The sequence below is a fragment of the Thamnophis elegans genome, chromosome 7 (assembly GCF_009769535.1).
Source record: "Thamnophis elegans isolate rThaEle1 chromosome 7, rThaEle1.pri, whole genome shotgun sequence".
Lineage (NCBI taxonomy): Eukaryota > Metazoa > Chordata > Lepidosauria > Squamata > Colubridae > Thamnophis > Thamnophis elegans.
The window spans coordinates 19636848-19708936 of NC_045547.1; the positions used below are offsets into that span (position 1 = coordinate 19636848).

The 72089-nt window shown below is 40.0% G+C and overlaps 1 protein-coding gene across 2 annotated transcripts; it reads right to left on the reverse strand.

The window, feature by feature from the left end:
• Nucleotides 1-7804: 7804 nt before the first annotated feature.
• On the reverse strand, nucleotides 7805-34575 carry FAM180A (family with sequence similarity 180 member A). Of its 2 annotated transcripts, XM_032220578.1 has the most exons (4): nucleotides 34319-34575; nucleotides 14758-14808; nucleotides 10243-10343; nucleotides 7805-8723 (listed from the first exon to the last, which is right to left on the reverse strand). In XM_032220578.1, the coding sequence occupies exons 1-4, from the start codon at nucleotides 34392-34394 to the stop codon at nucleotides 8370-8372; spliced, it is 582 nt and encodes a 193-aa protein (XP_032076469.1). In that variant the 5' UTR covers nucleotides 34395-34575; the 3' UTR covers nucleotides 7805-8369. The 2 variants fall into 2 exon arrangements, with proteins under 2 accessions (XP_032076469.1, XP_032076470.1); XM_032220579.1 differs by lacking the exon at nucleotides 14758-14808 and having other exon boundaries at nucleotides 7807-8723.
• Nucleotides 34576-72089: the final 37514 nt, after the last annotated feature.

Genomic DNA, 72089 nt, shown 5'->3' on the forward strand with positions numbered 1-72089 from the left:
ATATTTTGTGGCTTGATTTCTTTTCTTGGAAGTTTAGGCTGAGGACTTCAGTTCCTCAACACCTCCTTGAGCAAATGAATATTTCTAAAAAGAAAGAGAAAGAAAAGGAGGAATGAATGAATGAATGAATGAAGGAAGGAAGGAAGGAAGGAAGGAAGGAAGGAAAAAAGGAAGGAAGGAAGGAAGGAAGGAAGGAAGGAAGGAAGGAAGGAAGGAAGGAATAACAGAGTTGGAAGGGATCTTAGTACAAGCCCCTACTCCGGCTTGAAGCCCTATACCATTCCAGACAAATAGATGTCCAGTCTCTTCTTAAAAGCCTCCAGTGATGGAGGAGCATCCACAACTTCTAAAGGCAAGCAGTTCCACTGGTTAATTGTTCTCTCTGTTAGGAAATTTTTCCTTAGTTCTAGGTTGCTTTTCTCCTTGATTAATTTCCATCCATTATTTCTTGTCTTGCTTTCTGTTGTTTTGGGAAATATCTTTGTGGTAGTCCCTCAAATATTGGAACACCACTATCATGTATCAGTAAGGAAAGAAGGAAGGAAGGAAGGAAGGAAGGAAGGAAGGAAGGAAGGAAGGAAGGAAGGAAGGAAGGAAGGAAGGAAGGAAAGAAAGAAGAACAAAAGGAAGTTTAAGTTTTAAGTTTAGTTTAAGTTTTATTTTATTTATATGCCGCCCTATTCCCTAAAAGGGACTCAGGGCGGCGAACAACTTAAACGGAAAGGGGAAACATACAAGTACAAAATAGACATTTAAAATGACCAACAACCACACCTGTTGAGAGGGGAAGGAAGGAAGGAAGGAAGGAAGGAAGGATGGAAGGAAGGAAGGAACTTTGAAGCTAATGGTGGGTAGTTAGTTTGTCACAACAATAATGGCTGAATCTATTCAGAAAATTCCATTGCCTTCCTCCCTAGGTAAAGCATAACCTGCTTAACTGTGGAGGTCACAGTACATTCAGGATAACAGAACAGGTGTTCCACAAGAAAGAAATTGTTATAGCAATAAATAGGATCCAACCTAGTTTTATAAATAAAGTTTTTGTTCCATCTTTCCTGGTTTCTCAACAGTAAGACTCAGTTATGTAATGTATTACTAGCCTCAGCATTGGGTCTCTAATTATACATCTTAATATAGTAGCACTTTTCCTGACTAACACATTTTCTTCAAAAGTATAAGCTTTTGTGAGCAGCAGCTCACTTGATCAGATGCATAGAATGGGTAGACAGTCACAGGACGTAAACTGGAGTGAGGTGGGAGGGAAAGAAGGGAGGACAAGAGGGGTTAGTTATGCAGATATAGGTTTCATGTGAGATCATTTGCAATTACCTTATTAATTAACAATTGCATATAATTAACTAATTACCTTACTAATTAGTACAATTGCACTAACTAAACAATTGCATTGTGCATATCTGGCATATACTGCCATACCTATGGAGATTTTCAGTCATCCAAGTCATTGTTGCCCCAAAGGTGCTTTTTCAAGAGGCAACTGGACTTTCTGTTTTTTTTTTTTTTAAGACAATTTCAGTTTCAGTTCAGTTTATTAGGATTTGTATGCCGCCCATTCTCGAGAGACTCAGGGCGGCTTACAGATAAAGGCAGGAAGGGGGAACATATAAAAATTAAAAAGAACAGACATTAAAATTTCACAACATTCATATAGCTTAGAATGGGGCTGGATAAATCAACAGCCCCAGGCCTGCCGGAACAGCCAGGTCTTAAATCGCTTTGCGGAAGGCCGGAAGAGTAGTTAGGGTCCGGATCTCCATGGGGAGATCGTTCCATAGGGCTGGAGCAGCTACAGAGAAGGCCCTCCCCCGGGGAGTCACCAGCCGACATTGACCTGCAGATGGAATCTGGAGGAAGCCTAGTCTGTGTGATCTTATAGGTCTGTGGGAGGTAAATGGCAGGAGGCGGTCAAGACATTGCACTTCTCATCCAAGAAGCTTCTTCAGCTCTGACTGGATGGTGGGGAATGGAAGGATTTATACTCCTTGCAGACAGCTGGACATTTGCATTCTTGTATCAAGTCATTAAGATCAACTGGAGGCTTATCTGTGTCATCACGGTCACTTGAGTGATGCAAATGAGTGTGGAGCCTTCTTAGAACTGTTGAAAGGACTGTGTTGTAGATTGTGTTGTAGGTTGGAGATAACAAAACAACTATAACTATGTTATGCATGACATAACATAGGAGAACAAACCCATCAGGACTAGATTCAGTAGTCCATCTGCATTTAAATGAGAAAGGCCCCTCTTTTGAGTAAAGACCACATTCTGGACAGAGGACCACTGGTTTGAAAGTGGGGTTAAAGAGGCCATCTATTGAACAGCCCTCTCTCAACAGAGGGGGGAGGATACAATATCATTTATCTCCAATCTACAACACAACCCTTTCAACAGTTCCAAGAAGGCTCCACACCCATTTGCACCACTCAGGGGAGCGACAAATATTGTCATCTTTCTTCATGAGATTTTGAAGTTGATTGTAAATGGAAAGATGGGGCTGGCCAAATAATTTTGGCATCTCCAGTACTATAATAATCTTGATTGAGGCATTTCAGTAAGTTGAGGTATGCTAAAGGATAAAAACTTCCTCTGATTCTTTGTCACAGCATGAGGGAATAAGATCGAATTGTCATCTCATTTACCTTTGGTTGGTCCTACTGAAAAAATGAGAAAGGAGAGATTCCAATGCAAGTGGTCCTCAACTTATGATCTAAATTGGTGCAGAATCTTCCATTGCTAAGCAAGGCAGTTATTAAGTGAGTCACCCCCAATTTTATGACATTTTGCCATAATTGTTAAATGAATTATCCTAGTTATTAACTGTATGGTTATTAAGTGAATCTGAAAGCCAGTTGGGAAGGTCATAAATGGAGATTTCATGACCCGAAGGACACTGTGATGGTTGCAAGTGTGAGGATTGTCCATGTCACTTTTTTCCAGTGCCATGATAACTTCAACCGGTCACTAAACAAATGGTTGCAAGTTGTACAACTCTTCTAAGTACCATATTTTTCGAAGTATAAGACGCACCGCAGTATAAGATGCACCAAGATTTTGAAGAGGTAAACTTAAAAAAAAGTTTTTGAACTCTGCAGGCCCCCCAAACCCTCTGCACACCTCATTTATTTTGTGAAAATGGGGCATGCAGAGAGTTTGAGAGGCCTGCAAAGTGCTCCTGGGGGCTGGGGGGAAAAATGAGCAAAAACAGCCCTTTTTTCCACAAAAATGGGGCGTTTTTTGCAAAAAAACAGGACATGCATATGCTTTGGGAGGCTTGTAGAGTGCTCCTGAGGGTTGGAGGCAAAAGCGAGCAAAAAAAAGGCCCATTTTTTGCTTGTTTTTGCCCTCCCCAGCCCCCAGGAGCACTTTGCAGGCCTCTCAAACCCTCTGCACATCCATTTTTGTGAAGGGGTGGGTTTCAGGAGGCCAAAAATGCCGTATTCAGTGTATAAGGCACACCCAGATTTTCACCCTCTTTTTGGGGGGAAAGGTGCATCTTATACTCCGAAAAATACGGTATCTATCTCTTAAACCATGCCTCCCAGTTTGCATATAAGGACTTTTTAAATCTTTCTTATAGCCTGGAAGAAGATTAGATAGCTCCTTCTCCCTCACTACCTTCCCTTATTCTGACTATTGACAACCACTGACAATTTCTGTTCAGTAGGGCTGCCTCGTAAACTTTGAAAAATCTTCACCTCACCTTCACCTGTAAGATAAATTAAAGAATGCTGAGATTCTTCTCTATAAAGCTGCCATTGCTTAATGACTCTGCCGCTAAGTCTTTCTCTTACTTCATATTACTAGACAGATCCCTGAAACAATTTGCCTGCATGAACAGACGATTTCACTTCTGCACTAAAATCTGCAGAAGAAGACCCAGTCCAAGACCCAGTCAGAATATATGGTTTGGTGACGGTGGCAGTGGTGGATTCCGCCGATACAGTCCAGTACAGCCGTATTGGTAGTAGTCGGGAGGTGCGGCCACTCTACCATACAGTGGCTGATTTGGCACCCCCCCCCCCCCCCGGGCCACTCCTGAGTTTCTTCCCTATTTTTAAGGCAAGTGGGCCAATTGCACATGTGCGCACAGCGTGCAGTACCTGCGCAACCTCCAACACCTCCAATGAGCAGCTAGATGTCACAGGGGCAGTGGATTGCGCATGCATGTGCAGCACACGTAAGGCATGCACACAGCGCACATCTGGCACATGCACGAATGGACCACAATTAGTGTACTGGTAGCAAAGGTAAGAGCAACCCACCACTGGACAGAGGCCTTTGTAAGTGCCAGTAACTAGTGATTGAGGTACTCTTATAACTGTGCACAGCATTGGAGAAATATTCTTACAAAGAACATTAATGAGAATGTTATACTAAAAGTGTCTCATGTAGTCTTCTTCCTCTTTCTGTTCCTTGTGGTCACTTTCCTCTTCCCATAGAGCTCTGTAAATGGCTATCCTGAGAAAAACCAATTTAAAACCACTTGATCCAAGGTAGATATTCTGGCTTAGTGGCTAAGCCACTTGCTTCGAAGCTAGAAGACTATGACTCTTTGCCCTGCCTTTAACATGGATGCCAACTGGATGAGTTTTGGCTCGTTACTTGCTTTCATCTTTAGGAAGAAATTATACTGGCAAATTGCTTCTGAAAATGTTACCAAGAAACTTCATGGACTTATTTTTGTAGTTACCAGGAGTAAGGATGGTCTTGATGGACCATAACAATACTAGTGAAAGTTTCTACATTAACTATCTTGACACCCCTCCTCAGGGGTGGACTTCAATAATTTCAGCAATGGGTTCTCCGCCCAGTTGCTGGGTGGGCGTGACCATGGTGGGCATGGCCTAGTCGGCCTCCTGCATCATGATGGGGAGGGGAATTTTTGCCTTCGCCAGGCTCCAGAGGCTTTCCTCAAGCCTCTGGGAGGGCAAAAACTGCCTCCCTGGGCTCTGGAGTCCCTCCGGAGGCCAGAAATGGGCCTGTTTCCAGCCTTCCAGAACTTCTGGGAAGCCTTTCTCCCTCTCCCCGAGCCCAGAGGTGGGTTGCCAATTTCTTTACTAACGATTTGGGTGCACAGAAGCTTCTGAGCGGGTGGGCGGAGCCTCCTGCCACTTCTACTACTGGTTCGGCCAATCCAGGCCGAACCGGCAACAACCCACCTCTACCCGAGCCTCTGCCTGGGCCCTGCACTTACCTCACATCCAAAACAGGTCATGTGGAAACTCCTGGGAGGGGTGGGGCAGGGTGGGAGGCGAGGGGCGCGGTGGGTGGGGCCAGCCAGGGGTGGGATTTGGAGGTTCTCCAAACTGGCCATAACATTAGCTACGGGTTTTCCCAAACCTGGGCAAACCCGTAGCAGCCCGCCCCTGTACCTACTACTTCCAAAGACTGTCACTTTTGTCATCCCAACAGTGATTTTGGTCCAGTAGCAATACATCTTGAGTTTCTTTCTTTCTTTTTCCCTTCTCAGCCAAACAGATCAACTGCCATTAGCTGGTTCTTTGATGGACCTGAAAAAAACCCCTCCAGACTGATCTATGAACCACACAGGAAACTCATCAGGAACCTGACCCAAGTCATGCCTTATTGAATCACAAGATTCACAGAGGGGGGAAGAGTGCCATTTCACAGCCAGTGGAGACTTTGATCTACCATTGTTTTGCAGATGTCTGAACCCACGTAGAGTCAATGCTAGTCTTGACACCATACCAAGATCCTGGCTCAGCTTGATGCATTGTTTTGGAAATATTTATAAATATTAGCTCTAGGACTTCCAAAGATTTTTTAAAAAGAAAATAAGAGCTGACTCGCCATGATTTGTGGAAAACCAGGGCTGTCCCAAGTGATTTTACTATTTGGCTTCCACCTGACTAAGAATTCAGTCTTAAATCAACATTGATAACGGGATAATGTTCATAGGGTACCTCAGAGATAAAGGCTACTAAAAAGTACAAGATACAAAATGCTTTGTCTTTATTGGCATTCCCTCCCTCAGCATCTGCCTAATGGTAGGATTAGCCTTAAAAAAAAATTGTTTAGAAAAGTCCCAGTTGTGAAGATGGATTTTTTCTTTCTTTTAATAATATCTGATCTCTAATCACAGTGAAGTACAACTCAGGGTTTCCCCCCCCCCCAATTGTAAAAGTAATTACGTTCTTATCTTCTGAACAGATTACATGAAATGTAAATAGTTGAATTGATCAGATTATCAGTCTGGAATGATTCTCATTCTGATTTCTCATTTCAGATTGCAGAGGAAATTAAATCAAGAACTAACACAGTTTAATTGAGGTTGCAAACCTTTAGGTAACTTAGTTGGAAGTAAGGCCTTGCTGACCAGATTTTAAATGAGGAGAATCTTTCTGCAAGGCTGGGATCAATCTGGCAAGTTCTTATCTCAAGGCTTTTTATCATTGATGTATCTATATACTGCTAAAATTTTCATTGTCATGACCTTTAACTAGATAAAACAGGCACCAACTTTTGAACCGAGGTATTTCAAAAGGACTAACTTACAGAATGCCTCCAAAATCCAGAATCCATGACTTCTGAGGAAATGAAATTTGGGAAGATTATAGTTAGTTTATTACTACTGGCTGCTGCTGTAGTTTTGTGATCTTTTTCGATGTCCCATGACAGGTTTTTTTAAGCTGGTCTCCCAGTCCCTCACTCCCTTCCTTAGCCAGCAGCAGCTACTACCTGCCAGAAAGGAAGGGAAGTGGAGGAGGGGGAGATTTCTGATGCTTCCTGATAGATTTCCACAAGGTAATTCAATGGGAAAATCAGTAGGAAGTTGGAAATTGACTAGTTGGGACTATTTTCCCAGAAAAGGAGAACTGCAGCATCAGGATTCCTAATGCAGCAAAGCTCCCCCACAAAAAAATGGTCTCGTTTGTATCTAAACAGCTATCCTGCTCTGGAAGTAGCCGTAATCTAATTTGCAATTTTATACTACATTTTTTTCCTTCAGTGTATTTTGTATTGCATTGCCCCAGAGGAAAGAAAAACATCCAGCATTTTATTGTTTTTGAAGAAACGTGAAAACAGACATTCTTTTTAAAACAAACCTGAGTGTCAGCCTCTGCTTTGCTGCTGCTTCGGCTGCCATTGAAACGGGGAGGGGAGACATGGTATTTGGGAGGGGACTCATTGTTGTGCTGGAGGAAGATTCTAGAGTTTGGACTGTCCACCTTACTGCGCATGTGGAGGAGGAGTGTTTCCCGCCAAGGCCAACGGACCAACATTCCATCCTGGTGATGCTTTTCGAAGTTATCTCACACCTGACATTTGGGAGAATTATGATTGGACTGTGCACGGGATGCCAATGGGAGGGGAATGAATTATACAATATAGTCTTCGCTTTCGCGCCTAAATATTCAGACTTAGCTTAACTTCGCTTCTATTCATTTATAATTAGTAAAAGTACACTTGATTTCAAAAATGGAGTCCTGTGGTTTTCTTTCCTGATTTTTAAATGAAGAAGGGCTGACACCTGAGATACTAATAGCTTAATCAGAACATGATTATACAGTAAACCTTTCCCAATGCTGTGGCAGCAAATTTTGGAAGAATCACCTTTTAAATGTTTCCTTAAGCTTTGTTTTCACTGTGCTGCTGCTATTAATATATCAGCTCCAAGAGAAGAAAAAGAATGAAGGAAAGAGATGGAGGGATATTGATATAGATATGGATATGGATATGGAGAGAGGGAGGGAGGGAGGGAGGGAGGGAGGGAGGGAGGGAGGGAGAGAGAGAGAGAGAGAGAGAGAGAGAGAGAGAGAGAGATTAGACCTATCCTTTCTCTTAAATGAACCTATTGCTTTAACTCTTAACTAATGCTTCTTGACAGAAGAGGGGAGGAAAAATGTATTTTGGGGGGAGGGGTACTAGCAAGATGGAATTTCCAAAAGGATTGAGCTCAGCATTTTTTCCCTCAGCTTTTAAAAGAGGCCAGAAAAAAATATGCAAGTTTTCTGAGTCCCTCGTATTCATCAAGAATGGACACAGCATAACTGTTGCATTTAAAGGGTGGGGTAAAGTTTGTGTTAGCTATAATCTATACAGACATGTGAAAGACACTGATGGAAATAAAATAGAAAAATACACGACAAGAGAGGATTTGCTGTCCATTGGTTACACTTAAAAAGAAAAGGCTAGATAATTTGGAAAACATTTTTTAAACGGATATATTAATTCAATTTGTAATGCAATACAGAAGATTTTACAACAGATTCTCTCTAGGAGGAGCTAGAGATTAAGAAATATCTCCAAGCCTGTTTGTTTCCTTTATTACTTATCAAAATGAAGAAGCAGATATATCCTTCTTATAATCAGAGTTTGCTTCTGGAGCGTCACGTTCTCTGAGAAGTTGGAGCTTGGCTGGATAGCAACTTCAAGTCATGCATCACAAGCTTGTAAAGATTTACAAAGGATTCTGCCCAGTTCTCTTTCTGATGTGCTTGGGACTGAGCTGTCCTGTAGGCTGTATAGACCATCGTCAATACCGTCCTTTCAAAATCTTCTTTCTTTAACATGCCAGGGTAACCTGCCAGCCTGGAGCTTAATCTACGTATTTCTGTAATACTTTTTGGGATAACATCATTACACAGGGTGTCAAACATTATCGCCTTCCTGGTTGAAGCGAGTTCCTCGTCTTTGACAGTGATTTTTAGGTCATCATCAATTTCCAGCTCACCTAGAAGAAACTGGGATGAAAGCACGGGGAAAAATAGTTTTAAACTGATTCTGGTTAAGTTCTTTATAAATCAATACATGCTAAATGCTAAAATGATGTCTGGATTAAAGCAGAACAAGGATCCTCCGCTCTACACAAATTGACACTCATCTACCTTTCCATGAAGTTTCAGATTGTTCATCAACACCCAAACATTTATTGTATGAAAATAATTGAATAAATACTACTTTAATTGATAGGACTACAAATAATAACAAAAACAGCCCCTTGGATAGTCCCATTGACTCTTGGCAGTCAATGGAACCATTCTGGAAAACCCTTGGAAAATCATCAGATGCAGTGGTTTCTCCAATGAAGAAAATATAAATACATAGAAAACTATATTTCATAGACCATCTATTAGATGCCCATAGAGTTGGGGTCTACCTATTTAGAATGCTGCTTTGTGTTGAATCAGTTCTAGCTATACTAACTACTCTGGCAATGGATTCTTTGTTTTTGCCTGACTTTCTAGACCGAGAATTTCACTTTTTAAATGGGAGGGTCTCAACTTCGTAGGTAACTATGTGGCACTCCCTAAAACTTATAGAAGCAGAATTAAATATTGGGGAAGCTGGGACTTTCTCTTCCTGTTCCAAGTGACTTTTAGATTCATCTATTCCAGCAGATTTTCCTGAACTTCTGATCACCTTTTAGATATCATTGTTACATTTACTCTTCACTAATGTATGCTATGGTATTTTGTTAAAATCATTTCTGTATTGTTCAAATTGCATTCTATTAAGAATAGTTTATTATTCTGTATATTACATGTGCATTATAGGTATGATCTAAACCAGGGGTAGTCAACCTTTTTATACTTACCACCCACTTTTGTATCTCTATTAGTAGTAAAATTTTCTAACCGCCCACCGGTTCCACAGTAATGATGATTTATAAAATAGGGAAGTAACTTTACTTTATAAAATTTATAAAGCAGAGTTACAGCAAACCCCTACCGCCCATCATGAAAGTTGGTATGCCCACTAGTGGGCGATAGGGACCAGGTTGACTACCACTGATCTAAACAATGAGATGAATAAATAAAATAAAATAAAATATAAGTAACAAATAAAATTGTGTTACTTTCTTGATTTGCTTACCATACCTGGAATGCAGAATGAAGATATTTTTAATAATTATTATGGAATATGGCTCATTGATTTTTTTATAATCCACCTTGATGATATAACTGAAGGCTAAAACATATATCTAATTCATTAGTTTTTATTTTTTAAATACAACACTCGAATCAGGATAAAGAGGGGCATGAAGATTTTGCTTCAGACCAGTCCAAAAATATAATATCTCTGAAACTGTTTTAGAATAACATCAGAAACCTGCACAATTACTTCAGAAGGTTGTCGCTTCTGTGATTTTCCTCATGATTTTTTGACTTCCCTGAAGTTGTGTCATCTTCTTGACCCATTGCTAGAGTCCCTCCCTGCAAAAGGGATGAATTTGGAACTGTACTTTGTCTCATACTAAACCTCAAATAGAAGATCCACATCTTCCTGAGACTTCTGAAGCACTGGGTTGAGAAGAACTGCTGAGGACCTCTTCACACGGAGAGCAGATGGGAAAAACATAGCTGAGGAAGAAAGGAGAGAGAATAGGCAAGAAGCTGTTAATGGATGGAGTTAATTAATTAACCTAGATGAAATGTTAATATATATTGCTAGTCTATGTATGATATGCCACCCTACATAAACAAACAAACAAACAAATAAATAAATACCCTACATAAGGAAGGCTGAGTACCAAAGAATTGAGACCTTTGATCTATGGTGCTGAAGAAGACTCCTGTGAGTCCCTTGGACTGCAAGGCGATCAAACCAGTCAGTCCTAGAGGAGATCAACCCCGAGTGCTCTTTAGAAGGCCAGATCCTGAAGATGAAACTCAAATACTTGGGCCACCTAATGAGAAGGAAGGACTCACTGGAGAAGAGCCTAATGCTGGGAAAGATTGAGGGCAAAAGAAGACGGGGATGACAGAGAATGAGGTGGCTGGATGGAGTCACTGAAGCAGTAGGCGTGAGCTTAAATGGACTCTGGGGGATAATAGAGGACAGGAAGGCCTGGAGGAACATAGTCCATAGGTTCGCAATGGGTCAGAAATGACTTCGTGACTAACAACAAACAAACAAACAAACAAACAAATAAAGGATGCAGTTTAGTAAAAACTTCCTTCCTTCCCTATTTTGTCTGGTAGAAGTTCTGTGCTTTTCAAAACATAAAATAAGGGAGAGGGGAGAGGCTATTTTGACCCTGTATTTATTTTGTTGTGTTTTAAAAACCAACACTCAGGTTCTGCTTAGCCTTAGCTCAAGATACAGCTCGCCTGTCTCTTAAAATTATTTTTCCAGTTTCCTGCAGTTTCATTCTTGCATTGGCTGACACCAACACTCTCTCTTATCACTTCGAACTAAGAGCAATCCATTGAATCTGAATTGAAGAGTTAAATAGATAAAAGGAACTATATCTATATATAGCATAAAATCAAGCTGTAGAATCTATCGCTCCAAGGAGTGGAGTTGTCCATCAGTTTAGTTCTCTTTCAAAGGAGATTAGAGAAAATTCTATCATGGGCTAGTATGATAGAAGCATGAATGTGGTCTACTTCTATATATTGATTACAGGAAATAACAATTCCTTGGACAACTGACTTGATTTCCTTGATGCCCTCAAGAGATATTAGATATGTCTAGGGTAATGTAGGGCAATATAGATCTTTGCAGAGGGAGTTTGCTTTTGATAAAGGTTTAATTGGAGCAACACAATCCCCTCTCTCCTAAACTTTACATTATACTGGTTTTGCTACCAACTGCTTGGTATGGCTGTGGAAAGTTCTGATGATGTTCTTCAGAGGAGAACAGGATATTCCATGTGTAATTGGAGGTAGTCATGGATCTGAAGCCATTCACTGATTTGACACAGCCTTGAATAAGATCCACAAATTACAGTACATCTTACAGTAGATTCATCAGATTATACTATAGACATAGTGATTTAGGAACATGCATAAACATGATTGGAAGAAATGCATTGGATCTCATATGAGCATGCAAACTTTCTGCTATTAATTAAACCACATATATCCTTTATTCAGGCTTCCATATAAGTCTTAAAAAAGAACTCCTGCTTCATTGTAAGTAAGTTATATTTAAAATGCGATGGTTTAATGATTCTCACTAAAGACCATGGGGGGTGGGAGGATAGACATGGGTAACTTAATGAATAGCAGTGCTTGCATCTCTATTTAAAATACTTTATAATTCTCTTTGAACTGTGCAAAGTCATAACAACTTTTCACTGGTTTCAGCAAGTAAAATATATATAAAAAATAATGCTGATCCTTCCTGTAATGTCAGGGTTCCAAATAGCATCCGAAAGTAAATAAGAGTCTGGGGTAAAGGATTTTTCAAAGGTCCAATTTATTAAGAGAGCCATGTTGGCACATGTGGGAAAACCTGAACCTGAAAGCTTCCCAGTTTCCCCACCCAGTTGAAAGTTCAAGATCTTGCCCCCACAATCACATGGTCCAATCTTCCATTGCCATGCTGGCAGTTCCACCCATCCAATTCTGGTCAGGTGAAGAGGTGCAGAGACAAAGGATGACCTTGGCTTTCTAGAAAGAATTTTGTTATGGCTACCTATCTTCCAACTCCGTATAATCCCCTCTCCCAAGTTTTGTGCACTCATCTGTTGCTTGTGCAGCCTGGTCCCAATGGGCCACAGACCAGTTCTTGTCTGTCAACCAGGGGTTGGGGATTCTTGTTTTAAAGCAAAGTGCCCAAGATTTACACTGCAGAGGTGGATTCCTACCGGTTCGGACCAATTCGGCCGAATCAGTAGTGGTATGGCGGCCTGGATCTCTGGAACAGGCAGCGACCCAGGCCAGTTCCCTGGTCACTGCTGTTGCCGCCACCATCTTGTTTTTGAGTTCTGCTCATGCGCAGAACAATTTTAATTGAACTGCGCATGCACACGCAAAGTGCACGCATGAGCGAATTGGCAGTAAAGCCGGTCAGAGCCCATGTGTAAGTGTAACAGGGTAACATAGATTTGTGACCCAGCCTTCAGAGACCCCCCCCACTTTCCTATATATCTTCCAACACCTCTTTCATCTTTGCCTACGTTCCTGCTGGCCTGTGACAACTTTCTACATTGCAAATCAACACAGGAGACACACTGAAATCACCAAGTGCTAATTGCTTGACAATTAAATCTTCAATCACCCAGCAGTTACAATGTTTACTTATTAAACAATTGTTGGCAGTAATCCAGATGGCAGTGATCAGATTAATAATTTTTCAAGCACCGTTTCATGCCACTCTATGGCTGAGCCTAGCAACCATTTTGGCATTCCCTTTTGTAGACCTCGGACAAACTCTCCACTTGGAATGTATGTGTTAGTCTTTACCATTTAACATAATTCTTCACTGTCTTGAAAGGGAATGTTGTGGTGAGAACTTTTCCTTATGCTGGCCACAGAACATACACTCCCCTACCATTTTAATTAGAACAGCATGCCAAGTTGGAAGTTTCCAGGAATTCTTCCTTAAGTATGATAAAGAGTGCTTGGAAATTCAGAAGTCTGCATGCTCTTTTGTAACCTTCAACGGGTCTAGTAAACACAACGTCTTAATAGAAATGTGGGAAAATTTTGACTCTTGGTCAGCAAAATTTCCTGCCTGCCTGCCTGCTTCTGCTCCCTTGGTTTAAAGTGGATGGCTCTACTGACCCTTGCAGAGAATAGTTTCTCCCTTCTAACTTGCCTTCAAGCTAAATCAACTTTCTTGTGTTAAAGTCAGCGTTGTTCCTGTATATGTCCCAAGTTAACACCTGCAAGGCTAAAGGGGATGGTTTAGATTAAGAAAATGATGTCAGAAAAAGAGTTGATGTCCCCTTTCGCCTTGGCAGGACTACTTGTACTACTTCTGCTGTTACTTTGAACTAAAGCCAAACCAAGCCAAGACAGTATCATAGTTTGGTTTGTCTAAAGTTGGCTTTTAAATAATAACCTTTGGTTTTAGGTCTCAGTCCTAAAACTCCATCAACTTCATCAGTGGTGGGATTCAAATAATTTAACAACCAGTTCTCTGCCCTAATGATTTCTTTCAACAACCAGTTCACCAAACTGCTCAGAAGGTTAACAACCGGTTCTGCCGAAGTGGTGCTAACTAGCTGAATCCCACCACTGAACTTCATGAAGTACATACCCAGTTTCCTTGAACATAAGACCTCCCTGGATAATAAGCCCAATCGGGCTTTTGAGCCCATTCACTAAAATAAGCCCTCTCCCGAAAATAAATATTGCAACACAGCAGGAACCATGAGGTGACCTTGCTCACCACCTCCTGCACCTCAAAAATAATAAGATCTCCACTGAAAATAAGGCCAGGTGCTTATTTCGGGGGTCAAAAGAAAATAAGACCCTGTCTTATTTTTGGGGAAACAGGGTACACTGAAAGGGAAGAATATGGGATGGGGAGTATACACGAGGCTAAGCCAAAACAGACAACTCACATTATAGTGTTCCATTTTGTGTGAACCTAGCTTTGACTTTTAGTTTAGATTTAGCCTAACCTGCTAAATCATGCATATTAAATTATGCTTCCATTTTTTAAAAAAAGTTTTGGTTTTGCATGTGCTATGTAAACCCACCAATATGGTTTACAAACCACAATTTGTGATGTTGTGTTTGTATATTGAGCTCAAGCTGCTTATTCAAGAACTCTCAAAGCTTGGCTAGATGCATTGTACAAATATAGCCATTGTCTTCTTGAGCTACTTCCAGCACTTTAGGCCCCATTGAGTCTCCAATAATTTACTCACACTTCTTTATATTTCAGTGTTATTCAAAACCAGTCTTTAAAAGATTTTGCTCATCTGTTCTAAGTCATGCGGGACTCTGACATAGCTATCTCTGCCTTGAATTTTGTTTCCCGTGCAAAAGCTTTTTTTTGTTGACTTTGCCCACTTGTTTTTGCTCAACAACTTACTTTTCAATGCATTAAGGCAAAAAATCCAAGAGCCAAAAATAAAACCAAGTCCTGAAATGGAAAGAAATGTGTAATCAATACTCGACCAAGTATTTATAAATCCATGCACAAAATTTTCTTCTGATGTGGCTCTTTCCTACACTGTGACATAAAGTGTTATTCTATATCAAAGAAGAATATATGACTATATATATTTGCATTCCTTGATCGTTGGCTCAATGGGGGCTCCCGAGGAGCTATAGAATAGAGTAGGAAAGGACCTTGGAGGTCTTCTAGTCCAACCCCCAGCTTAGGCAGGAAACTCTACATCTTCAGACAAATGATTATCCAACCTCTTCTTGAAAACTTCCAGTGTTGGAGCATTCACAACTTCTGGAGGCAAGTTGCTCCACTGAATTGTTGTAACTGTCAGGAAATTTCTCCTCAGTTCTAAGTTGCTTCTCGTCTTGATTAGTTTCCACCCATTACTTCTTGTCCTAACCTCAGGTTTTTTGGAGAATAGCTTGACTCCCTCTTTGTGGCAGCCCCTCAGATATTGGAACACTGCTATCATATCTCCTCTAGTCCTTCTTTTCATTAAACTAGACATACCCAGTTCCTGCAGCTGTTCTTCATATGTTTTAGTCTCCAGTCCCCTAATCATCTGTAGTGCTCTTCTCTGCACTCTTTTCTAAAGTCTCAACATATTTTTTACATCATGGTGAGCAAAACTGAATACAGTATTCCAAGTGTGACCTTACCAAGGCATTATAAAGTGGTATTAACACTTCACGTGATCTTGATTCTATCCCTCTGTTTATGCAGCCTAGAATTGTGTTGGCTTTCTTGGCAGCTGCTGCACATTGCTGGCTCATATTTAAATGGTTGTCCACTAGGACTCCAAGATCCCTCTCACAGTTACTATTATTGGGCAAGGTACCACCTATACTGTACCTGTGCATTTCATTTTTCTTGCCTAAATGTAGAACCTTATTTTTTTCCCCATTGAATTTCATTTTGTTAGACAGGATAGATATAGAGGATCATCATAGAGAGGATCCAACTCTGCTTAGACCATTTTGAATCGTGGCTTTTCCAGAATGTCAGGCAGAATTTATTCAGGATCCTGACCTGATTTATATAAATCTTTTTAAAAAACCTTTTTTTGAAAAGACAGGCAGAATTTCAGTCCTTCTAAAGATAAAGCGTGTGCTTTGGCAAATGAACGATAATACTACTCCTTGATGTTTTATGCTGTACTCCCTGCAATATTCTAATTATTTTGTAATCTTTGTTAGCGCTATGAAGAAATGACACCTTGCTTTTTTTCCCCATTTGGTGTAAAACCTAATTTTCACACGTTCTCAGGCAATCTTTCATTCTAGCCAAACGGTGGAGAAACTTCCAGGATTGAGCGGGAATTTGTCATTTAAGAAATTTAAAACAATTAGTCCTTTTTATTAATTTAAACAATATGGTCAAAAGACAAACAGAGGTAGATGCAAACAATCCCATTTTTTTCCCATTGATTGCCATTCTCTTGGTTAAAAAAGGATTCACTTTCTCAACTTGGCATCGGACCTGGGTACCTGAGAGACCGCCTCCTGCCGATTACCTCCCTCAGACCGATTAGATCTCACAGGTTAGGTCTCCTCCGGATTCCATCTGCCAGCCAATGTCAGCTGGCGACCCCCCAGGGGAGACCCTTCTCTGTTGCAGCTCCAGCCCTCTGGAATGATCTCCCTGTCGAGATCCGGACCCTTACGACCCTCCCGGCCTTCCGCAAAGCCACCAAGTCCTGGCTGCTCCAGCTGGCGGGGGGGGTGGGGGTGGGCGGGCTGTGAAATATCCAGCCTCACGGAAATTGTGAATGTTGTGGTTTTGTTTTTAAAGTGTTGTCTTTGTCTAGTTTTCCCCCTTTCCCTTGTCTATTGTGAGCCGCCCGGAGTCCTTCGGGAGTGGGCGGCATACAAGACAAATCAAATCAAATCAAATCAACTTTTTTTTTTCAAAAGAAAAATAATTCAGTGGTCGAATATGTAGTTGAATGATTGAATTCACCAAGCCAAACATCAAAAGTCAATCAGAACAGAAAACTGAAACTGATTGCCCCTATTCTGTAAAGCATGCTCTAATAGTATTTATGTATTTATTTAGAAAATGTCCACAGCCTCCTACTTGCCCAAAGAGATTCTAGGCAGCTTACAAGCAATTGCCATAGTGACAGTAATGTTAGCAGGGTTTTCATTGAACCAGAATCTAACCAAAGGTGGCATTCAGCCAGTTCTTTCAGGTTTGGGTGAACCGGTAGCAGCAGCTGCGGGAGGCTCTGCCCACCCGCCCCAACGTAATGCATGGGGACAGTGCATGTGCAGACGAGGCACGCATGTGAGCACACTCACATCTGCGAACTGGTAGGGAAGGGAAGGGAATTCCACCTCTGACTCTAACCCTAACCTAACTTCATTTCAGTTGCAGTTGAAATAAGAGTTTAAGAGTTTATTAACATTTATAGGCCGCCCTTTTCCCTGAGGGGACTCAGGGCGGCTTACATAAAATCAGGAAAGGGGAATACAAACAATGACGTAGACACACATAGAGTAAAAATAATGAGCAACATTCATTCATCATTCGGGAGGGGCGGCTATCTTTGTCCCCAGGCCTGACGGGCTAGCCAGGTCTTAAGGGCTATGCGGAAGGCCTGGACGGTGGTGAGAGTACGAATCTCCACGGGGAGCTCGTTCCAAAGGGTCGGAGCTACTACTGAAAAGGCTCTCCTCCTTGTAATTGCCAGCCGGCACTGGCTGGCAGATGGAATTCGGAGGAGGCCCAATCTATGAGATCTAATTGGTCGCAGGGAGGTAATTGGCAGAATAGGGTTATTATTGTTTATTTCTTATTATTAAATAGATAACCTTAACCTAATCCTTAAGAAAAAAGTAACAGAACAAAAAAAAAAGGGAAGGGTGGGGGGAAGGAGCAGATTGAAAAAGAAACAACCACAAAGGGGAGAGAAAGAGATGAATGAACCATAACGGTCTTTCCTTAAACTCCATCTTTTTTTTTTAACTATTTGCGATGTTATAGTGCAGTGGTCCCCAACCTTTTTATCGCCGCGGACCAGTCAGCCTTTGATAATTTTACCGTGGCCCGCTGAGCGCGCGCAGGGGTGGGGGGGCGTTGTTCGCGACGACACATTGATTGTTTATATATCAGATTGTTTTGATTAAACAACTTTTATTTTATTGTATTTAAACATGCCTTACAAAATAAAATACAATTACATAAATATAAAGTGCTTTAATATGCCTCCCCCACCCGGACAGACTTATGTTCCTCAAAGACCATCCTGAACCCTCAACCCGGACCAACCTTTCTGCCCGCCCTCCCCCTCCCCACCACATTCGGCGGGCAAAGAACAGAGCGCGCGCGCGTGAATGCCGTGGAGAGAGAGAAAATAAATATATATATAAATATATAACTGTTTGGGAGTAAAAGCGGGGAGGCGCACCCGGCCGGGGGGGGGGGGAGGAGGAGGAAGGAGGGTGGGAAGGAAGCTGGCAAGCGAAGAACAGAAAGTAATTAGCAAGGATTAAAACGACCTGCCGGAAAAAGGAGAGGGGAAAAAAAAAACACCAGATCTGACGGCTAGTGCAGCCTCCACCGGAGGGGCTGCAGAAACACACACCGCCAGTCCTGTCCTTCCTTTCCAACCAGTCTCTCTCTGCGCGCGCATACACACACACACACACACCACACAAACACACACCCGCCGGCAGATATGCACGCACACACACTTTTTTTTTTTTTGCAATTGGCAGAACTACGGTTTTCTTTCTTTAAAAAAAAATAATTAAATGGAGGTGGGGGGTGTGTGGAGAGAAAGGGAGAGAAGCGGACACATAAAACCGAGTCGCACTCACGAACCACAGCATGCATCTGGGTGACAAAATTGCAGGGAGAAAGCAGGAAAAGCCGAGGAGAGAGCAAAAAAAGAAAAGAGCCAGACCAAGCACGGCAGGGCGGGAAGGAAGGCGATGATGATTGGGGGAGGTTTGAAAAAGCAGATCCAAGCGCAAAAGTTACTGAGTCATTTCAGCGGCGGCCGGAACAGTTTTCTTGACTCCCTCCCTCTCTCCCTCTCTCTCTCCTCTCTCACTCTCTCACTCTCTCTTTCCCTGGTGATGGATCGGTGCGGGTGGGGGGGGGAGAGAGAAGGGAGGAGACGGCGAGGGAGGGAGGGAGAGAGAGCTGAGGGTGGGACCAAAGGGGGGGGAGAGAAATGCATTTAAGAGGAGCGGATTTAAAAGAGCGATCATGGCCCCCGGCCGCTGCGCGGCCCGGTGCCAGGTACTCCACGGCCCGGCACCGGTCCGCGGACCGGGGGTTGGGGACCACTGTTATAGTGAGTTATTTCATTACAGAGTTTTTAGCCCACATTGATGGATAGAAGTGGCTCAGATCCTTCATTAACTAAAGGAAGTAAATATTTTAAAATGATTTTGGACACTTTGCTTGCTTTATTTCCATGTTAGCATGAGGATCTATGAGCCAAGGAGATCTGGTTAGACTATAAGCAAATGATCATTTCTTGACTAAAAGCCACATTTAACTTTTGTGAACATCTGAGAGGCAATGTGTGAATGAGCAGGACCCTCAAAATGTATTTTGAGAACTTTTTGCTTGTTTTAACATGTCTATGCTTGTCGTGAGGGGGTTATATCTCTTTCTATGTGTTTTATACCTTTAAAAAAGTAAACAATTGTACCCTTATGCTTCAGAGAGGGTTCTGGGGGCCCCAGGAGAGAGGCCTGGGGCCTGCAATTGGTGGAGCCTGTAATGGAAAGACTAATAATGATGAAAAGTTTTGAGGTAATAAGACAGGTAAAGCTATTGATGGTTGTTTTTTTTATAGTAGTCAGTTTATAATATATGTAGACTAGGTGGGGCTCTATTCATATTTATACTGGAAAATTGCCAGGAAGCACAGAAATAGAGCTTATATTTTTAGTGCAGTGCTGTGTTGTGCTGTGTGTGTATTTATTTCCTTCAGACTTCAAGTTGCATATCCCAAAAGATTCCAGATCAAAAAGAGGAGCTTGTTAAAAGTCTTATGAATGGGAAACGATATCCTTATATAATAATAATAATAATAATAATAATAATAATAATAATAATAATAATAATAATAGAGAAGGAGAAGGAACTGAGAAGGAACATGAAAAAATCGCAAAATACCAGGACTTAAAAATCGAAATTCAATGACTATGGCACAAACCAGCAGTGGTAATTCCAGTGGTAATTGGCACACTGGGTGCTATTCCAAAAGCACTGGAATTACATTTAAAACTGTTAAAAATTGACAAAATCACCATCAGTCAAATGCAAAAAGCCGCACTGCTTGGATCTGCATGCATATTACGAAAATACGTTACGACGTCCTAGGCCCCTGGGTGGGGCCCGACTAGTAACCAGTGCCAAATCTGGTGAAACAACTGGCCGCTGTGATACAATTGTATAATAATAATAACAACAACAACAACAACAACAACAATGTGGAAAAAGTTATCAAAAATGAGAAAGTGAAGATCTTGTGGGACTTTCGAACACAAACGGATCGTCAGATATCACAGTTCTAGAGGGCTGAACTGTACAGTTTATTGTTATGGCTGTTCCTGGAGATGCCAGAGTCGAAGAAAAAGAACTAGAAAAAATAATGAAATATCGCGACCTGGCCATCGAAACTACACAGCTATGGATGAAGCATGTAACAGTAATACCCATTGTCATCGGGGCACTTGGCACCATGTCTAAGAATTTTACAAGATACACCCACAAATTGCAGCTTCCTGCAATAATACCAGCAGAACTGCAAAAAACTGTGCTACTCGGAACATCTTATATTTTAAGAAGGTACTTGGTTGATACCTAGGACGCTGGCAGCAAACCGTATCAACCATTGGCAATTTGGCACCAGTCAAGGGTATTTGTGATGCATTTTTGAATGTTCAGTTGGCTGAGTTTCATATTTAATGAATAAAGTAATAATAATAATGCTGCAAAAAATCAAGAGGACAAAGGACCAACTGCTGATTGACAAGCTAATCCTAAAGAATTCAAAGAAAAGACGAACCAACCTGTTCATGGCTTGGATAGACTATAAGAAAGCATCTGATTCAGTTCACCACAGCTGGATCAAGAAATGCCTGAAAATCTTTGGTGTCAGCAGCAACGTACAAAAATTCATGGAAACTTCAATGAACCTCTGGAAAATGAAACTTACGACTAATGAAGAAGAACTGGGTGAAGCTGAAATTAAACAAGGCATTTTCCAGGGTGATTTCCTGTCACCCCTACTTTTTATACTCTCAATGCTACCACTGACAACCATTTTGAAGAAGGTGAACTGTGGATACAAATTTGCAAAGAAAAGACTGAAAATTTCGCACTTGGTATACATGGATGATTTGAAGCTGTATGGTAAAACAAAAGCTGAACTGAATTTATTAATTGAAAGCACAAAAGAATTTAGTCAAGACGTTGATATGCACTTTGGAATTGACAAATGTGCAACAATGGCAACCAAAGCAGGCAAGGTCATAGAAGATGATGGAATAGAACTTGAGAATGAAGAAATGATAAAAGCAGTAAAACCAGAAGAAGGCTACAAGTAATTGGGGATTTTAGAGGCCTCTGACTTAATGCATAATAAAGTCAAGGAATTAACCTCACCCAAGTACATTTGATGAATTTGCATGATATTAAAGTCCAAACTGAGTGGAGGAAACATTATAAAAGCCATAAATACCTGGGCTATACCTGTGATTTGATACTCTGCAGGGATAATTGACTGGACCCAGATGGAGTTGAACAATTTGGACAGAAAAACAAGGAAGTTTATGACAACGAATCATGCTTTGCACCCTAAAAGTGATGTTGACTGATTATATATACCAAGAGCAGAAGGTGTTCGAGGACTCCTACAAATAAAGCAGACTATGGAAGAAGAAAGACACAGCTTGAATGATTTCATCCAGAAAAGCGAAGAACCAATGATTAAGGAAGTAAATAAAGGAGGCCTTTTGAAGACAACAAGAAGTGAGCTGAAAATTGGAAAAGCAAAGCTATGCATGGCCAATATTTGAAAAGTACTGAAGGCAAAGCTGACCAAAAACTAACTTGGAACTGGTTAAGATCAAGAGTACTGAAAAAAGAAACAGAAGGCTTTATTTTGGCAGCTCAAGAACAAGTCTTAGCCACAAACTGCATGAAGGCAAAAATTCAACATGTTACCATCAACAACAAATGTCGCCTCTGTAATGAGAAAGATGAGACAGTCGACCACTTAGTCCCTCGGGAATAGGGCGGCATACAAATTGAATAAACATAACATAACATAACATAACACTTGATCAGTGATTGCAGCAAAATTTCACAAACTGACTAGCTACAACACCATGACCGTGTTTCTAAGATCATTCACTGGAAATTGTGCCAAAAGTTTGGATTTAAGTACAGCAAAAACCACTAGGACCATCTGGTTGAGAAGGTTTTAGAGAATGAGAAAGTCAAGATCTTGTGGGACTTCAGAATCCTGACTGACAGGCACTTGGCCTACAACACACCTGACATAACAATAATTGAAAAGAAAAAAGTATGGTTCATTGACATTGCAATACCTGGAGATGCACGAATTGAAGATAAACAGCAAGAAAAAATCACAAACTACCGGGACTTGCAAATTGAAGTTGAGCGACTGTGGAAAAAGAAATCGTGTGTTGTCCCAATTGTAATTGGAGCCCTTGGAGCAATACCTAAAGGGCTACCTCGCTATTTGGAAATTTTAAATTTATCAGACTTGAACATTCTGATTCTACAAAAAACCACCCTACTTGGAACAGCTTATATCCTCTGACGTTACCTTAACAGTTCCTAGGTCCTTGGTTAGGACTCAAGCTCTTGAGCTACCAACCAGCCCCAAAGACTGTGAATCTCACCAAAGATTAACCATACAACAACAACAATTATTATAAAGAAGGATTTGGACTAAGTAAATAGATATAAATAGATGGTTTAAGACGTCCTGTTGGTAATTACAAAAATTATCACTGATGAGTTTTGAAATTTAGGGGACGGGAAAACAGAAAGTTAAAAAGAAAAGAAAAAGAAAAGAAGAAAGGAAGAGGGGAGAAGTGAGAGAAACCACTCAAATCAAAGCATTGTTGCAATTTGGAGAAATAATTTGAAATCAGAACTTTCCAAACCTTTAAAATAGCCAACTCAACTTAGATGTATAAGGAATACAGAGATGTGCTGCAAGAAATTTAATTATAGCAGGTGGAAGTTACCAAAGTTACAGGGCATATTGCTCCCACCATTATGGAAATAAAGAGTATCCCATTTTCCAGGCTGTCTTGTTATAAAAAAGAAAGTGAAGACCAGCAACTAACCTCTTCAGAGACATTAAACTATAGACAGTAGAGCAAAAGTCTTTTTTTCTGACCCCTTGTGTCAGAGTATCCACAGTGTGACTACTATTTTGAGACAACCCAGGAACAAAATACAGTACACAGAGGTTTTGTCTTTTAAACAGTGGTTTATCTACAAGACATTACACACACACACACACACACACACACACACACACACACACACACACACACAGGGCAAAACCAGGCAATCACTCAATCTTCAACTATAACATCAAAGCACACACGGAAAACTACAATGGAGATAGAACAGGAGAAGAGAGATACACCCTCACATGGCCTCCCTTATATAGACAGCTTCTTAAAGAGGCAGTAGCCCTGCTGATTCATTCTCATTTCATTATCTCGATTTACAGCCTTACAGCAGCTGGTCAGCTATTAAATCATTTGTTCCACCCAATCTCCTCTTCTGCTTTGAGTTTTCAGAAGGAGAATTGTTGGCAGACAAAATGTTTAGTCTGACTCAAGTAGAATCAACCCTATTTCTCCCTATATAAAGAGAGATGAATTCAACAGTGAAGAAGCACATAGTATCAGTGTTGCAAGTAAGCTGCTAAACAATATTTATGAGAACTCAGCATCTTCATAGTTTTATAGTTTCTCATATTAAATATGTATCTCAATAATAGCACTTTCCTGAAGCTCGTCCCAAAAGTGCTTTTTCAGCAGGCAACTGGACTTTCTTGTTTTTTTTCTTTAAAGACCTTTCGCTTCTCATTCAAGAAGCTTCTCCAGCTCTGACAGGATAGTGGGAAATGAAAGGATTTATATTCCTTGCAAACATTTGCATCCTTTTAGAAGGACATTGAAGTACTTGGAGGTTTATCTAAGTCCTCAGGGTCACCTGAGTAGTGCTGGTTCCTTTAGTCTGTATTTTTGCCCCCTGGAAATCCATTCCTACTCCCAAACCATTCAAAGGGTGTTCATCCCAAATTCTATAGCTAAAGGTCTGCAGAGATTCTCAGTCATCCAGCTCCTTGGATGAGAAGTGAAACTTCTTCAAAGAAAAAAATTAGAAAGTTCAGTTGCTTCCTGAAAAAGCACCTTTGGTACAACTAGAACCTGGATGACTGAGAATCTCTACAGACTTTTCCTGAAGCTCCAATTTGGCTAGGTGGTGTTGTGGTTCTAATTCATTTTTTTTATTCTTGTCTTGGACAAGCAACTGCATCTGTAATTGTAGACATCAGGTCTCTGTTCTGAGGGTCTTCTGGGAGTTGAGGTCCTTGAGCTTGGGAGTTGCCAAGGTTGGGCACCCCTTCATATAGATGTAGGTTGAGGAGCATCTGTGAAATATGGTTAATCTCCTGCTTGGATAGGAGAAGAGGGTCTGCAATTTTTTCATAAAAAAATTTGGAAGTGGGGGGAGAACAGGTCAAAGAAGAAGGTATGATAAAGTGGGATAAAAATTTTGGCTGCAATATCCAAATGGATCAGTGGAAAAATATGTGGTGAAATGGGCTGAAATTTACATTATGAGCATAAATGTAAGATTTATCAAATTTATCAAATATGATACCAGAAGAATTATCTAGAATTTATAAAGGCCGTTCAAATACAGGTAACCCCCAATTTATGATTATAATAGAGCCTGCCCATCATAGTTGTGATGGTTGTTAAATAAGTTGGTCACATGATTGACAAGACTTTATTACTTTTTTGCAGAAGTCTGGTTATAAGACAAGGACATAAGACTGGTCATGAAATGATGAGTGAAAGGACTCCTGCCTTGGGCAGAGGTTGGACTAGAAGACTTCTAGTGTCTCTTCCAACCCTAGGATTCCATGATTTCAGATGTATTGAAAAGAAGGCTTAGAAAAGCCAATAGTGTGGCTCTATAGCCAACAATCTTCTGTAAGGATATGACATATCATATTTTTCAGTGTATGCAGCTGTTAATCACAATGAATTTCTATTGATATAAATTATTAAAAGTTCTCAACATTTCCCAGTGATTTCAATGAGATCTTAGTAGAACTAAATGCAAGATAAATACAATTGGAGTAAGTGTATTAGTTTTATTTAGACATCCTTGAAATTGTTGTTTGACGCCAAAGCTTACATAAAACTTGCCATGTTTTGTCATTCATCATTCCCAAGTAGTTTTTCTTTCTGCATCTGAATGCTGAGTGCAAAGCATCCAAGTTGTCATTCCAATGCAGTGATTGCTACTGTGAAACTTGGAAGCAAAATTTACTTCCCAGTCTTGTTGATACAGTGTTTTCTTTTCCCCTCTTCCAAAGAACTTTATCTGTAATCAATTCTGAAAAGCTACTTGGAAAATGTTGGTGAAGGAAGTTCTGATAATACCCCAGGAGAATAAAAGAAACCCAACTTCCTATTACGGAAACGGATCATTTCCTCAGAAATCCCATGAACAAAAAGTAAGAATAGTATTACCCCAATTTATCATATTGTGCTAAACAGCAATATTTTAGTGGTATTAATTACCCATCAAGATTAAAGCTCCCTGTAGTCATGATGACTAGTAACTATGGATAAGCAAAAAAATAACACACCTCCCACATATTTGTTTAATATAATATTTACATTATTTAAAACTGGTTATTATCAACATAGCATCAGAAAATCCAATAAATTCATTATGGACTTTACTGCTTTCTGAATTGTTTAGCAATCCATTGCATATGATGACCCTAAACCAGGGATGTCAAATTTGTGGCCCACGGGACGGATGCGTCATATGCTGGCCACACCCATGCCTGGTTTAGCAAAGGGGAAAAAAGTCATGATACATCACATGATGATGCCATGATGATGCAAGTTTGACACTCTTGCCCTAAACTATAGTATCTTGAGAGAGTAAACTTGCTGCTCTTTTCTCTATTGCATAGCAAAATCCATGCATTGCTCATAAGGTGCCATGAGGAGAGGTGAAAAGGTATTTAGATGGCCTAAGAAAGATAATGGAATAAGGTCCTGAGGCTTAAATTTGGAGAATGATTTAAGAGTTCAGAGAGATCCTATTTGATAGGTAATATAAGGAATCAGAAACGCCTATGATGTCCCTTGACAAGAAATCGACTCTGATAGATATGGCTGAACGAACAGCAATAGTTCAAAACATGATGCTTTTATGAAACTCCAGTACCTTTGTTTAATCTCCTACTTGATCCAATATTATTACCTCAGTTATCACACCCAGAATTGTATTATTTTACTTTTCTTTCAGAATAATAGTAAAAATCCCTTGAAGCAAATGGGAAACAGTATTTTTTTTGTTCAATTATAATGTATATCCAGAAAATATTTAGTCATTCCACACCATTTCTTGATATATGGTTGCCATGAAATATAAAAAAAAGATGTTGAGACTCTAGAACGGGGGTGTCGAACTCATGGCATCATGGCAGCATCATGTGACATATCACATTTTTTTCCCCAATTTGCTAAACTGGGCATGGCCAGCAGGGTTTGACAGCCCTGCTCTAGAAGGAATGCAGAGAAGAGCAGCAAAGATGGTTAGGGGGCTGGAGGTTAAAACATATAAAGAACAGTTGCTGGAATTGGGTAGGTCTAGTTTAATGAAAAGAAGGATTAAGGGTGCTGTTGTGACTCAGCAGCAGTCTTCTGTGAGTCTTTTCAGGATTCAAGATTAACTATGCAGCTGGGGCTCGTTAGGGGCATCTTCTGGGGATAAAAGGACGGATGGTGCCACGCCTTTGTTGCAGGAGTCAACGTTCATTCATTCGTTAAGGATTCAACGGTCATGGTTTGTGAGAACACTTGGAGAAGTTCATTGCTTTGTAAGAGTTTTTGTTTGGCATTCTGTTATCTCGTCAGAGACTTTATTTATGTTATTTTTGGGCTCGCAGCCAGTCTGAGCCGAGAACTGATAAGTTCCTTTTAAGTTTGTCTGCCTGTCGTCTGTTAATGAACAGAGAAGGGGGGACAGAACAGGGTGCCATGATAGCAGTGTTCCAATATCTAAGAGGCTGCCACTAAGTGAGATCAACCTATTTTCTAAAGCACCAGAAGGCTAGACAAGAAGCAATGAATGGAAACTGGTGGAGCTAGTGTAGTGTGTAATATGTATATACCGTGATATAAGAGCATACATCAGAGTAATATACACACTGCACAGAATATGAAATACATATGGAAATGTATGACTAGTTTCCCCCACTAATTATTTGTATAAGGATTATTCTTTATATTATTCATGTTGTCTTGTATTCTTGTATGGACTGCACCAGAGTAGAGACTAAACCAATTTCATTGTATACATGATGTACAATGACAATAAAGGCTTTAAATTGAAACCAAGGGGAGAAACAATCTAGAACTAAGGACAGATTTCCTGACAGTTAGAAGAATTAATCAGTGGAACACCTTGCCTCCAGAAGTTGTGAATGCTCCAACACTGGAAGTTTTAAAGAAGAGACTGGACAACCATTTGTCTGAAGTGGTGTAGGGTTTCCTGCCTGAGCAGGGGCTTGGATTAGAAGACCTCCAAGGTCCCTTCCAACTCTGTCATTCTGTTAATTATTTTCTGCTGCCAACACCTGCATGGAAGAAAGCTAAATTAACACATTAAGAATGTGTATGTGTGCGTGAGAGAGTGAGTTGTAGAATATTTTGGATTCACTTTGTATATTCAATCTTCAGATTTAATGATTGGCTGATTTGCTGCATTCAAATGATCTGTATTTTTTTTTCTTTACAAAAAATGTCTCTACCACTTGTTTGGACAAAGAATGATTTATGCTGATCATTACTGACATCTGTCCTTAATTTAAATTATTGATTCACCCAATTTACTTTAAAAATGCTGTTACAAGTGTTGCATCTGATATTTAGCACTGAAAAAAGTGTGGTTTCCCATAATATACCACAGACTAAAAGAAGAGAGGCCAATTAAGATGACCAGCTGGAAGGTTTTAACAAGACTTAAAACTTGAAGGAGTTTCGTATGTTTAGCCTTACAGAAGGAAAAGTCTGGGAAAAAACATCACTGTAATCTCTAAGGCAGATACTTAAGTAGTTGTTCAACTGCCCTCATAATCATGTTCCTACAGTCTGAGGAACTGGACCGATTCAGGGAATAATATAATTAAATTGCTATTCTCACAGGGACTGACTGACTTCACATATGCCATGGTTGGTATAAAAATGGGTTTGTGATGACCCAGGGCATAGCACAAAGGCAACACAGCCAGAGAACCAGTATGAGTCCCTTTATTAACACCAACTGTGCCCCCAATGTTCTTTTCACTCTTTGGCCTGGAGAAAAGCTTTTTCACAACCCTGCAAATACTCCAGTCCAAATGCTGTAAGCAGAATGACTGCAATCAATCACTCCAGCAGGGCAAGATAGGGAATCCCAGGAGCAAAGGGTAATTCCAGCAGGACAAGATAAGCACACAGAAGGTCGTAAATACTTCAAGCGGGTCGAGAGGAAGTCCAGGAATGCAGGCCACAACTCTACACTAGGTGAACTCAGTGTTTGTTCCTGACAAACACCCCTCCCAACTGCCTCTCCTTTAAACTCCATCCCCAGGTGTGCCTTGTGAAGGGAATTGAGGGCCTTTCCATCCTAGTAAGCCATTCAACCTTCCTTGCTCTCTTCCGTGTTCTTCCCTGTGCTCCCTAGGGTGAGGAGAGGGTGGGCCTTGATCTTCATCTGAACTCCCCTATCCCTTGTTCTACCTCTCCCCTGCTCTGCCCAGCCTGACTTTGCCCTTCCCACTTTCCTTCACAGCCAATGGAGCCACTCTTCTGCTCTCTGTCAGCAGTTCGTCTTCCATCTCAGAGTCAGACTCCAATGGGGGCATGACAGGGTTGGAGAAACAAATCTCAACTGGCTGGTTTCATAAGTAACGTCATTAAACTTGTCTTGCTGGGTGGGAAATTTTAGTTACTGAAGTTGGGTGATGTGAACATTGCCCCCATTGGATGAAGTTGTACTAAATCAGAAGCCCTGGCTTCTTTTGTACATCACATTTAGCTAAACCTGAACAAAAAGCTCATATCCAAGCGATACGATATATGATGCCTTGGGCCAGATGTCTCATAAATCTCCTTTAATTCTGAAATGTTCTGAGTAGATTGTCTTCAAAGTTTGAAGCCAAGCAAAAGTGGCTTATAAAAAAAAACATGAACAAATATACGTTTTACCGCATGCCAACATTCCCTTGAAAATGCTGTGGGTTTAGGATGGGTCTCAGTCATTCTGCTAAGAAATGTTTTCCGTCTTCATTATAGGAAGTTTTGCAACAGAAAATGCAGAGCCAGGGTAACAGGAAGAGGTGAGATTATGCCAGGACCTTATGCAAAACTGGGAGGGTTGGTTCAACCAAAGGAACCTCAAACTCATCAACATCCCCAATGTATGAAGTAGATTTTCCTATTAATAATCAGCAGAGACTATCCTTTTCAATACCATATAATTAACATTACAAAACAGATGGTTTGATTTTATCGTGCAATTGAATCTCACCAGAATTTTTTTTTAAAAAAATAAATGCCTAATTTAATTTCTCCAAAGGAGATCATAAACATGGAATTATTGCAATTCTCAAAGACTGCAGAGAAGAGCAACAAAGATGATTAGGGGACTGGAGACTAAAACATATGAAGAACGGTTGCAGGAACTGGGTATGTCTAGTTTAATGAAAAGAAGGACTAGGGGAGACATGATAGCAGTGTTCCAATATCTCAGGGGTTGCCACAAAGAAGAGGAAATCAAACTTCTCCAGGGCACCTGATGGTAGAACAAGAAGCAATGGGTGGAAACTAATCAAGGAGAGAAGCAACTTAGAACTGAGGAGAAATTTCCTGACAGTTAGAACAATTAATCAGTGGAACAGCTTGCCTCCAGAAGTTGTGAATGCCCCAACACTGGAAGTCTTTAAGAAGATGTTGGATAGCCATTTGTCTGAAACAGTATAGAGTTTCTTGCCTAGGGAGGGGGTTGGACTAGAAGATCTCTAAGGTTCCTTCCAACTCTGCTATTGTATTGTATTAACCAAGGACCTAAATGACTTCTAGTGAAGAGGGAAATGTACATTCCCCACAAGTTCCAGTTTCTCCAATCTAAGAAAGAAACTGCATCAAATGTTACCTAATTTGGTGTATTATTTTATTAGGTCTGATTTTTATGCCACTGACAAAATTCACAAATTCACACCTCCTCAACTAATGAGCAGATCAAAATGCAATTATTTTTTGGGTTGTGAACTTGTGTTTTGTAATGCAGTACTATTTTTAAAAAATTGCAGATAGAGTGGTGAAAGTTATTGCTTAAAGGCTGTACATTAGAGGAAAACACATAAAAAGCATAACCAGTGAAAATTGTTGAAAAAGTATTAGTTTTACAGCCCTCATGCAGTTGGCCTTGAGTCAGTAGTCAAGCAGGTCACCAGTTAATATCTATCTATCTATCTATCTATCTATCTATCTATCTATCTATCTATCTATCTATCATCTATCTATCTATCATCTATCTACAATACAACTGAATATTACCCATTGCAATGAAGGCAGAGCAGGAAGGTTCTGGGAAATTCTTTTTTTTATACAATAGCAGAGTTGGAAGGGATCTTGGAGGTCTTCTAGTCCAATCCCCTGCTAGGCAGAAAACCCTATACCACTTCAGACAAATGGCTATCCAACAACTTCTTAAAGACTTCCAGTGTTGGGGCATTCATAACTTCTGGAAGCAAGCTGTTCCACTGATCTAGATAGATAGATAGAAAGATAGGTATAGATAGATAGATAGATAGATAGATAGATAGATAGATAGATAGATAGGTAGGTAGGTAGGTAGGTAGGTAGGTAGGTAGGTAGGTAGGTAGGTAGGTAGGTAGGTAGATATAGAGATAGAGGTAGGTAAGTAGGTAGATAGATAGCTATAGACACACACACACACACACAAACACACACCCAATAAAACCAAATAACAATATGCTTTGCCATAAGTATATAGAATTAAAGGGTTGGAAAGGATTTTGGAGACATGATCTGATCATCAAGCCCAATGGACCAGTGCTACTGGAATTTCAGTATAAGAAATATGATTGTCGAAGCATGTAATCAAGCAGTATATTTTCGTTCTGTACACTATAAAAACAAATGATTAGGTTCTGGGCTACAAATATAGTAAAGAACACATTACCAAATTACTGTGTTAATTTTATCTGGCTAACAAATTTGTGCTTCACTTCTTTAGCCTCTTTCTCTCTTTCCTTTGTGCTTAAAAAAGCACCAGCATAGAGCCATGAAATGTAATTCTGGACTACTGAAGTAAACGTCTTTTCTGTCATCTCCTCGGTTACTTAGCTACAACATTTTTTGTAATCTCATAACTTTGTCAAATATAGTAACCACCCGCATATCATCATCATATATGCAAACCAGCCAAGATTTGGTTAATGAAAGCATTATAGTACCAATCCCTTGAATTTCACAGGTACAAAAAAAAAAGTTCTTAAATAGTTCTTAGTCTAAGGGCAGATTTATCCAATTGTCCTAATTCATCTATTAGCTCTGGCCAATTGATCATGAATAAAAAGAAAGGTCATCTTGTGATTTTAGACCCTAAACTGGAGTCCAGGAAAGTGCAGCTGGACAAGGCAACCATTATGTCATATTACATTGTCCTAGAAGGGTTGTGACATTAAGAAGGATAGTTCCCCTTTCATTTTTGCCTGTTTTTCCTGCTCAACCGATTCATCTGCCCTATGAGATCATGCTATAGTCCTGTAGTTCAGAGACTTTTCTGGGGGAAATATAAATCACTCTAGAGCAGCGTCTGTCAAACACGGCAACTTTTAAGATGAATGGGTTTAAATTCCTAGAATGAAGTCCATGCATCTTAAATCTCCAAGTTTGACAAACAAAGCTATAGAATAAGAATATACGGTTCTCTTGTAAGATATATTGACACTGTTGGCTCTTCTAAGTTTATGCACGGTCCCAAAAAGGCACAGAGAAGATGGGAGAGAGCGTTCATGGAACATGACCAGTGATATTATCTTCTAGGGTAGAAGTTAGTTGATGTCTCTGACATGCACAGCGCAAGGCACCACCTGCTCCACTGCATGGCATCTCAGGAAAGAAGCTAAGAATTTTTAGCTCTGTTTGGGTTAAAAGACATACGAGAACTTTTCTCTGTGGTGCAGTAATTTCCATATTAACTGTTCTGTTGGATGGAATCAGCATCAACCGCAGTGAAAACAAAAACATCTAGTCCTTCTAAGTTCCCTCCAGTATCTTTACAGTTGACAGATCCAGCAAGAGAAAGAAGGTAGGTGCTTGAGTTGAGCTGAGAAAGGTGCAGGGTCAGGAAAGAAGCAGGCATAGTCTAGGAAGCTTCTAGATGAGTGGTATCTCAGAGGCTGCCACAAGGAAGAGGGAGTGAAGGTATTCTCCAAAGCACAGGAGGGCAGGGGAAAAAAAGCAATGGGTGGAAACTAATCAAGGAGAGAAGCAACCTATAACTAAGAAGAAATTCCCTGACAGCTAGAAGAATTAATCAGTGGAACAACTTGCCTCCAGAAGTTGTGAATTCTCTAACATTGGAAGTTTTAAAGAAAAGATTGGATAACCATTTGTCTGAAGTGGTGTAGGGTTTCCTGTCTGAGCAAATGGTTCTCTCCTCTCCTCTCCTCTCCCATCTCCTCCCCTCCCCTCCATTCCATTCCATTCCATTCCACTCTACTCTCTCCTCTCCTCTATTCTACTCTACTCTACTCTACTCTACTCTACTCTACTCTACTCTACTCTACTCTACTCTACTCTACTCTACTCTACTCTACTCACCTCTACTCTATTCTATTTGTCTACATGTATCCAGTATGCCAGAGATTTCCTAACCCTGGTTTTAAAGAACTTAATATAGCAACCTTGTTGAAGCTAACAAGAAGCTATCAAGAAAGGATTCTTGTTTGAAAATCTGTGGGCCTAATATGCATACAAACTTGAGTCAGACTTGACTCCTGATGAAAATCAACTTTATGTAGTTTTCTGGGCAGCATTTCCCAAAGGGCTTAGCAATGCATTCTTCTTCGTCTGAGAGAGACTGACTGGCCCCAAATCATCTAGTTAGGTTCCATGCTAACTAAGGTTTCCTTTAGTCCAAGATAGTTCAATCTAATCTAATCTAATCCTATTTCAATGTGATGTGTTTAAAAAGAACCCATCTTCAACAGAGAGCTGTTCAATCTGTATAGGCTCAGCAAGGACTGGATTAACCTCCACAGCCAACAGAGCTTCTCTTTGGGTGAACCAATCCCTGAATTTCCATCAAAACATCCACATAAAATTGCAGTACAGACCCAATCGTCTTAATTCCCAACTTTCATAACAATATTGCTGTCTTTTAAAAAAATATTTTTATTGAATGTTTTAATCTTTAGAAACAGAAAGAAAAGCACCATAAGAAAAAACAGAACACAAAACATGCATAACAATATAAAGTAATTATACAGCCTTCTCCATCGGCTTTCCTGTTTCGCCTTTATAATTCTCCATTCTGCATTGCTTTCCTATTGCTTTAACCTTGTCCTATACTATAACAACAGGAGTGCTAATACTTATAATAATATTGATTATTTATATCACCATATATTTGCATTCTCTATTTTCTGTTTTGGCTTCTGTTTTCTAACCACTTATAAATTTTATTCCATATTTTATAGAAATCTGATTCTTCTCTTTCTTTTAGTTCTATTGTCATTTTGTCCATCTCTGCACATTTGAGTTCTTTTCTAATTATTGTTTCATCTGCAGGTGTAGTTTTTTTTCCAGTTTTGTGTGAAAGCAATCCTGTTTGCAGTGAGTATGTGTATGATTATATATTGAGATTATTTATCTATTTTTTTTTTGGTCTAATAGTCCTAATAAGAATGCTTCTGGTTTCAGTTCTGAAACTTGCTTATTTATTTATAAATGGTTTGCAGAACATAAAGCAGGAATGTCCGATCCAATGGCTGAAAGCAATAAACAAGAAGAAAAGTATCTACAAAAGCAGTGGATGCGTTTTGGAAAAAAAAAAGTAACTTGTTCGATGTAATATTAGCATCACATACCTGCGTTTTAAGCAATAATGCGTTTATATTTATAACTCTTACCTCGATTCCACCTGGGGGGCACAGTGCCATGAGCATTATAGCACAGCAAGAACAGGAATAGCATCTTCCAGTGCATCGCAAATTTCCCAAAGCAGAGATTTCTCTGCTTCTACAGTATCAGGTTTCTTGTACACCAGGACACAGCTAGCTAATCTTTCTCCTCTCTGCTCCTTTTGCAAAATGGGATGCGTGTAATGGGGTAAAGTAAAAGCACCTCACTAGTCTAGACTAATTTTCATTGGAGTCAGGGAATTCATTTGCACAGAAGGGCTCTATTTTATATCCACATCTGGAGTGATTCATGACGCATGGAAGCTCATTGGCAGCTGTAGGGGTATAAATATCATTACATTTTTGTTTTGGATTTTTTTTTTTAGTAGTTCGGTTCCATTCAGTAGTTGAGCCAGCTGGAAATTTCCCCTGTGTCAACAGACAAAAGTAGCTGTATAAAAGAACACTATTAAATCTTCAAGGCCACTAGCTCCTATGCACATATTTCTTAGTGATCATACCAAGCCTGTGCTCCTTGAATAAGGCATTGACAGTTCTGGTGTGCCAAATCCAGGAGTTGGAGCGTATTCATTGAAAGAATGCTGCATACTTACAGGACAAATTTGTTTTTAACTGAGCACAACAACATGGGACAATTTTGCCAAGCAGGCCAAAGTTGGATGGTTGATATGAAGAAGCAAATACTTGACACAGACAGAGACATTCTAATATAATCTTTAGCTGTGGGTGGAAAACTAAACCAAGATAATGTTAGCATTCTTACTACATGTAATCCAAGGAAAGGCAATGAGGTGGTTATATATTTGTAAGTCTCAGTGATTTCCTGTCTAAGACACATTTAAAAGAATGCTTAATTCCTTCCCATTATATTCAGCAAGACTTGTTCGTTTTTCATTCAAAATCAAAGAAAAGGGCAGAAAGTAGTGATGTGGGTAGGTTAAAGAAGTAAAGAGTTACCCTGTGGTATGATGGGTAGCCAATATGTTCTATAAAAGAAAGAAAGAAAGAAAGAAAGAAAGAAGGAAGGAAGGAAGGAAGGAAGGAAGGAAGGAAGGAAGGAAGGAAGGAAAGAAAAAGGGATGTGACATCATAGCAGTAGTCCAGTATTTCAGGGGCTACCAGAAAGAAAAGGGGGTCAACTTATTTTCCAAAGCACCAGAAGGCACAGCAAGAAATAGTGGATGGAAACTAATCAAGGAGAGAAGCAATCTGGAATTAAGGAGAAACTTCCTAACAGTGAGGACAATTAAGCAGTGGAACAGCTTGTCTCCAGAAGTTGTAAGGGTTTCATCCCTGGAGGTTTTCAAGAAGAGACTGGACAGCCACCTATCTGAAATGGTATAGGGCAGTGATGGCTAACCTTTCTGTAAAGGCATGCCAAAATTGTGCACATGCCCAGACCCACAATGGAATGTGCACCACCCACCTGAGCATGTGCGTGGAATTCCGGTTGGCCTGTTGAGTTGGTTTTTCACCCTCCCCAGGCTCCGGAGACTTTCCCGAAGCCTGGGAAGGGGAAAAACAGCCTCCCCCAGCCCTCCAGAAGGCTGAAAATCCTGCTGGCTGGCACACGGATGAGGGCTGGCGTGCCGGCAAATATGGCTCTGTGTGCTTGCTGTCAGGAGTATAGGGTCTCCTGCTTGAGCAGAGGGTTGGACTAGAAGATCTCCAAGTTCCCTTCCAACTCTTGATTGATTTTTTGTTTGTTTGTGATTGATTGGATGCTCAAGTTCAAGACTATCCTCAGCCTTGGTGGTTCAGCTGACAATTTTGAGCCAAAAGTCTCAACCAATTCTACAGGTTTGTTGTTGAAAGGAAGAATGAAAAAAGTAATGATATTTGTAAATATTGTTCTAATAGACACCCTCAATCAAGTAAGCAATAAATTGTTTGTCTCAAATCATTCCTTAAGACTCATTTCATGTCATCCTTCCCAATAATAATATAAGATAAAAAATAGGAGTTGAATAACATATCATAAAATCAATGTAAACCAAGATTAGATACAACAGTAAAAAGGACGATCAGTACTTTATACCTTTCCATGATTTCTATTTCCTTCTTGCAAGCTGCTAAATAAAATTCTGATGCAAGATTTTATAATCTTTCTTTGGATGTAGATAGCTTACAAAAAAGTCATCTAGAGACATAGAAACCTATTATTATTACAAAAAGAATGTTTGTTTTAGGGGACTATCATGATACTCTGCTTGCATATAGTAGAGACAGTTGGTTGATTACATGTCAACATGTCATTTTTTGACTCCTAGCAACTGCATAGATCTTCTCTATAACCTATAATCTGTTTTTTCAAGTCTCCCAATGGTGCATCCATCACAACTAAGACCATCTGCCTTCTTGTTGGTCCTCTTCTCTTCTTTTTTCATAGAAGACGCAATACATAGAAAAACATGGCCAAGTGGGCAGAGTCTTTCGGTGAACAAAATATTCTTATATCGCCCTGTAATAATTGTTGGCGGGTGGTGGTGGTGGTGGTTAAATGTTAAGGTCACTCTGAGTGTTCTATCTTCCTGAATGTCCATAGCCATTACCAGCAACATCTGGTGAGAAAGCCCATTCTGCAGCATTTTTCATTTCCAAAAAATGCTAATGCTGAACTCAGTTTGAATCCAGAGTTAAATATCCTTACCCAAAGTCTTGTTTAAATTATTATTGGTTCTCTCTCTCAGGAGAGTGCTTCACAACACAGGAGTTGGACCCTCTCCTTGGAAATGTGATCTGCATTGTTTTTGGTAGAGGTGCTTAATTTCTTAAACCTAATTCCATACCACAGAGGAATATTGCTAAGGGTTTAATCATAACAAGGATGATGACAACTAAACCATAAATGCTTTAGCCAATAGCAATACTGTGTTTCTCCAAAAATAAGACAGGGCCTTATTTTCATTTGACCTCTGGAATAAACTCTTGGCCTTATTTTTGGGGAGGTCTTATTATTTTTGAGGTGCAGGAGGTGGCAAGCGCAGTCACCTCAGGGCTATTGCTGTGTTGCACTGCTGCGGCAGCACAACACAGTCGTTCATCCACTGTTCTCCCTGTGTTGTGCACACGCTTCCAGCCATGCTTCACAGAACTCTGCACCATGCCGTTGGCCAGGTCGCAATGCTGCGACCGGATGTCCTGTCTCCATTGTCATTTCCTTGTTCTTCGCTAATGGCTTTTGTGGCAGCCATTAGCGTGACAGAAGAGGTGTGGTAGTTAGGGTTGTGGGAGCAGCTGTTAGGTAAGGGCATGTGGGGTGCATGAAGCATGTTCCCCCTCCCTTCCCCCCTCTGGCCTCACCTCCTCACCTTGTGTTGTTTTTTGCGCGGCAAGCAATCAGAGGAAATAGTGGGCTGCACATGCATTTAAATATTTTTGGGGAGAGCTTATTTTAGTGCATGTGGTCAAAAGCCTGATTATTATCCGGGGAGGTCTTGTTTTCAGGGAAACAGGCAGTGGTCGGATTCAGCCAGTGCACACCTATTCGGGAGAACCGGTTCTTAACTTTCTAAGCAGTTCGGAGAACCGGTTGTTGGAAGAAATCTCCTTTTGTCCCCCTCCCCCCCCAGTTTACAGGGCTAATCCTGTAAGGAAGGCAGGAAGGAAACATTCTGGTGTTGTTTCTAGCCTAATCTTTATTACCCTGCTTACAGAAACTGCCTCTCTGGTTAACCCTTATGACATTGTAACAGCTAAGGCGAACCTGAGTGACGTTGAGTTGGCCATGCCCACCCAGTCACATGACCACTGATCCCCGCCTACCCAGCTGATCATCAGGACAGAGAACCGGTTGTTAAATTATTTGAATCCCACCACTGGAAACAGGGTATCTGGGCTGGGCTTTTCTGGGCTCTAAGGCAGAGGTAGGTAGAGTTTAGTACTTAGATGGGAGACCACAAGAAAACATTTAGTTGTAGGATGAACTGGAGAATTGAGAGACATTCTAGAAGAAGACCCAAGCAAGCCACATCTCAGTATTGTTGTCAGGAAAGCTGCCCGGTTGAGTTCAGGTAGTTGCCAAGAGTCAAGCGCAACCCAAGATCACCTTCATCTTTATGTTCAAATGCGTAATACCATTATATTGTTTTATCTCCCCCTCTGCCTGATACAGCTGGTTCTACATCAAGCTTTCTTTGCAATTTTAAAACTTCGGAATTAATGATGCAGCAGCACTACAATTGCAAAGAAGGGAAATCAAATTCAGTCAATTTTCTTGGACTTATGGACACCTGCCAAGGTCTGAAGAACGTTCAGCATCTAAAAGTTAAAAATGACTTTCATTGTTAAAGAAGAAGGAAGCAAAACCAACACAACTTTTTTTTCCCCTTTGAGTTGTTCACTTCTCAAACCCTTCAAATATAGAATTATACCAACAGGGTAAACAAAGTAACAGATTTAGGGCGGTGTTTAATTCCACCCTAACCTTTGAATGACGGAAAGATATTACACATCCTTCTTGATCTCATTCCACTTGTTTCCAGAGGTTTAACATCTAACACTGAGTACTTTGTGTAGGAAAATGTGTGCTGCCTTTCATTCCTGTCATCCAGAAACTGACAGCACATTCTCTGCACGTAGCTGGAAGGGTGTGGACAATGCCGTGTAAAGAGGCAAAGTAACTTTTCCACGAAAGATGTGAATGAGCCTTCAGTCTTCAAATTCAGCAGTTGCTCAGCTACTCGGCTCAATATACAACCCTGAAGGGCAATTACGCTGTGGCAATCATTGGAATGCAATTAAACAAAATGTTGGAAATATGGAGTTGTGATACTAAAAATATTACAAAAGAAACATGTATTCCATATCTCCCATCAAAATATAATATTTTGAGTGAGTAATTGGACCTGAAAGTCCTGTGTTAGTAGCGCAGGATACACCGTTTCATATTCAGGAAGCATAACTATGTTTTTCTGCTGAATCTAATCAGATTTGGAGTCTCCAAGTTTTCTTGTTTGAAACCCTTTGTGCACAGGGACAGGTCTTGTACAACACGCTTAAGTTATGGCTTGCTTAATTATGGTTTACTGAATAAGCCCCAGTTTGGCTGGGTTCACATAACACATAAAGCCACGAGTTTCTTGAAAATGAGTTATTATCTCCATTAACACAAGACACTAACTCCAAAACCATGTATTGTGAAGCACAATGACTAGTAGCAATAGCAATAGCAATAGCAGTTAGACTTATATACCGCTTCATAGGGCTTTCAGCCCTCTCTAAGCGGTTTACAGAGTCAGCATATCGCCCCCAACAATCCGGGTCCTCATTTTACCCACCTCGGAAGGATGGAAGGATGGAAGGCTGAGTCAACCCTGAGCCGGTGAGATTTGAACCGCCGAACTGCAGCTAACAGTCAGCTGAAGTAGCCTGCAGTGCTGCACTCTAACCACTGCACCACCTCGGCTCTTACCATAGAGTTTCTCATGTTTCATGAAATCAGACAGGAAGTTGACTTATATCAAGTCTGATGATTTGTCTGTCTGGTACAGTATCTAGTAAACATCTATATAAATGGAGCAGCTGTGCAGGATCTTGGGCAAAGTACTTTCACACTTGAAATCTGGAAAAGAACAAAATCTTGTTGGATCAGGTCTATCTTTTTATGTTTCATGCAGGCCAACCAGTGGTGCAGTGGTGGGTTTCAAATTTTTTTAGAACCTCTTCTGTAGGTGTGGCCTGCTTTATGGGAGTGGCTTGCCGGCCATGTGCCTGGGTGGGAGTGGCTTGCCAGCCATGTGACTGGGTGGGTATGGCCAACTTGTAAAATGTGGTGAAACTCACAACAACACTCTTGCTTAGCAACCAAAATGTTGGCTCAGAAACTCTGGCATTGAAGTGTGCAGGTCTTAAAGCTGTCAAGTTACACGACCCTTGCACCCCTAACCCTTTAGAAAAAAAAACCCCAGGAGTGTTCAAACTTGACAGCTTTAAGACTTGTGGGCTTCAACTCCCAGAATTCCTTCTCTCGCTCTTCATCTTGATGATGTATGGACGGGTGGGGGGAGAGAGCTGGAACCGGCTCTAAACGGCACTGTAGATTTGTGGAACCTCTTCTATAGGTTCTATAGAACTGGCAGGAACTCACCCCTGAAGTGGTGGGAATTCAAGTAATTTAACAACTGGTCTCTGCTCTAATTATTTCTTCAAACAGTTTGCCAAACTGTTCAGAAAATTAACAACCGGTTCTCCCAAAGTGGTGCGAACTGCCTGAATCCCAGAACTGTGGCCAACCAAATCCTCCTTAGACACTTGTAAGCAAAATACAGATACATCCTTCTCCAATCCTCATTGGCTTGGAATATGAAGGCAAGGCACCTCCAACCCAGAGGTAACAGTTTTCTAAACCAATTCATTGAATCCAATCCACTTTCGACATTGTATAATAATAAAAAAAAAATCCACAAGTTAGTTTTGTGCTATGCAAAGCATTGCTTTAATTTTGTTCTAAATCTCTTTCCAGTCAGTTTTGTTAGTTTTAAAACTGTTTATTTCATTTTTCATTTTCATTTTATACAATCACTTATATACTGTGCATTTAAAAAAAAAGGAAAATCAATGAACACAGCTCATCTTCCACCATAGAAAACCAACATAGCACTTCAATCCCCCATACACCCTTTCTTCTCCCCCTCCAACTTTCATTTCTCCCCTCCAGCATTCCCCTCTTCTACTTCCCTTCCCCCTCAAACATTCCTTTCTACCCTTCCCTCCATCTCACCCTCCTTACATTCCCATCTCACTCCCTCTTTACTTCTCCCTCTTCTTTCCCTCTACTCCTCACTTTGGTGTATCTCTACAATTCATTAATCTATTCAGTTTATATTTTACTCTAAAATTAAGAAAAATGAAAAAAAAGAGAAAAGAAAAGAAAAAAAAGAAAAGAAAAGAAAAGAGAGCAACAGTATACAAGTGCATTCTTATTGTTCTGAAAATTGAGACTGTATTTCCCCCCTCCCCCCTCCCCCCCATAAACCCCCCTCCCTTTTGTTGAATGGATCTAATCCATAACGTTTGGAAGAAGAAGAAAAACTTTTCATTCCTTGCATCTTGTCATGCAAAGTAAGATCTCCATCACTAAAATGTAGTACTTCTAAGTGTTTCTGAATTCAGTAGCAAAACATTAATGCCATCCTCACGTCTGTTAAGAAGTATGAAATATCATTCTCTTGCTAGAAAGAATATTATATGCAATGGTGGGCTGCTGCTGGTTTAACAACCAATTTGGTGAGTGCATGCTTTGCGTGTGCCTAAAGCACTTGTGTGCAACACTGAAAATGGAGCATTTAGAAGCTCAGCTGCTTACCTTCCAACTCAGCAACAGTAAGTAGAACAACAGGGGTGGGGGGATCAGCTGTGTCACATGCTTGAGATGAGCCAGAAAACAGGAAATAAAGGACAGGATAGGCCAAGGGCAGGGGGCAGGGACAACTTATTGTCGTTGCTACCGGTTAACCCGAACTTGTCCAAACTGGCTGGATACCACCTCTGATTATATGGCAATCATGGTAAAGTGTCATTTCTGGTTCACAGTCATTTGCTGCTTGAATTTCAGCTGGCATCTCTTTAAATAAGCTGTCAACTGTTTTTTTTAAAAGAGGGTTTGGTATAGGCTTTCATTCACAAGTAACTGTTATGAAAGCAATAATGGTACAAACACATTTTCATTGTCTTATTATTTTAATTCATGATTGCTTATGGTCTTAAAGATAAGTAAACCGGAATTTACTGTTCTTTGGAAATATATTATGCAATATGTAAATTCCTCTAAATTGCCTTACTATTGAAATGACAATGTAATTGAAAAAAATAAAATAGAAGTACTAGTAAAATGGACATCCTAAATCAAAGTTGACAGTTATCTGGAAACTGGGATTTCTAACATTCCCCTAAGAATTGTCTCTTTAGACATTTTATAGCAACTAGCAAAGACAGAGGCTTGGCGTTTCCTTCTTTGTTTCTGAACTCTTTCCCAGATGTTTGAAAATTGGGAGCCACACTGTGATTTGACCAAGTTACAGAAACAAAAGTACAGCTCTCAATTGGTTTGGAAAAGCTAATATACTTGGGAGGAATTGGCTTTCATGTTTCTTCTTCTTGAAATATTGAAAAGTCACAGATTTATTTTTTTGTCTAATCTTCCCCTGGGACACTTTTCTTCAATATCCATTGCATTCTAATATATTCTAATTGCATTCAAATTATATATGAATTGTAATTATGATGTTTCTCTTTCCTAAGGAGCAGATGCATAGAACCATCACTACAATGGTGAGATTTAATTTTTTTACTACTGATTCTGTGGGCGTGGCTTGGTGGGTGTGGCAGGGGAAGGATACTGTAAAATCTCCATTCCCTCCCCACTCCAGCGGAAAGATATTGCAAAATCTCCATTTCCTCCAGATCAGCTGGGACTCGGGAGACAGAGAATAGATGGGGACGGGGTTAGTCAGAGGTAGTAGTTACAGGTTCTCTGAACTATTCAAAATTTGCACTACCGGTTCTCCAGAACTGGTCAGAACCTGCTGAATACCACCTCTACATCACTACCATAATACGTTAAAGGTAAAGATTTTGCTTTTCCAGTCATATCCAACTCCAAGGGGCAGTGCTCATGTCTGTTTCCTAGTGGAGGGAGCAAGCATTGTCCAAAGATGGTTTTGTGGTCATGTGGCCAGCATAACTGTACACCGAGGTGCATGGAATGCTATTACCTTCCCACTGGAGTGGTACCTATTTATCTACTAACATGTGCATGCTTTCATACTGCTAAGTTAGCAGAAAGTGGGGCAAATAATGGGAGTTCACCCCGTTGCACAGAGCTTGGGTCTCGAATCCAGATTGTCAGCATTCATTTTTATTTGGTTGGAATTTGAATATGGAATTAATAGTTTTAACTTTAGGGGTAGCCCAAAGATGAAAACCTATCAAATGCCAGGGAAATCAGGAGATCCCGGCATTTCAAATGGGTATAAGGATTAATTGCAATCTTAAGATCTCGACAGGAATCTGAACTACTAACATGATTTTTATGAACACCCCTTTTACCAAAGCAATTCCCGATGTCAAATAGAGGTCAGGAATTAAAACAACAATATAATTAAGTGCAAATACAGCAGTGATGGGTTTCAAAATTTTTTAGAACCTCTTCTGTAGGTGTGGCCTGCTTTGTGGGAGTGGCCATGTGACCGGGTGGGAGTGGCTTGCTTGCCATGTATCCGAGTGGGAGTGGCTTGGCAGTCATATGACTGGGTGGGCATGGCCAACTTGTAAAATGTGGTGAAACTCACTTAACAACGCTCTTGCTTAGCAACCAAAATGTTGGCTCAGAAACTCTGGCATTTGAAGCACGCAAGTCTTAAAGCTGTTAAGTTACAAGACCCTTGCACCCCTAACCCTTTAGAAAAAAAACCCAGGGGTGTTCAAACTTGACAGCTTTAAAACTTGTGGACTTCAACTCCCAGAATTCCTCCTCTCGCTCTTCATCTTGATGATGTGCGGATGGGTGGGGAGAGAGAGCTGGAACCAGTTCTAAACAGCACTGTAGATTTGTGGAACCTCTTCTATAGTAGAGGTTAGAACTGGCAGGAACCCACCCCTGAAATACAGCCAACACAGAGATTTCAAAAATATTTCTTTGTTTCAATTTGAGGTGAAATTTGAACCCTGAGAATGGTGTGTGAAAACAAATCATATGTGGTTTGGTTGGACAACTACTAAATGTTTGACCAAAATTAGTTGATTATATAAGCAGCATTATAAGTCACATTTAGAAAATGGGTAGTTGTGTCCATTATGTTATCAGTTATAAATCCATAGCATAGGTTATGCTAAGTAGAATTGTGATTGCACACTAAATACCTAAAGCACTATTTATACAAAGATAAATTCTTAAGCTTTAATTGATTTTGGATACAAATGTTAGCTTAAAAATGTTTTTAGATATGGTGAGAAAGGCAAAACATGTCCAAATGCAACTGTTAATAGGTCGTTCTGCTTCCTCCAAAAATGTGTCATACCCCTTCTCTTAAAAGATAAAAACATGGAAAAGAAAAAAAAATGTTTACTTAACTCTGTGGTCCCTGCATTTTTCAAATGCTTATTTAGGAAGCACATTGGTTAAAAGTTTTGGAAATGCTTATCTAGAAAAGTACATCATGGAAGGAAAAATTATTTGGAAAAATTTTACATACACAGAATTCTTTTCTGCAAATTAAAATAAAATATTGAGACTCCACAAACCAAATTTGAAATAATTGCCATAAAGCAACAAAAATTAATTATAATGAATACGCACTAGTAACTTTGTATTATGATACTCTAATATGCTTGGTGTGGGATAGACATTTTGCATACCACAGAAGTAACAGCTAATACAAAATTCAGTGGCAAGGCTCTTGTGGGGTATATCTAACACCTGCCATATAATACTTCTGTTAAAAAACCCTGCACCAGCTACGGATCTACTGTCTCTTTTTTCATGCTTAACATTTTGGTATTAAAACATTTTGGTGACCTGAACTTGAAACCTGGATAACTTTTTCCAAGCCATATGATGGGAAAGGAAGCATTACAGCAGGGATTCTCAACCCCTGGTCGGTGGATGAGCACTGGGCCACGGCATGCCAGAAACCCGGCCACGCAAACAAGCAAAGCCCCATCCACAGGATGAAGGCAGCATGTAAAATCACAGCCCTTCCAATCCATGGAAAAACATCTCTCCATGAAACTGGTCCCTGGTGCCCAAAAGGTTGGGGGCTGCTTAGTGGTGGGTTTCAAAAAAATTTAGAACCTCTTCTGTAGGTGTGGCCTACTTTGTGGGAGTGGCTTGCCGGCCATGTGACTGGGTGGGAGTGGCTTGCCAGCCATGTGACCGGGTGGGAGTGGCTTATGTAAGGTAAGCTCCCCGTTGGAAGAGCGAATGCGTTCAGAGAAGCGTTGTGAGAGTAGTGTTGGAGAACACACAAACCAGCATACAGAGACACTGCAGTTTAAATAGGCTTTTACTTTCGTGGAAATAGGTAGGTATCAGAGTCCATCAAACAGTCCAAGTTATATACGGTTAAGACAGTCAGTCACCAACATCTTTCAGTTAAGGGATAATCCAAATAACATAGTCCATAATCATACAAACAGTCTGGTACACAAAGTTTGCTAGCAGTTGCAAAACTTACAATAGCTCATGCTGATCACTATACAGCACTTCTAACAGCAAGCTTCCAAACACTCAGATCAGATCAGCATCTAACAGTGATTCTGGCTCCATCTTATGGCCGATTGAGGAAACAGCAACAAATCATATTTACAGCATGATTTAAAGAAACAGGTACAGCATTGTTACATGATTTATATATTGCCAACCCAACTGTTAGATTATATTCCTAACAGCTTGGCAGTCATATGACTGGGTGGGCATGGTCAACTTGCAAAATGGGGTGAAACTCACTTAACAACACTTTGCTTAGCAACCAAAATGTTGGCTCAGAAACACTGGCATTTGAAGCACACAAGTCTTAAAGCTGTTAAGTTACAAGATCTTTGCACCCCTAATTCTTTAGGAACCCCCCCCCCCGGGGTGTTCAAACTTGACAGCTTTAAGACTTGTGGACTTCAACTCCCAGAATTCCTCCTCTCGCTCTTCATCTTGATGATGTGCAGACGGGTGGTGGGAGGGAGCTGGAACCAGTTCCAAAGGGCACTGTAGATTTGTGGAACCTCTTCTATAGAAGAGGCTAGAACTGGCAGGAACCCACCCCTGGGGCTGCTGCATTACAATATGCCAGATTACAAAACACTCACATAGTAGTTACCTACTTTTACATAGGCCCCTACTAAAGTTGGGATGATAAACTACACACCCAAATTGCTGTTGATATTCAGCATGGAAGCCATTAACACAAAGGCTTTTTTTCTGGTTTGCAATTGGGAGACAGCTACCATGTATTGGCATTATTGTAGCTGGATTCTATGCTGTTCTCCCTAAAAATTTCAAAGAGTTATTGGAATTTCTCCTATCATATTTCTCCTATCAATGCCTGGAATGCTCTAACTGACTCTGTTGTTACATCCTCAAACCCCCATAATTTTAACCTAAGACTGTCTACTGTTGACCTCATCCCATTCCTAAGAGGTCTGTAAGGGGGCATGCATAAGTGCGCCAGTGTGCCTTCCGTCCCTGTCCTACTGTCCCCATTTCTTTGTACCCATTTACTGTGTTCATATTTATGTTTATACTTATACCTGTTATCTTTTACAAGTTTGACTAACTAACTAAATAAAAATAAATAAAATTTATGAATGTAGACATAGTCCACACTGAGTTTACCTCAGGTTCACTTCAGGCTGCCCAGCCATCCAAAGCATTCATCCTAACATATTTAATAGTTAAGACAGTTTAGTAGTTACTGAAAGTCACTTACTGGGCAAAAGATGAAGCCTTAATAATGGTGAAGATGTAGGTCTTGGTCAACAGTGTTTATTTATTGTTACATTTTCATGATACAATCATATTTCTTTCAATATTTTCAATACCATTTGGCTAAAATACTAAGAAAATAGACACAGGGAAAAAGATTCCTGCTAGTGCTTTGAGATGGTATTACAGTCCAAAAGGCTATATTTTTTCCATTTCTTTTTAAAATGATTCATATATTTCCAAAGAACCCAAAGTTGTTTGGAAAAATAGATGAGTTGTTGTCGCTGTGGAATCCCATTATTTACCAGTTCTGTTCAACTAGGATAGAGTTGCAACTCCCTGCATACAGCTGCTTGAAAGAAAGATTACACTAAAGACAGGCCAATGACCTTTATGATATCCAAAAGCCTGGAATGTCCTTCTGTGTCTGGAACAAGAAATTTGTCTAGGCTGCCTGTGGGATGCAAATCAGCCATTGATAGACACAAAGAAAGAAACCATGTTTACACAAGAGACAATAAGAAAGCTAAAAAGGAAACAAAAATAACACATTCTCCCAGTAGTTAACATTCAGACAGGCAAGTATCAACACCAGGCAAACAATCAAGCAAGCAAGCAGAAAACAATACCCTAATCAATACAGTGCAATACCTTTATGGGGATATTAATTGCTTAAGATCCCAACTTTCTAACCAAAGCAGAGGGATGCTAAAAGTTATTTGAAAAAGACTACAGTAAAAACACTGACATGCATATACACATTCACTACCTATTTCACACATGCAGTAAACAAGGTTTTGCCGGAGAAGTTCATGCTTCAACCTTGGGAGTTACATTTTCGGTACATATCCTCCATGGGGTATTTAATCATGCCACAGATAACATTACTCTGACATCATTTTAGTTACATAACTGGAAAGGGTCACTCTGTTCCAGATTTTGTTTAGATATCGCTAGCGAGATCTTGCACTCTGTAAAGCTCGCCAATGCCTTTGTGATTTGTGACATTTTTATCTGGCAAGGAGACAGCATTACCCTTGCCTGGGGATATGGAGATGTTTGAAGCTGATACTTACCCTTCTGAATCCTAAGTAAGGATAGAGTCGTGATGGCACAGTGGTTAGAGTGCAGTACTGCAGCCTACTTCTGCTGATCACCGGCTGCCAACAGTTTGGCAGATCGAATCCCACCAGGCTCAAGGTTGACTCAGCCTTCCATCCTTCCGAGGTGGGTAAAATGAGGACCCAGATTATTAGACAATACGCTGACTCTGTAAATTGCTTAGAGAGGGCTGTGAAAGCACTGTGAAGCGGTATATAAGTCTAAGTGCTATTGCTATCTCAGGGTGGTGAGCCAATCCTGGCCCTGGCTGCTGAATAACAGTCAAACCTATTCTCTTTAACATCTATCTTAGTTTGTGTTGTTGTTTTTTATTTGTAAAACATGATAAAATTATTCGACAAATAAAAATCAGTGCTGCTAATGAGGTCTCACAAAGCCTCTCTCTTCCAGAATGAAGCCAACAGTAGCCTCTTGCTCCAAACTGCTGTTAAATCAATGAGAACAAGGTCAGTGATGTAAAGAATTTCCTGTTTCCCTGCCTTGTTAAGCCATGCCAGATGTCCTCAGAAAGCGGAGTTATGATCAGTTCCTCAGACCAGGGCTGCTGTGTCTTTTCCATACACATGGCAACACAGTGCCCCTGATGCTTTTAAAGAAAATCAGAAGGAAGGGCAAAACCCCCCAAAACATAAGACTTAAATCCTTATCAACCAAGAATAAAATTAATGCCAGGTTCTGGAGAACAGAAAAGGCGTGATGGAAAGAACATTCTATTGTGTCAAGAGGGATTAGAGAGAACAGAAATGGCAACATCCATGCTTCGCAAAGTTAATAGTCTGTTTCAGAAGATTGTGTGACAAAATCGGCAGAAAATAATGCTACACTTCCAGGATGGAGCTGTGGTACTCTGGAGAAGGCATTGAAAAAGCAAAGCTCAGATAAACTGCCATTATTGGTGCCATTAGCATTATAGTATCACCCATAAGGTTGGAATGGAATAGAACAGAATAACAGAGTTGGAAGGGACCTTAGAGGTCTTCTAGTCCAACCCCCTGCCTAGGCAGGAAACCCTATACTGTTTCAGACAAATGGCTATCCAACATCTTCTTAAAGACTTGCAGTGTTGGGGTATTCACAACTTCTGGAGGCAAGCTGATCCACCGATTAATTGTTCTAACTCTCAGGAAATTTCTCCTCAGTTCTAAGTTGCTTCTCTCCTTGATTAGTTTCCACCCATTGCTTCTTGTCCTACCCTCAGGTGCTTTGGAGAATAGCTTGACTTCCTCTTCTTTGGGGCAGCCCTGAGATATTGGAACACTGCTTTCATGTCTCCCCTAGTTCTTCTTTTCATTAAACTAGACATACCCAGTTCCTGCAATTGTTCTTCATATGTTTTAATCTCCGGTCCTCTCCAGACCCCTCCAGTCTTTGTTGCTCTTCTTTGCACTCTTTCTAGAGCCTCCACATCTTTTTTACATTGTGGTGACCAAAACTGAATTTACAATCTTGCTTGATGAACTCTTCTGAAGAACTCCAAATATCCCACAGTGCTTTGCACATTGGCCTCTGCTGGAATATATTCTCATCTTGATGTTGGAATCTAATTTATTTCACTGTATTTACTTGTCTTAGTCCCTGGCCCAGGTTTTATATTTGGTTCCTCCTTTCACTTATCTACATTGCCAGTTCTTCTCTAAAATAGTATGTTTCCAAAGATTTGGAATATGGTTGAGAAGAAGCTACCATTTCTCTGCCAAGAAAAACACTATGATATCCTGTTATGGATTTATGAATCTATGGAGATGCTCCGTATCAGGCCCTCAAAACAATCTGAACTGAATGGGTTGATAATACTACATCAGTTATCTGCTCCTGACACCAAAACTAGGCAATCATGCATGCATAGAGGAATATTCAGTATATTGAAAGTGATATCTTAGTAACTGAGAATCAATCGTATTGAATAAAATTATGGTTTCTTTGTTAATCAAGATTGCTTATTCTTCTTTTTTTTTTTTAAAAAAAAAAAAAAGCTTTTTATTTTTCTCTGTCAAATTCATTCGCAAATACACATTCTTATATTTGCTATTAACATTTATCCATTCATCATTAATCTTTATTATTATTTTCTTACAAATATATAGAATACAGTTTGGGTCACTTTCTTGCCACCCCATGCCTCCATCTTACTTTGCAACAACCTTGCTCCTTCTATCTTCTCAACCTCCCTTCTCTGCCTTCCTCTCTCCTCCTCCTCCTCCTCCTCCTCCTCCTCCTCCTCCTCCTCCTCCTCCTCCTCCTCCTCCTCCTCTCTCTTACTCTTAATTCCCCTCCTCTTCCTTCCCCCTTTACATTGTTTCCCTTGCTTATTTACTTTCTCTGATGTGTTCTCGGGGTGGCATTTCAGCAATCCCAACTTTATATTTTCATACAAATAATTTTCTCTGTTATATTTTATTTCTAATAATAATTCCGCTTGCATCATTTTTTTTAACTTGCCTATTCTTCTGAGTGCCTCAAACTCACTTTCTCTCTCTTCTGAATTCCTCAATACTTTTTGAAAAAGAAGGCATCTTCATCATCCTATAATTCATCCTCCCTGACCCAGCAAATTCAACAGTTCCTCCTGTCCTTTCCTCCCATTATCCTCCCCTTCATTTGGTTTTCTAAACTCTTCAACTTATCTAGACTGACCTTGACGTGCAACATTCCTTTCTATAAACCTCACAACACAAATTCCAGTTAATGAAGGAATTTCACCCTAAGTCACACATGGATTAGTCTGTAAGGCAATGGACTTTGACACCCATCTTCTATTTGCCATAATAAAATTTCTCAGTGCTTCTCTGTGGATTAATTCTGAAGTCTCAATGACTTCAAATATCTGCACCATCATCCCCGTCCTTACAGCTTTCCCTTCATATCTAGATATTATATAGGAAAAGCATTTCTGATTAGGATTTGGGGGTTTCTGATGACTGTACTGCTATATTCCATACATTCTAAAGTTGAATTCTGCAGGCAAAGAAAAAGAAATGAGAGATAAAGCAAACCTTGCTTAACTACCATGTAATTATTTTTTTTAAAAAAAACACATAGCTCAGTCTGTATCCCCCTGGCACCTCCTAGGATCACAGTACACAAGAAAGAGATCAGTGATGGGATTCAGCCAGTTTGCACCTATTCACAAGAACCGGTTGTTAACTTTCTAAGCAGTTCAGAGAACTGGTTGTTGGAAGAAATCTCCTTTTGTTTTTTTCCACTCTACAGAGCTAGTCCTCTAAGGAAGGCAGGAAGGAGACATTCTGGTGTTGTTTCCAGCCTAATCTTTATTCCCCTGCTTACAGAAATTGCCTCTCTGATTAACCCTTATGACATTGTAACAGCTAAGGCGAAGCACCCATCGACCTGAGTGACATTGAGTTGGCCATGCCCACCCAGTCACAGGACCACCAAGTCCTGCCTACCCATCTGGTCATTAGGGCAGAGAACCAGTTGTTAAATTATTTGAATCCCACCACTGGAAGAGATACACACTTCTTCTTTTCCTTATCCCAATTCACATGAAAGCTCTAAGTACCATAATTGGATCTTTTTTTAAAAAAAAAAAGAAGAAAAAACTCTTCTTGGATCTTATTAGAAGTGGGGTTTTTTTGTTTAAAAATGATAAATGACATCAGAGAGGGAGATGGATCGTCTGAGGCACTGTATTTTTGAACAAAAAAAATTAAATTTCTCATCCCTGTGCTCTGCAATCCTAATGAAAAGTAGACAGCCTATGCCTGGGATTTTATTTGTTTTAATTTATTTGCTGATAAATTAATTCCTACCTTGAATCTCTATATTCCAAAGGATTTTTGTTGTTATTGTTTCTATATATTCTTTTTAAATAAACAAGCATCTAGGACAGAATAGGCAACCTGTGGTCAATAGACATAACCACCAGCATGCTTGGTAACAATGGGCAATGGATGCTGAGAATAATAATTGAGCAAAATCTAAATCACTACAAGGTATTCTAGGTTGTTAACAGATGTTAAAGCTCCATGCATCATCTTTTCCATAGCTTTTACTGAGCAGAATAATTAGCTATAAATTTAATTAATGTGACAGACTGGCCCTGAAACGAGAAATCTAGCAATATATTTTCCTGGAAGAAAACTTACAATAACTCCCCCTCCTTTTTTTTTTTTTTTTTTTTACAATCCAGCAATATCTTAATTTGGGGTAAAGTCTGGGTGACTGGATGAAGCTGAGCATTTACTGGCTGGCTGCCATTCCTGACACCATGTGGAGTTCACAGCAAAAAAAAATTTCTTTGCATTCTAGGAGATAAATATCTGCCACTAGCTAGCATCGAACTCTCAACCTTCTAAATGGAAACAAGCTTCTTCATCACTAGGCCATCATGCCGTTCTCAAATAAAACTTACAATAAAACGATGTTATGCTCAATTGTAAGTTGAAGAATTCTTGATTTTTCAGCTGGAGGAAAGGGCAAGAGATCTGGCTCAGGAATGTTAATTTGAGCAGAATCCCTATGATACTCGGTTGATAGGCCAACTTTTAGCTTTTTACAAATGGAAATATAATTGCAGAAATTGTTCCTGGAACATGTTAAGAAAAAGCAAAGCAAAGCATCGAAAATAGATGTGGCTTGATTTTACACCAGAGCTTTCTCTGAAATAGGAGTGAGAGAAAGTGGGGAGCAAGGGACTATGCAAAACATGGCTGTTGCTAGTCTGAAAGTGAAATTAATTGTAAATATTAGCAAATTGGGGGAAAAAGGATCAGTTGCAGTCATGTGTTTTGAAATTACAAATGAAATAATAATGATCCTTTCTTTGTTCTCCCTCCCCTCAAGTTCATCTGATACATTGATAGTGATTCCAAGGGATAACACCGTTACATGAAACTATTTCTTCAACATTTTAGGCCAGATGAGAGAGAAACTTCACTGGATTCACAGATCATAAACCAAATAATTCGTTACTTCATCCTACTTTTGCCAGAAATAGTGCCACTATACTCTTCCTTTTAATAGCAAAAAAAAAAAAAAAAAAACCTGCAAAGAAAAAAGAGATAAAAGGAACAGTTCAAGCATGTGTTGACATTTTCTCCAGACAAAATTCAGATTGTTGCTACTGAAGCCTTTCATTCAAAAAATGTCTTTATTGGAAAAAGATTTGCCTCCTGAGCACACAGAATGAAGAGAACCCATGCAAATAATTAAAAGAGAAAGAACAGGAGGTTTACTAAAGATAGACCTAATCTGTGCTCCCAAAGTCCTATAAGGACAGGTCTCTTGTCAGGCTTTGAGGTTCCTAGTCCTGATAAAAAATATTTTAAATGACAATATAGGAAACACACACACACACACACACACACACACACACACACACACACACACACACACACGGACGGCTTGCTGGTCTTATTCCCTGGCTATTTTGCTTGGTATCCTGCTCAGACAAAGCTAGAGTGCAGCTTTAACACCGGACCCCTTTAAAAACTGAAGACAAATTGCCACGTTTATAGTGGCTCAGTGGCTAAGACACTTGTTAGATCGGGGAGAAGCAGCAAGTGAGAGGTGTGAGTGAGTTTCAGCACTTTTTATTACAAGAGTAAGTGACTGCGCTCTGCCGGCTGGGCTGCTGGAGCTCGCTTTTTAAGGAGATCCAGCAAACCAGCCAGCCAATGACAGTAGTTTAAAATTCCCGGGGTTTGGGCAGCATATCCCCATATGAGCATATGAAAACATGTACATACGTAACAACACTGAGCTTGTCGATTAGAAAGGTCGGTAGTTCGGCTGTTCGAATGTCTAGCACCACGTAACGGAGTGAGCTCCTGTTACTTTTCCCAGCTTCTGCCAACCTAGGAGTTCAAAAGCATGTAAAATGCAAGTAGAAATGGATAATTTTTTCCCATGCTGTTAAAAATCCTTCCCTCCTGTTATCTATCTTTATTTTTTTTAATGATCCTTTGGTACTGAACTGGATAAGCAAAGGAAATTCATGATCAGATGTATTAAATTTTGCTTTTCTCAATGTACTTCTCCTAGCTTTAGTCTTCTCTTTGCTTTCTTTCTTTCCTTTTCTGCTTAGGCAGATAGACAGGCAATAAAAGTAAGGAAGAAGGGCAGCAGGATATCATAGAGTGAGGACCATCCTCTACGGAGTTGCAAGTCTCCACAACTCAATACCATGTGCCCCATGTGGCCAGTCATGGCACTGCAGTTTTACAGCTAAGAATTCTGCTCAGGTTGCCCATTTCCTGAGCTGAAAAAGCCACAAATAAACACAACGGCACTTAAAAACAAAATTTAACTTAGCTGGATTTTGGATCTATCTCTCCCTGCCCAGTTCTGGTTTGGCTTTTTGATTGGATGCCTGATCCTAATTCTGGTTCAGTCTAGGCTCCCATTTCAGACAGATATCCATGGCCAAATTATAATATACGGCTAAGAGGCCTCCTTAATTGAAAGCAGATCATCTAATTTGGTTTGTCCCTTGGCAAGAGCTTAGGAATGCCAAAGACTGTCCTGTTTTGTGTGGCTGCTAATGAACATTCTGTCTCAAAAACAATAATGTTGTTCTTAGAGTGTTCCACATTTCTGTAATAATATATCCCACCTCTCTTGAAATGAACTTTCCTACCCTATGAAAAATATTATATTTTCCCCCACACTGGATCAAACTCACCTATTTTACATTTCATCTTTTTACAAGAAGAAAACCATAATTCATGATTTGTAATCATATTGATGACATTACAATGTCTTTTTTTTTATGGGGCAGGGAGGTCACAGAGACCAAGAAATGGGTCTCAGGGATATATGTCACCTTATAAATTAAGGGTTGTCTGTTGCCTTATTATCTACAGTGTCTATCATCATAGATAGATAAATCCCCCTGCAAAGTAAAGGAATTATGACCCCCTCCTTTAAATGGCTTTTTGATTAAACATTTGTGTAAATGCTACTATTTGTAAAGTTTAAGAAGTTCCAGAGTCCAGAGGAAAAATAATAATTTATTAACTACACCATTGTCTTATCTTACTGCATAGCATTTTAAAGTGACTTTTTTGGTTTCATTGTGCTGTTTGTCAACAAGATAAGATACATTTTACTGCAGTAATTTGTTTTCTAGCATCCTGAATGACAAAGGCTGGATCATGTTTCCTAGCTAAAAAAAATGTGGCTGGTTCAGGAAATGCTGATGTATTCATTATAAATTATAATGTGTCTGAAGAATCTATTTGTTCCTTGAATTTTCTGCAAATTGCAAAATGTTCTTCTGAGTGGTATTTTAGGGAACATTGTTTTGATTCTTTTCTATCCAATAGGATGTTGAAAAAAATGTAGGAGAGACCCGAATTCCATCTACCTGTCTATAAACAGAATACACAATCAAATAAAGCAAAAGTTTGATTAAAAAAATAAACCCCTGAATCTGACTAGACAAAAAGGACATACTTTACCATGGTTAGATTAGACCTATCGAAATTATTTTTAAAATCTCATTGACTGCAATGGGTTTACTTCTTTCCTACTTTGGATTCAGTCCAACGATTGCCTATCCCACAAAAGATATCAATTTACTTAATAAAATTAAAGTGCTTCTATTGTTACTGCTATGAACTATCACAAGTATTCTCATTTGGCATACCTTGAGGCTGTGATCTTGTTCATATTTCCTGCAGTGTATGTTTCATTTAACTTGAAAAGATTGAATTCTGAGTTGTGCTGTTATATTTTAATTAGGGTTGCACTTTCCAATTCCAACTTTTATAAAGTTGCCTTCATTAAGCGCAGACATAAAATGTCATTAACGTGAAGGATAGTACAGAAAAATCTGCAATACAATAACAGTCTTAGGCTTGAGGTAGTGCAATCTAAAAGCTGTTTCCTTGTGAATGCATTTAGTTATTTGGTCAGTCGTACTAGATAACATGTAGCAATGTGATGTCTTTTGAATTCATGCTATACGCTAGACCCTAAACAGTTCCTAACAAAAAAAAAATCAACTAGGATAATTAAAGGGTCTGGAGACTAAAACATATGAAGAATGATTGCAAGAATTGGGTATGGCCAGTCTAGAGAAAAGAAGAGCTAGGGATACATGATAGCAGTCTTTTAATATTTGAGGGGCTGCTGCAAAAAAGAGGGGGTCAACTTTTTTTCGAAGGCAAGACAAGAAACTACCCAACCCAGAAACCCACAAGAAATGGGCAAAGAAAGCAAAAGTGGGAGAGAAGATTTTTGTTTTTTCTGATTTATTTATTCATTAAATGGTTATGGCACCCAGCTCCCATCTCTGCTATAAGGTGACTCTTTTTCAGTCCTTCCTTTTCCAGCCCAACAGTTCAAACAACCAGACTAAAACATATGAAGAGTGGTTGCAGGAACTGGGTATGTCTAGTTTAATGAAAAGAAGGACTAGGGGAGACATGATAGCAGTGTTCGGATATCTCAGGGGTTGCCACAAAGAAGAGGGAGTGAAACTATTATCCAAGGCACTTGAGGATAGAACAAGAAGCAATGGGTGGAAACTATTCAAGGAGAGAAGGAGCTTAGAACCTGGGAGAAATTCCCTGATAGTGAGAACAATTAATCAGTGGAACAGCTTGCCTCCAGAAGTTGTGAATGCCCCAACACTGGAAGTCTTTAAGAAGATGTTGGATAGCCATTTGTCTGAAGTGGTGTAGGGTTTCTTGCCTAGGCAGGGGTTGGACTAGAAGACCTCCAAGGTCCCTTCCAACTCTGCTATTGTATTAAGGTTGTATTAAGAATCAGCTACATAAAACATACAATTTAAAAAGGTCTAAATTATTATATTAAGATACCTTCTAAATTGAAATAAAAGGGTGCCAGTCTCAAGTCATATCAGCCAACTTATCAATGTCATTTCCTTCCCTCCATCCCAAAATGGATCCAACAAATAAGACATTAATAACTAGAGCTGAAGCACTATGTGACATTGTTTAAGAAATCTTTCTCTAAAGCAAACTGAGAAATGGATCTAAATAATGAATGAGACAAACAGGGGTCGAAACACTTGGGATAATGCTTGGGATAATGGGAACAACTTTTCCTCAACTTCCTATAAGAAACACATCCCACAGCTCACCTACTTCTCAATCACCTCCAAACTGCATTTTGTGATACATAAAACACAGGGGTGGGTTCCTGCCAGTTCTAACCTCTTCTATAGAAGAGGTTCCACAAATCTACAGTGCCATTTAGAACCGGTTCCAGCTCCCTCTCCCCATCCGTCCATACATCATCAAGATGAAGAGCAAGAGGAGGAATTCTGGGAGTTGAAGTCCACAAGTCTTAAAGCTGTCAAGTTTGAACACCCCTTGGGTTTTTTTCTAAAGGGTTAGGGGTGCAAGGGTCTTGTAACTTGACAGCTTTAAGACTTGCACAGTTCAATGCCAGAGTTTCTGAGGCAACTTTTTGGTTGCTAAGCAAGAGCGTTGTTAAGTGAGTTTCACCACATTTTATAAGTTCGCCACGCCCATCCCTCCCATCCGGTCACATGGCCAGCAAGCCACTCTCACCCAGTCACATGGCTGGCAAGCCACTTCCACAAAGCAGGCCACACCTACAGAAGAGGTTCTAAAAATTTTTGAAACCCACCGCTGATATAACAACAGTCATTGATGGAGATGGGTGGCAAAGTAATTGAACAAATAAAATAATAATAATGATGATGATGATGATGATGATAATAATAATAACAAAATAAAATAAAACAAAATAAAACAAAACAAAATAAAACAAAATAATAAATAAAACAAAACAAGATATAAAAACATGTCAAGGTAAATGTTTATTCTCATATGATTTATAAGTCTGCTATAAAGTGGACTTTCTCTTCATTGGCTGTTTTACATCCTACATTCCATAATTCTTAACCTTCCCCACCCCCCCCCACCCCTCAGCATTGAAAGAGGAGGGAGGAAAGCAAGGAAGTAACAAGGAAGACAAGCAAAAACATGAGTGGCAGCTTTGTTTTGCAGAAAGAAAGTATCACAACCAAGATCAATTGTTTATTTGCTGGTGACAGCAAAAATCAGATCTCTCCCAGCACACTGGCTGTCTCTGAAATCCTGATGCTATAAGATTGGTGAAAATGGTGAATTAGGGTTAGTCTGAAGTTGACATAGTGGTGAAGGCCTTAAAATGAATTTTACTCGATTAGCAACTGGAAGATTCTTTTCTTGGGGGAATAAACGTTTGCAAAATTAAAATCAGATTACAGCATAGGAGACTTTGGAATAATGCAAGCAAAATCAAACCACTCTTTGGTTTTCTTTTGAAAAACATACAGTAACAAACAAAACTTCAAGGTAATATCAATGGTATTATTATACCAAGTGAGAATGGATCTGAAAAATAACACTTTCAAAGAAGCCAAGGCTATGCAAAGTGAAGACTCCTCTCTTAGCCCAATTTTACAATTAATCCCATGGGAAGATCTGCATTTTGAATTGCTTTATAAACTCAGTATAAAATCCGGGCTCTGACCCAGAGGAAAACTTCTCAGAGCAAGAACAAAATCATCCCTAGACAGAAAACAGATGACCACAGACAAGATAAGATAAATTTTGTCTGCTGTTTTTCTGATACCCAGAATACATTTTTAATGAGACTATTTTATCAGTTCTATTTCTAAGCCAAACACACAAGAATCAGACTATATATATTGTAGTTCTGTTGGCACTGTGCTAGTGCTGATTTGTCTCCTTGTAAAAACGAAGGAAGAAAAGCAATTTGCAATATCCCAATATTTATTCACAGCATATTTGTTCAGATGTGGTTCTAGTCAGTTTTACCAGGGTCTGAAATGTAGATCATAAATCGTGCATGTGTGTGTGTGTGTGTGTGTGTGTGTGTGTGTGTGTGTGTGTGGTTAATTAAAACCAGTACTGGGCTGTGTGAACCGAGGTGTCACTTGGAAGTAAAATAGTGTCTTCCCGGGAGCCCAAAGTCTTAAGGCACTAAAATAGAACATTGACTGCATCACTCAGATATGTTCCATTGAATATCATCATGAAGCTGAGTATCATCATGGAGTTGTGTTTTACCCCATGCTCCTAGACAGTAATAGTAGTACTTTATTGTCATTGCATCTACAACAACAAAATTAAATGCCATCTTCAATGTATATTATAACCATAAAAATAAAAACACAAACACACATCCTTCACATTCTATGCAACTGAATTGAAAACCCCTGATATTGCATTAATATTGCACTATAGCGTAGAATTCAATATAGTTACTGCTCTGGGATAGAAGCTGTTTTTTCAGCCTATTTGTCCTTGTTTTTATTATCCTGTACCATCTGCCAGATGGTAATAGTTCTAAAAAAGGATGCCTAGGATGAGATGTATCTTTGAGAATATTTTGAACATTTTTAAGGCAGCAGGACAGGGGTGGGTTCCGGATTCTTTTACTGCCGGTTCAGTCAGGGACACGCTTGATGTGCGCGCACTTGATGCGCACTATGCACACATGCACAGTGGTGAAAAAATTGCTTCTGTGCATGCACAGAACAAAAAACAAGATGGAACCGGTTCAGAAGAGTGGATGGCCGAGTTACTACCTACTTGGCCGAACTGGGCCAAACCAGTAGGAACCCACCTCTGCAGTGGGAGCTATAGAGCTCTTCCCAAGTGGGGAGAGGGCAATCAATGATCCTCTGGGCAATGATGTGAACCCTCTGGAGCGCTGTCCTATCTGCCACTGTGCAATTGGCAAACCATACATAGGTGCAGTAAGTTAAAATGCTCTCTATGGTGCAGTGGTAGAAGGTCACCAGCAGTTTTTCATTCACTTGTTTTTTCCCGAGAAATCTCAGGTAGTATAATCTCTGCCGAGGTGGCGCAGGCTACTTCAGCTGACTGCAGTTCTGCAGTTCGGCTGTTCTAATCTCACCGGCTCAAGGTTGACTCAGCCTTCCATCCTTCCGAGGTGGGTAAAATGAGGACCCGGATTGTTGGGGGGGCAATATGCTGACTCTGTAAACCGCTTAGAGAGGGCTGAAAGCCCTATGAAGCGGTATATAAGTCTAACTGCTATTGCTATTGCTATTGCTGGGGCCTTTTGACCAGTACTGCAACATGAGCATCCCAGGTCAGGTTCTCTTTTATGATAACACCCAGAAACTTAAAACTGGTCACTTGCTGATGTTCTCTTCCAAAGGTTTACACAGACATTAAACAAGAAATGGAGAGACGGTATAGCTTTAAGGCCTCAAGAATTAGACTCCAATACTAATTGGAACTGATCCCAGGAAAGTGAAAACTGTCTCCCACTCCCAATTCCCTGAGCCAATCCAGAAGATTACCATAGTCAATTGTATCAAAAGACACTGAAAGATAAAGGAGGCCCAGGAGATTGCACTGTCTCCATTCCATATGTCATCCAGTATGACCAATCCTGACTCAGCCTGAAACCAGATTAAAAGGGGTTCAGAACCTTCTCCAAGGTTCTTTGGTGTTACAGCTCAGCTCTCTTCTCAATAACTTTTCTTAAAAAGATATGGTTGGAAACTGGATGGATCTTGTTCAGTTTGGTTGAAGACAAGGGTGACTTCTTGAGGTAAGAATGGATCATTGCCTCTTTAAAAGTTGGAAGAATCTCTGTCTTTCAAAGATGCATTTACTACCACTTGGAGCCTACTCATGATGCCACCTTGAAAACTTTAACCAATGAGGAAGGGCATGTATCTAAAACACAGATGATCACTCCAACAGACTCCGAGAAATTGTCCACCTCACCATAACCAATAGGTTCAAGCTCATTCCAGACAACCAGGGTATTATATTCTTTTGACCCCTGAAATAAGCACCTGGCCTTATTTTTGGGGATGTCTTATTATTTTTGAGGGGCAGGAGGTGGTGAGCGTGGTCACCTCATGGCTGCTGCTGTGTTGCAATATTTTTAGGGAGGCCTTATTTTAGTGCATGCACTCAAAAGCCAGATTGGGCTTATTATCTGGGGAGGTCTTATTTTCAGGGAAACAGATATATATTACAACACAAAACAACACAAAACAACAACGGACACACAGCCAGCACCAATCAACACCAATCTACCAATCATGATACAACCACACAGACAATCAATTCACTTACTAAAACAAAGCCAGCATTCCACACCCCACCACCAAGATTTATAGAAAGACGGCAGCTCCGACCACGCTTTAAGTCGAAAACACCAGCCTGAAGATGGCGAGTGAGACCTCGCCGAAACATTGCCAAGACAATCTCAATCTTACACAGGAAAAGACCAGAATACAACAAGACCAGCATACCTACACCTGTGAAAATCTATGAGAACACACACACACACACACACACACACACACACACACACACACACACACACACACATATATATATATATATATATATATATATATATATATATATATATATATATATATATATAATGTATGAATGCATGTATCTAGAGTTAATAGCTGTTCTTGTTGAACATTCTTTTAAAGCTCTGGTTGATTATCCTATCAATTAAAGTTCACCCCATTAAGCCAAGATGGATAAAGGGAAAAAAAAAACCCCACATAAGCTATAAATTGAGGAAATAGCTTTTGTCTTTAAAAGCTAGTAACTTATATGCATTACTGCTGTAGCCAAAGATTTAATTTTAGTGTGCAAAAAAGACCAAAAAAATGACATTGCACTAAACTAAAAAAACTCCTAAAGCTTTTATACAAACAATAATTCTTCAAGAGTTATACAATGCAAGCCTAATTGAGAAATGCAGAATTAGCAACGTACTTTTATGTGTATGTATGTCACAGTGTTTACCATGGTTGCCACAATCTCCAGATGTTAGAACAGGCTTTGTTCATAAAAAAAGGCAGAGAAATATGAGCCTCAGAATCTTCTGCCACAACAGCATATGGTAACAGTCCTCCAGCTACTTAGATGCTTGCTAAACCCACAGAGCCTAGTAGAGCAAATCCCAACAGATGCCAAACATTTCTCAACCCTCGAATAGAATCTTTTAAAAAAATGAAAACTGAAATTGTGAAGGAACAAGCTGGAGCCTAACTTACAGAAGTTCTAATTGCACATAATGTTGAAGTGAATTAAGATTAATATATGACAAAGATATGACAAAGATTAATATATATTCTAACTCGGATAGGTAAGTTGTATGGCTGACCTGACTCTGCAATGAACGCCTTCATTTCATAAAAAGTATATATCAAATTCCCGTCTTCCACTGTTTGGGCTTGGCTCTTAACTACTGACCAAAATGTCACACTGCTACTTGACAAAGTCCAGTCCTGCTCCATTGTGTTTATAATTCCTCCCTTTCAGAACATGTAAAGTTTCAGATGCTGCAGAGGTCAAAGAACTTATTTAGAAGCCCTAAATCAGAGGTGATATTTGGCAGGTTCTGACCAGTTCTGGAGAAGCAGTAGTGGATATTTTGAGTAGTTTGGAGAACCGGTAAATACCACCTCTGACTGGCCCTGCCTCTATCTATTCTCTGCCTCCCAAGTCCCAGCTGATTGGGAGGAAATGGAGATTTTACAGTATCCTTCCCCTGCCATGCCCACCAAGCCCTGCTCACCAAGCCACACCTCGCCCACAGAACATGTAGTAAAAAAAATTGAATCCCACCACTGCCCTAAGTTATGTGAAATCTCTGGTTGTCCTCCAAATGTTTATGGGAGTTGTAGTGCAAAATGCATGAGGTCATCAGGTTGCCTGAACATTCTATCTGGGAACTGTTCAGCTTGAAAAAACTGAAGTCATATCAAGTAGCTTCTTTCACTGGTGAATACTGTGGACTTCCTTATGTCAAATATTTAAAATAAGTCTATTTCATACCATAAATATGTTGCTGTTGGCAAGGTTCATTAGTGCTAATCTCAGCATATGAACACTAATGGTTCAGAAAATGGAATGGAAAAAACTTTTTGAAAGACTTAAGACTATAAATTGAATGGTTTCGCTTCTTTTCCTTCTATGGGTGCCAGGATTGCGAGATTTTGCCATAGTTGTCTGGTGATTTTTTTTTAAAGCTTGTAGAATAGTACAGATTGATCTGAGATAACACTCCAGGATATGAGCAACAATAAAATAGTTGATCTTTTACAATAACGTATTAAACAAACAATGTTATGAAGCAATTTGGCATTCTCAAGGATTTTTTAAAAGCATTCTCTAATGATGTTTCTAATTGTTGGTTCAGATCCAGAGAATTTGTTCTTTGCTAAATCTTTGTTGATTCTAAAATTCTATGATTCTGTAAATCTTTTTGGAAATATGGCCTAGAAGAAGTTGGTTGAGCTCCATTCCTTAGTGAAAATTATCGTTCTGAAGAGTAGACAGTTCATTAAAAAGATAAGTCTACCCTGAAATTTTGAGGAACATACAGTATATGAACGTAGAAGAGAAGCCTTCAGCTGTAAATTAATCTAATTTTCTCCAGATCTGGCAAAAGTAACTTTTCCCTGTTGATAAAATCTAAATAAGAAAGGGCAACAACAACATGCCCAGGTCTTCAATGGCTTCAAATCACTGTGTACAAAATGACATTCAGCCCAACAGTCACAACTTAAAATGAGTTGAAAGATATAAAACTAGGTTGGCACAATCTGAAAAATCAATATGAAAAAAATTAATGCTTAATAAAATATGATTAATTTGAATCCAAGACCAAGCAGGCCTTTTAGATTTATTTGATTGAATGTTTTTCATTCTACTTTAAAAAATACAAATAGACATTAAATTTAAAAAATTGTTTGTATTTTGTATTTATATTTATGGTTTTCAACAGATTATATGTTGTTCAACATATTACTAGAGTGGACCAGGCTCTCTTTTTTTAATAAGAGGAGAGAAACTAGATCTATGGTAAAGTATTGTGCTCTTTTTATTCATTCTGATCCAATGGAATATTGGAAATACATGATGTAAAATGGGACAGAACTCTGTCAATCTGTCTATTTGTCTGCAGGATAATGCATTGAAACTTTGACAAAACAACAATCAAATCTGCTAGTGGGGGAGAAATCAGTGAGATTCAGGTTGAAAATGGGACAAAATGAGCCATCTCAGAATATTCCTGATAGTTTTATTCTGAAAGTCTCTCTCTCTTATTTCCTCTTCATTTGACCAATAGCAGTATCTATGTATTCCATTCTATGCATTCCCATGCACACATACATGTACAGAGACATACAACTTGAAGGGAGAGGAGAAAAACGCTACTTCATTACAGAGGGGAAAAATTATAGATACCCCCTATGGTTACAACTGATAAAAGGAATTAAAAACAATACTAAATATCATGCTTAGCATTTTTCCCATATCATGTTCGTTTTACTGACCTCCTTCAATTTTATGAGGAATATATTTTTCCAGGAATAGAATAGAAAAAAAAATCTTTTTGGAATGGGTGTGGTTATACAATTCTTAAACTTGCCTTAGTTGTGAGATGGATAAAGAGTGTGTGAGTTTGTCAGATTATAATAAAATTGGGACATATTGCTAACTGTCAGCATTCAGAAAATGAAACAGAAAACCAGGCTTTTCCAAAGAAAGAACATTTTTAGGAAATAAAATTGAAATTGCACTACAGTATCAAAAAAATTAATAGGTGGAATTGATGCACAATGATTACACAGACCAATCATCAGACCTAAGAAAATTTGGGCAGCTGCTGTGGGAAGATGGTTAAGATCACTGATACTGGCAGCTGATCAGCTAGAAGAAATTTTGTTAAAATGCTCCCCTCCATAGACTTAGAATTGATTCTAATTTCAGGTTTCATTGAGGAAACATCACTCTCCACTTAGATCAAATATCCTGGGTCAGGGAAAAGCATTTGCCCTTCATGGAATAATATCTTTAAAATATAGTTTAACAGTTTTTATTAGTTTAATAGTTTAACAGTTTTTATGAAATCATGTTCTCTCCCACAGCTACATCAACCCTAGCCAATAACCATGCTGGCTGAATCAATGAGAGGTAAAGTCTAATGTGATCAGAGTGTGTCAAGTTATCAATGCTGGATCAGAATAGTTTCCTTTAAAACAGAGACAGAAGGAGGAACATAAGAAACAAGTCAAGGAAGTTATAAATAGTGTCTTTCAGGACCTTGGACAGATCCATAGCATGCAGTAGTTGTCTGCTCCCTAGGAAAGCCTCTAATTTGGCAGCTCCTTGCTTTCTATAGCATCGGGACTAGCTCTAATGCTCAACAAATCCAAGATATCTTTGGTTCAGGGGAGTCCCGGAAAGAGAGAAAATGGTTCCCTAGGACATACCTCTTTCAGTACTAAAGAGCTGGAGAGCAGTAAGTTTGAAGCTGGAAAGAAATGACAGGAACATTTTGGGAAGCCAGATTCACAGCCAGACCTAGGATACTGAAAGGAACACTGTAGGATTAAAGAGGTGTGTTGTAAAACCAATTATTGGAGGGGTTTATATGTTTAGCATAATAAAGATATCTACACAAGTAAAATGTCAAGCAGACATGTCTGATCCATAAGGTATTTTTAAAATAGGATCCTGGGTCTTGGTGTCCATAGCAGGTGTGATGGACTTGAGTGAAGGGACAGTTTCACAGGAAGGATGGAGCATACTCTAAAAATGACCACTTGGAGCACATAGAGGGAAGAATAACTAAGATGATAAGGGCCGTGGAAGGGAAAATATTTGAGAACAGAGAAGTTGGGTATATTTCAATATTTGAAAGATTGTCCTACAGAAGGCAGAAAAGAAGCAATAGATTTAATTACATTGAAGCAGATTATAGTTGGAAGTGAGGAACAATTTTCCTATCAATGGAGAAGTGATTGTAGATTCTTCTCCTCTGGAAATGTTTAAACCAACATTGGATGGCCATCAGTCGGGGACGTGACCATCTGTAGTTGTAAACTCCTGAATCAGGCAAGGGATTGGATTGGAAAGTGTCTAAGGCATCTTCCAACTGTTCACTCTTTGATTCTAAGTACTCAACAGTTTGAAGGGAAGGAAAGCAAATGAAACAAAATAAATGTCCATTATTACAGCAACCAATGTTTTATGTCCTGTGGAGCTTTAGAACAAAATTCAGACAAATACAATTACAGCTCCACACTGTTTCAATTATGGAGAGCTTGCAGGTGGCTCTTTATCTACAGGATTGTTTAGATCATTGCCTAGAGTGCTTTTACAGGACATATGGCATTCAAGTGGAAATCTCTCTCTCTCTCTCTCTCACACACACACACACACACACACACACACACACACACACCCTTCTCATCCCTAGGGATGACAGGTGCCTTCCTTAATCTCAGGTCCTGTACCAGAGGCATGAGAACAGCTGAGAACCTTTGAAGGTTCTTTGAGAAGTAGCCTCTATCCTATCTGACTACATTATGATTTTACACAACTGTGATATTAGACCTTAACATTTTACCATAAGTTCTGGGTGATTGTTATGGACCTCAGAATGTAGACCTAAGCCATTCACAGTCCCCTTGTCTCTCAGGAACCAATTTGCACTCTTTTAGGCAATGTTCAAGAGCCAGTCTGGCATAGTTACAGTGGTGGGATTCATCCAGTTCGCACCACTTCGGGAGAACCGATTGTTAACTTTCTGAGCAGTTTGATGAACTGGTTAGTGGAAGAAATCATTAGGGTAGAGAATCATTGTTAAATTATTTGAATCCCACCACTGCCAAGGTATCAGGCTGGAAGTTGGATACTGTGAATTCTAGTCCTGACCTAGGCACAAAGTCAGTTGGGTGATGTTGGGTGGGTCAAACTCTTTTAGTCCCAGGAAAAAAAAGGAATGGCAAATCACTTCTCAAAAACCTTGCCAAGAAAACCACAGGATCTTGTCCAGACTGTCTCCAAGAATCAGATATAGCAATAGAACTTAGACTTATATATCACTTTCACAGTACTTTACAGCCCGCTCTAAGCAGTTTAAAGAGTCATCATATTGCCCCCAACAATTGGGCCCTCATTTTAACCACCTCAAAAAGATGGAAAGCTGAGTCAACCTTGAGCCTGGTGAGATTCAAACTGCGGAATTGTAGGCAGCCGGCAGTCAGCAGAAGTAGTCTGCAGTACTGCATTCTAATCACTGCTCCACCACAGCTTATATGATTGAATGGGGTGGGTGGGTGGGGGGAGGGCAATGTTTAGTAGTAATTCAAAATAAGACTAATGCTTTGCTGGCCATGAAGAGTTGATTTAAAAAACATTTTGGAATTTTCCAGATTCCTGAGGGCCATGATAAAGATACAGGTCAAACTGAGAGATGCTATAGGAAGATTTGCTTTTCTGCACATCTTGGAATCTTTTGGGAGCTGTCAACAAATCATTTCAGACACCTTATCTTGAACTGTTCCTGGTCTCAAAATAATACGCATCCCCATATATTGCTGTCAAAATGCCCCCAAATTTTAGATCGCAGTCTTAAATTCAGCACAACGGGGGGACAAAATGGGGGCAGCTTCAACAGAAGAAGGATATATAATCAGTTGCATATGTTTCCAGTAGATAATTTCTGATAATCTAATATCCTTTGGTGGGTTGCTGCCGGCTTGCACCAGTTTGGGAGAACCAGTAGTGGAAATTGTGACTGGGTTGCTGAACCGGTAAGGATAGCAGACTCGCCACACACCCGAACCAGTTCTCTCGCCTGTGAATAACGCCTGTGAATAATTTGAGGGTTGTTGACAAGCATGTTATTGGTCTGTAGTTTTCAGATATTGTTCCTTTAGTTGCATCTTTCTGAATCAAGTATGTTTTTCCAGTTGTCAACCATTCATCAATTTGGCCCTTTTGTAAAATTTCATTCAGTTGACTGGCCAATATTGCATGTACACTGGTGAAATATTTGAGCCAGAAACCATGTAATTGGTCATTTCCAGGTGATGTCCAATTCTTTACTTTTTTTACTCGATTTTTGACATCTCAGTTGTTATTTCTAATACTTGCATTTGTTTATTGCCAATGCTTTTCTCAAAGTCATGTATCCACTTTGCTTCCTTATTGTAGTCCTTTGCATTTTCCCACAATTCTTTCCAGAATTCAACTGTGGCCTGCTTTTCTGGTTTTTCACTTTTGGTATCTTCTGATTAGCTGATCTATGATTTTGCTGTTTTTAAGCCATTGCTCATTCATGTTCTTTAAGTTGCTAGCATCTGCCCTTAATTTTTTGACTTTTTGTTCTAATTGGATTTTCCACTTTGGCTTCGATGCTTTTTCCCTTGTGTGACTAGGTGCTTTGATTTTAATGCCTAGTTCATTAGTGACTATTACAGCTGCACTGTACATTAACTGGTTCGTTTCCAAGATGGATCCCAATTCAATTGTTGAAAACACTGCATTAAACATTTTCATAATAGGGGCCAAAATTTTCTTAGGAACAGTTTTTAATGATGGTAAACGTTGCCTTTCCTCATTAAGCAGAAAATGCTCCATGATCTTATCCTTCAATTCTTTTTGTTTTTGAGTTAGTTCATCAGTTGGTTCAGTGATAACTGGTTCTAGTGGTGGTGATGTTATTTCCTCCCCGAGAGCTTCTTCTGGGAGTTCTACTATAATGTCTTTAGTTGTGTCTTGAATATCAGTTATTTCTGCTTGTGATGTTTTTTTTTTTAGTTTTGCAATTTGCCTGAATTTTCTCAAGTTCAACTTCACTAAACACTTTATTCTGTATAATAAATCGCCTTTGATCTGCTAGTCGTTGTTCACTAACATTTGAATCTGGAGATTGTTATTTCTATAATTCATACATTCGCTTTAAATAACCTCTTTTTTCTGGCTCTGAGTCGTAGTAACAGGCCATTATGGCACGGTTTTCATCGGCACTATATTTTTGTCATTTTGTTGGCTGGTCCACTTGTAGCCCACTTGTCGATGGATGTCCAGGGACCTCCACATCCGCCACGGCCCTTATTAACCTGTGCGATGACCGATGCGGTATAGAATTTTTATTCGTTTCTTTCACCATGTTGTATGGGTTGGCGGATTTTTTATGAGGCCAGGTTGCCAACCTGACCCTAACCTTCCTCCTTTCTCATCCGGGCTTGGGACTGGCAACGGCGGAGTTGTTGTTGTTGTTGTTGTTGTTGTTGTTATTTTAAAAAGAGAGAAACTATATGGGTTCTTAAAAATAAAAGTATTTTTTCCAGCCTTTAAAAGTAAAAGATTGCCAAAAAAGGACAGAAAGCAGAATAGCATTACTTTTTGTCCTTAGGAGACCTCAGCAGAAAGCAATATCTGTAAATCTCTCCTTCCATGCAGGGCGCAATAGCTCAGTCAGAAAAAAGACACATTATTAGCAAAAACTATGCTCTAAAGAATGCCTCCTATAGTGTAAGGCTGGCTCATGGGAACTTTTGGGAATGAAGCAAAGTTGAGCACATCGTCAACATTAACCTCATAGCAAACCTTCCTGCAGATCTCCTTTCTTGTATCCGTCTTTCCTTAGTTTAAAGTCACTAGTCAATCCCCACCCACAGCAAAATCTCTTAGAAGTCCAGAATTATAAGTCAGGCCTCTTGGAAGTCAGCCTGACACTTGGGGGTTTCAGAAATGCATCTCTGTGGACTTCTGCCATTTCTTTCTTCTTAGATGTTATTCAGCTTTGATCTCTAGTCCTAGAGCTCTAAATACGAACCAGCCAAACTTTGCTCAGCTTCCAAACCTGAATAAGTTCACAGAGGTTCTCCCATCTATTGACCAGCCAATAGCTCTGCTTTTGCTGGTACTAACATGACCTGCTGGAAAGAAATACGGGAGATATGGGGAGGGGGGTAGTTTTTGAATTGGCTCTCTAGCCAATTGTATATAGATATGCATATACTGTATTGAAATGACCTTTCTATAAAACAGTTTTGCAATGAAAGCCCCGAACAGGCACAAATTTGATGTAGACTGCACTGCATGGCCACAGGTGCAGAAGTTACAAATATACTCTACCCAGACATTACAATTAAATGTTCTATCATCTATGCCTGCCTGCCTGCCTGCCTGCCTGCCTGCCTGCCTGCCTGCCTGTCTATCCCTCTCCCTCTCCATATCTATCTATCTATCTATCTATCTATCTATCTATCTATCTATCTATCTATCATCTATCTATCTATCTATCTATCTATCTATCTATCTATCTATCTATCTATCCATCCATCCATCCATCCATCCATCCATCCATCCATCCATCCATCCATCCATCCATCCATCCATCCATCCATCTATCTATCTATCTATCTATCTATCTATCTATCTATCTATCATCATCTATTGCAGGGATGGCAAACCTTTTTTGGCTTGGGTGCCATAAACGGGGGGAGCGCAGGGGGATCATGTGCAGGTGTGCTGCACCCATAATGTAATGCGTGACCTCCCCAGTGCACATGTGCGCATGAGAAGCGCTTCCCCCATTTTTGCATGATTTTTTCGCCCTCCTCATGCTCCATAGCAGAGGTGGGTTCCTACCAGTTCGCACCTATTCGGTAGAACCAGTTCGTCAAATCTACCGAACCGGTTAGAAGAGGTTCCACCAGTGGACCCGGAAAGCAGGCCACACCTACAGAAGAGGTTCCAAAATTTTTTGAAACCCACCACTGGTCCTTGGATATGTTTATTCTACACTATCATGCTCATATTTATAAAACTCAGTGCCTCTGTGAAAGGTAAGGATGACTACTGCGTTTATGGTGCAATCAGAACATTGCATGTGTTTAAGTTGTTTTAACGCAAACCAAAGATGCCTTTTAAACAACACATTTACATCATATTCTTATGCATGCCAGTGCTGTGTGTGAGGTAATTTAAGGTGGTTCTGACAAGTGTCGTCGGCATCTTCATATCCGGTCACATGGGTGGCAAGCCACTCCCATCCGGTCACATGGGTGGCAAGCCACTCCCACAAAGGAGGCCACACCCACAGAGTAGGTTCGAACAATTTTTGAAACCCACCACTGCTCCATAGCCTTTATAGGAGCCTGGGGAGGGCAAAAACAGCCTCCCCTGCCCTCACTGGAGGCCATTCGGAGCCTTCAGGGACCTTCAGGAGACTTCCCTGAAGGCTCCGGAGGACTAAAAATGACCCTACAAGCAAACCGGAAGTCCATCCCCGAACTTCCAGTTTGCCCATAGGATCAGTTTTTTTGCACTCCCGGGGCTTCATGGAAGCTCCTGAAGCTTCTGGATGGCCTCGGGGGGGGGGAGGGGTTTCACCCTCTCCAGCTCCTATAAAGCCTCTGGACCCCGGGGAGGGCGAAAAATGGCTTAAAAAAAGGCTGAAGTCAGCTGGCCAGGGCATGCATGCATGCTGGCCAGCTGACAGGGCAACGCCTCACGTGCCCTGACAAATGGCTCCACGTGCTACCTGTGGCATGTGTGCCATAGGTTCGCCATCCCAGATCTCTCTATCTCTTTTGAAATCATGGCTTCCCTAGTATTTCAGCCTCCCAAAATTTCTGAATGAATTTGTGCAAAAAACTCCCTTCTCCAATAACATGATTTTATTAGGGTGAAGATTGGGCAAGAAAGGAATACAATACTAATTTCTTGAATCATTGTTTTTGAAAAATCATTTCAAAGGGGCTCTCATAGACTAGCCTAAGTAAAGTGGGGAAGAAGGGGCTGCCCTTGAAGAGTATTTGGCGACTTCAGCTGGTCCAGAATGCAGCCGCGCGAGCGATCATGGGTGCACCTCGATTCACCCACGTAACACCTATCCTCCGCGAGCTGCACTGGCTGCCTGTTGATCTCCGGGTGCGCTTCAAGGTGCTACTTGTCACCTACAAAGCCCTTCATGGTATTGGATCTGGGTACTTGAGAGACCGCCTACTGCCAATCCCCTCCACTAGACCGATAAGATCGCATAGATTAGGCCTCCTCCGAATTCCATCAGCCAGCCAGTGTAGACTGGCAACTACTCGGAGGAGAGCCTTCTCGGTGGCTGCTCCGACCCTCTGGAACGAACTCCCCATGGAGATCCGGACCCTCACCACCCTCCAGACCTTCCGCGCCGCACTTAAAATCTGGCTATCCCGGCTGGCCTGGGGTTAAAGATTCTAACCCCTACTCGAATTGTATGACTGTTGAGTTCTTAAATGATGTAATGCTTTTATGTTGTAAATTGTTTGTCCTTCCCCCACCCCTTTTGAACTGTGAGCCGCCCTGAGTCCCCCCAGGGAAAAGGGCAGCATACAAATAAAGTGAAAAGAAAAGAAAGAAAAGAAAAGAAAAGAAAAAAGAAGAAGGCCCAGAG

What these genes read in the sequence shown, in the direction of transcription:
- FAM180A (XM_032220578.1), bottom strand. Translation starts at nt 34,394, where the DNA reads ATGCACTGGAAGATGCTATTCCTGTTCTTGCTGTGCTATAATGCTCAT. An exon ending in GCCCCCCAGGTGGAATCGAG is followed by an intron (nt 14,809 to 34,318) that starts GTAAGAGTTATA and finishes TTTCCATTTCAG; the next exon opens with GACTTGGTTTTATTTTTGGC. An exon ending in ATGTGGATCTTCTATTTGAG is followed by an intron (nt 8,724 to 10,242) that starts GTTTAGTATGAG and finishes CTTTCATCCCAG; the next exon opens with TTTCTTCTAGGTGAGCTGGA.